The sequence below is a fragment of the Schistocerca americana genome, chromosome 6, assembly GCF_021461395.2.
Source record: "Schistocerca americana isolate TAMUIC-IGC-003095 chromosome 6, iqSchAmer2.1, whole genome shotgun sequence".
Classification (NCBI taxonomy): domain Eukaryota; kingdom Metazoa; phylum Arthropoda; class Insecta; order Orthoptera; family Acrididae; genus Schistocerca; species Schistocerca americana.
This window is the reverse complement of record NC_060124.1, coordinates 399,534,479-399,606,567: the sequence shown is the minus strand read 5'-3', so window position 1 is coordinate 399,606,567 and position 72,089 is coordinate 399,534,479. Positions and strand designations below refer to the sequence as shown.

General features: G+C 42.1%; 1 protein-coding gene across 1 annotated transcript; it reads right to left on the bottom strand.

Annotated features, from left to right (window-relative positions):
* Window positions 1-15,033: 15,033 nt before the first annotated feature.
* Window positions 15,034-47,510, bottom strand: LOC124619392 (28S ribosomal protein S24, mitochondrial). The gene is made up of 3 exons (XM_047145739.1): window positions 47,355-47,510; window positions 46,750-46,942; window positions 15,034-15,369 (listed from the first exon to the last, which is right to left on the bottom strand). The coding sequence occupies exons 1-3, from the start codon at window positions 47,382-47,384 to the stop codon at window positions 15,080-15,082; spliced, it is 513 nt and encodes a 170-aa protein (XP_047001695.1). The 5' UTR covers window positions 47,385-47,510; the 3' UTR covers window positions 15,034-15,079.
* Between the last annotated feature and the right edge of the window lie 24,579 nt (window positions 47,511-72,089).

The window sequence follows — 72,089 nt, the reverse complement described above, 5'->3', positions numbered from 1 at the left end:
ACCCACATAAACATTGCAGTGGCTCCATCAAGAGTGAACAAGTGACAGCTATGCTGGACCCGTTGCACTAAGGGTTGTATGTTATGCAACAAACAGAGGCTTTGAAGTGCACCTAGAGTCTGAGCAGATGCCGCAATAGAAAAGCCTGATTCGCCCTACGTACTGCGTGGCCTGATACATGGCAAAGGGTTCTACTAAGCAGAATTCCAAAACCCAATACTGAAGAATGTCAGTGCACACCCAACACCACAGTCAGTCAGAGAACCGTCAGTGTGTACAAAGGTACTGTCATGAAATTCCATGCAAAGGTCATGAAACTGAATGTAATAGAGTGAGGCTGGAGTAGTGTCCTTAGGAAGCGAATGAAGGCCAAAATGAACATGGGCCACCACACAAAGCCAAGGTGGTGAAGGGTTCACATCCACCAGAAAAGTTGGAGGTAGGATGAAGTTAAGCTGCCAGAGCAAGAGCCGAAAGTGATCTCCAGGAGGTAACAGAGAAGAGGGATGTAGCCCACACTGGTGATCAAAGGAGTCATTAAAGAAAGAATAAAGGATGCGTGGCCACATATGGCAGGTAAACAGCATGGATATCTGCTGAGGAGAAAGTCGCTGTGAGAGGACAGGGGTAATTCGGTAGCTTCTACATACAGACTCTCAACCGGGTTAGTGTAAAAGGTCAGTGGCCAAACGGATGCCATGATGGTGGATGGTATTGAGACTGCTTAAGAGGGATGGATGTGCAGATGCATAAATAAAACAACCATACTCTAGTTTAAAACGGACAAGGGACTGGTACAAATTGAGGGGGATGGTGCAGTCTGGACCCCAGGAAATACCACTGAGGACATGTAGCACATTGAGGGACGATATTCTCTGTGTTCCCCAGCCCTGATGAATGTTATGCAATAGAAAGCTGAGAGAACATTATTGCAGGCATTGGAGGAAAAAAAGAAACCCCAAAGGGTGTAGTTGGTGTCAGCATCCAAACCTGACAGTCTGCTATAAATAGCAGCAAGAGACTGATAATAGTTCACAATCCGGTTAGAGTCTGGACAGCAAGTACATATAACAGCATAAAGATGATGACTGGATCTGTCATCTAATTATTGTGAATAAAATTGAACAACTCGGCTGTACACCCAGAAGTACACCATTACTCAATCATATCAAGAAACCATGGGAGATTATGTGGGCATATACAGCAGACATCAATTTGTTATAGAATTATAGGAGATGTTCTATGCTCAGCCTTATGACATTTTTGGACAAAACAAATAAAATCTCCTCCACAAAAACTAATGTGGGGTCTGTAAACAAGGCTTTTGTGGAACACTCATCACTCTCTTTGTCCATGAAATCTAGAGTACTAGAGAAGGGGATGCAGGTTGGTACCATGTTACTGCCTTCTGGAAGGTGGTGTTTACAGCTTATGTATACATTACCCTGCGGATAACATTAGAAACTCCATGACATTTTTTGCAGACAATGCTGTTGTCTATACAAAGGCTGTAACACCAAAAGACTGTAGCGAAAAGCAGAAAGATCTGTTGGAGGATCAACAATTGATAGAGGAGCTAGCAGTTGAGCCTGACCTTAAATCACTGGAAACAGTAACTACTGTAAAATAAGTAGGACAATCTGTCCACATGAATCTAAAGTAGAAGGACCACATAAAACTAATTGCAGGAAAAGCACATGCAAGGTTGTGATTCATTGGAAGAATCTTAAGAAAATATAAACAATATTATGAAAAGGACAGATTGCCACTCACCATAAAGATATGACAGTGAGTTCCAAGCACAACAAAAAGACTATTAAACATTAAGATTAGCCAAACACATCTGCAAGTTACACCATTGGGAGGCAGTGGGGGAGGGAGGGATGGAGGGTGACAGAAAAGGAGAGGGTCAGAGAAGAGGAAACAGAATGGTGGGTGCATTGGCAGAGAACAGCATACAATGAGGGTAAGGGAATGTGAATTGGGAGGAGGTGTAGGATAGAAAGGGCTAAAACTGTTGGGTGGAGGGCGTGGGAACAGTAGATTATCACAGGTTAAGGTGTGATAATTTCAGGACCAGAGAATATGTTGGAAGGTTACTCCCATCAGCTCAGTTCACAAAAGCTGGTAGTGGAGGGGAGGATCCACATGGCCTGGGTTATAAAGCAGTTATCAAAATCAAGCATATTTTTTCAGTTGCATGTTGTGCCACAGGATGGTCCACTGTGCTCTTGGGGACAGTTTGGCAGTCATACCAATATAAAAAGCTTTGCAATGATTGCAGCAAAACTGTTATATGACATGGCTTCTTTCACAGGTAGCACTGGATGGAGTAGGATCAACCTGTGACAGGACTGGAACAGGAAGTGCTGGGTGGGTGGATTGGGCAGGTCATGCACCTTCATCTTCGAAAGGGACATGATCCCTGAGGGAAGGGGTTGGGGTTGGGTTTGGGAGTGGCACAGGTGTGGGCAATGAAATGTCACTTAACGAACTGTGTGAATGACCTTCGGTAATGTCACTCACTTCAGGGCATCTGATGCACGATCAAAGCCCTGATGAAGGATGTGGTTCAGTTGTTCAAGTCTGAGGTCATATTTGGTGACAAAAGGCGGTGTTCCTTTGTACCTGGTTCTTGGGATGGTGGGAGGATTTGGGGCATGGGGCAGTATATGGCACAGGAAATCTGCTTGCAGACTAGGTCTAGGTTTTAGTGTTTGTCGGTAGAGGGGTTTGTTAGACCTACAGCATACTGGGCAAGGGAGTTCTTGTCACCACAGATGTGCCATCCCCAGGTGGACAGGCTTTATAGAATGGATTTTTTGGTGTGAAAGGTAAGTCAGTTTTCAAAATGCAGGTACTGTTCATGGTTGGTGGGTTTACTGTGGACAGAGGTGTGGATGAAGCCATCAGAGAGGAAGAAATCAATGTCCAGGAAGGTGGCACGTGCACACTAGTTTGCGAAGGACAATGTGAAGCAGATGGGAGAGGTTTCCTCTAGATGGCCCATAGATTGGCACAGTGGGATGCCATGCAGGTATCCATGGCTGTGCCACAGATTTATTTGTATACCTTCCTTCAATGGAGTATTAGTTGTGAATTAAGGTGTGAGAGGAATGAGGTAGCAGGTTTGGAGTCCAAAGGGGATATTGGGAGAGGTGGTGTTCAAGACCATGGGCCAGCCTCAACCTATGGTAATATACTGTCCCCACAACCTCCATCCAACAGTTTTCACGCCCTCTGTCCTACACTTCCTCCCAATTTAAGTCTCCTCACCCTCATTGTGCACCACCCTCTGTCAATGCAGCCACCAGTCCTTTTCTGTTTGCCATCCCTCCACCTCCCTTTCCAACAGTGTCATGTCACTGCACCTGGCAACTTCTCCAGGTGCCATCTAGTCCCTGTATGCTCCACCATGCAACACTGACTCCTCCTGCCCCGAGCGAGGTGGCGCAGTGGTTAGCACACTGGACTCGCATTCGGAAGGACGACGGTTCAATCCCGCGTCCGGCCATCCTGATTTAGGTTTTCCGTGATTTCCCTATATCACTTCAGGCAAATGCCGGGATGGTTCCTTTGAAAGGGCACGGCCGATTTCCTTCCCCATCCTTCCCTAACCCAAGCTTGTGCTCCGTCTCTAATGACCTCGTTGTCGATGGGACGTTAAACACTAATCTCCTCCTCCCACTGACTCCTCCCCCCTCACCCCCACCCCATACCCTTCTATGCCTATCCCCCTCACCCTCACTCTCCCACCCAACTGTGGATTGCTGCATTGCTGCTTGTGTTTGACGTGACACCACTGCATTCCAACCAGAGCAGCCAGCAATAGAGGTCGTGTGTGTGTGTGTGTGTGTGTGTGTGTGTGTGTGTGTGTGTGTGTGTGTGTGTGTGTGTGGTGGGGGGGGGGGGGGCATGCATGCACATGCGCTTTTCCATTGAGGGCTCTGGCCAAAAAACTAAATGATTAAGTCTTTACATTTTGTCTCTTTGCAACTCAAAGTGCCATCTTTATGGCGAGTAGGAATCTGTCCTTTTCATAATATTGATGGGATGCCAACTGGACTTTCTATTGTTTACGAAAATGTATCTCAGGCATGAAATAACTGGCTTACATAACACTGCTCATCAGTCTGGAAACCTTACCAAGAGAGAGAGAGAGAGAGAGAGAGAGAGAGAGAGAGAGAGAGACTGGCATTTTTATCATAGTTGAGTTATTGTGAAATTCCAACAGCATACCTCTGAAGAAGAAACTGATTAACAAATTACTTCTTCCCATAGCTGTCTCATGGAATGGTCACAATGGCAAAATCAGAACTCATAGCACACTTTTTCCACAGTTGTTCTTACCACACACCATTTGGAAATGGAACAGAAAAACAGGAAAATTACAGTGGTACCAGTCTTACCCTCCAACACTCAATGTAAGGTGGCTTGCAGAGTACAGATTTAGATGTAGAGGAGTACTGGGACAAGTGTCTTCTCTGAGTGCTGATTAACTTAGGTGTGCAACTGAAGTCTTCACTCTTTGCTTAAGTGATTCCCTCGACAATTAGTCAAACTACAGTCTCCCCCAATAAAACTTGAACATATCATTAATAATTTAGATTAATGTCACACAATTAAAGCTAAAGTTGTAAATCACACCTTAAGCAAGAGAATATTAATTTTTATCTTCCATTTGTATCATCTGACCTTTGCCACTTACCTTGAAGTTGTATATCATGTTTGGGTTGTAATAAAACTGCAAGGGCACACCTATGAAAGAAGTCTATTTAACAAACTACTTCTCCCATACATGTCTGACATAGCTTTTAAGTAGAGAGGTAATACTTACTCACACATTTAAAATAACATAACCCATGTATAGCAATGATACAGGAAGATGTGTCCATGTTCTGCTTTGCTGGCTATCTGCAGATAATAACTATCCATAATCAATGATCTTGTCAGCATTTTCAGTGGATCCTATTCCTCTCAAATATGCCTGCATCTACCACCTCATTTATGAAGAGCACTCTGTCTTGGACCTGATGCACATGCTACAGGTTAGAATAAGTATCTTCATTGCCTGTGAAAATGAGACTCAGTCGATCATTCATCAGGCCAAAATTGATTGCAAAACAGTACAAAGCACTTGACTTCTTTAAAATGTAGAACCTTTTTTCCATTTATGAACTATACTAACACTGAATTGATTCTCTGGAAAAAGGTGATAACTTATGATCGATCATTCCATATCCACAGCAATTAACACTCTTGGTCTTAGACTGATCAAATAGTTGGCTAAATTATTCTCAAAGAACTGCTGTGAGGAAAAACATCCATCTATAGAAAGTAGACAGCAGAGAAATAGTGTTAATGCCAGGTTACATTTATTTTACCTCATGACCATTGTGATCTTGCTAGGAAGTCTGAGAACAGTGCATGAAAGATGGTGCTTCATACTGTCTTTTGTCTCTATTTCCTGCTCCATTAGCCATTGAAGGAGACTAGAAATTACTACACATATGCACCTATAAGTGACTTAATCTCTACCATGTTGTTACTATAGCCCTGCAAAATGGAAGACAGATGTGATACAACCATTTTCTAGCCTGCCTCAAATACCACTTCTCTAGCCTCCTCCCACAACATTCAATAAAAAGGCTGGCTGTCTTCCAGCCATTCCCAGAAAGATCCCTGAGAAGCTTGGTAACACTGTTCTACTAACTTATTTGGGAAGTTACAAATCTAGCTGCACAGCTCTGAATTTCCTCTTTCCTCATTTCACCTACCCCCGAGGATCTCTAGACAAATATTCCAGAACATGACTCATTAGCATCTTGCATGCTACATGCTCTGCAGATAATCAACAATGTGAGCCATGGTCTTGGCCATGATTTCTTGATTATGTCCTTCATTGACAGGAATTTCAATTTCTAGCTTAACAAAATGTAGTTTTTAAGCAAATAGACATCAAATTTTTCTGTGTCACTTGAATCCAACAAAGTATGATTAGTTAATGAGCCAGTTCAGTGTGCAACTAGAGAACAAATAATACTACATGCTGCACCAAGGTGTAACGGCTATGGTGTCAGCAACTCACCATCACATCGATACTGCGAAGATGCCTACAGAGAACAATTTTCCTGTACGACAGACAGCCATGCTTCGACCGTCCATCAGGTGATCCGAACACCAATAGAGGACATGGACCACATGGACCTATTCTTTCCCCTACAGCATGTGATCAAAAATAAGCCTAGCTGTATCCTAGCAACAAATGGTATTTATGCCAGCACGGACCAGGCACCGATTCCACAATGATTCCATCAATCAGGATTATCACTTGAAAGCCACCTCTATGACATCTCTGCCTTTCACATCTGACTTCGCGAACCATGGAGCTATCATCTATGGACTTAGTGTATTTGTGGCCTCCTCCCTGGATAAAACCAGGACTCTGTTGTCACAGTAGACTGTTTTCTTTCAAATGACGACACACTTCACTTCGACAATTTTGCTCCCCAAGGGACTAACTTTGTTCATTTAATCTGTACTTTAGCTAAGACAATCCTATGGGACTTCGACTTTTATTACGTGTGTGTTTAATGAATCTAGACTAGGTGACAACCTAACCAGCCTTCAGCCACCAGAAGTATTACTTTCCTATATCAGGAAGTAACTATTATATGTTTTGTGTGAATCCATATTGGAGTAGACTTCCATCAATCTTTGATAAACAAACTTTTTCAGTAATTGCTACCTGGATATTTTTTGTGCTGCCATCGGCGAACATATCACTCTCAGTCACATTATTTGGGCTCATGTCTGCCTGTTGATTTCAGAGAAACATTTTCCCTTATGTGGAACACCCTTTTTTTCCTTAATATTTTCAGCATTTCAATGTTGTAATAATTATATTCATTGGTGTGGAATAAACCATAAATGACAAAACTCACATTTTAATTTATAAGGAGTTACAAAGCATATTATTGCAAAAAGTGGTCCAGTTTACAACTGCTGTGCATGTCTTCCCCTGCCCCCACCCCCCTCCCATTTGTTAATTCCCATTCGCCAAAGAGATTTAGTCTACCTACAGACTGTGTCAAAGGCATGCTTTATTGGAATTACAATTTTATTAACTGGCGTCAGCAGCATCAGAAAGTCACAGCAACGTGTAGGTTGTCCAATTACTCTCAGCCACTATACGTATGTAAATTTCATCCTCTTCTTACTTCGCTATTGCTGGTTCTCTCCGCACATGTATCATTCAAAATAATGCCCCCAGCAGCATCAGAAAGTCACAGCAACGTGTAGGTTGTCCAATTACTCTCAGCCACTATACGTATGTAAATTTCATCCTCTTCTTACTTCCCTATTGCTGGTTCTCTCCGCACATGTATCATTCAAAATAATGCGCACTATATCAGTTTCACTTTATATTACATATTTTAATAAACTACAACTTTTACAACACTGTGTTCTGCATTTGACAAACATTCAGATGGCAACATGTCAAAAACACGGAGGTCTGTTGTACCCACAGCAGCAAATTAATTGCACAATCCACACTGGCACTGGCACTTACAGAATAAATTAATAAAACTCTACAATATTGAAACACAATTTTCTTTTTGTTTTGTTTTGGAGCACAAAAACAACTAGGGTCATACACACCCATGTCAGAATGGTAGAACACAAAGATGAGAAAGGGGTTAAAAACGACTACACATTAAGCCCAATCAATGGAAGGAAAGGCAGCTACAAACACTGACTCAGAGAAAGGTCCAAACTCCACAGAGACAATGAAGGTCCTAAACTAAAGATTAAATGTTCTTCGCCGTATTGCTATGATGGATAAAAAGTAAAACGTGGTTGACAGCGGCATCCTCACAGCGAGTGGGTCAAAAGGAGGTCAGCCAAGCCACTGGAAGAGGTTTAAATCCCCAGAGATTGCTCGAATGGAGGGAAGACCAGTTGTGATGCCAAAGTGACACCACCTGCTGACAGAGAGCAACACAGAGATCATTTGAGGAAATGAAAGATCTAGTGGGCCAAGGTACAAGGACTGCAGCCTTGGCAGCAGTGTCAGTGACCTCATTGCCCATCAGACCAGCATGACCAAGGACCCACATACACATCACAGCAGCTCCATCAAGACTGAGCAAGTGAAAGCTTCCCTGGACCCTTTGCACTAAGGGTTGGACAGCGTACAGCACACAGATGCTCTGAATGGCACTGAGAGAGTCGGCACAAATAACACAATTTAAAAGTCTGCGTCACCGGATTTGCTGCAGGCCTCATACACGGCACAGAGCTCCACTGTTTATACTGAGCAGTGGTCCAAAAGCAGATACCCAAAAGCATCGGTGCCAATGACAAAGGCACACCCGACACCACAGTTAGTCCGAGAGTAATCAGTGGGAGCAAAGGCATTATCTCGAAGTTCCGTGCATAGGTTGAGAAACTTACAGCAATAGATCAAATCTGGAGAAGTGTTCTTAGCAAGTGAGTGAAGTCCCAGAACTCCAGGAGGTAACAGAGAAAAGGCACATGCCGCATAAGGAATTGTCGAAGAAGGAGGCGTAGGGTGGGTGGCCACACATGGCAGACGAACAACATGCATATCTGCTAAGGAGAAAGTCACAATCGGAGGACAATTGAACATGAGCCCCAGAAATTTCATAGTTTCAATGAACGGAATATGAACAGGTCCACAATGTAAAGACAGTTGAAGAAACCAACTGCGCCACTAAAAATTCATACAGACAGATTTATCAGTGGAAATCCAAAAGCCATTGTCTATGCTCGATGAGTAAAGATGATCAAGACATTGCTGAAGATGTCGCTCGATGAGACAAGTCCACAGAGAACTGGAAAAAAAAAAGAAAAAAAAAGGGCAAAATCGTCAATGAAAAGTGAGCTGGAAATGTCTAATGGGAGGCAAGCCATTTTATGGTTAATGGCAATAGCAAAGATGACGACTCTCAGAACGGAACCCTGAGGCACACCAGATGAAGGTGTCCGACAAGGCAGAACCCTCATATACATTGAAAAGCTCTGGGTTTATTTATTTATTTATTTATTTTTTTTTTTAATTCAATGAAGGAAACAGGGCAGTCGAGCATCAAAGACCCACATGTAGGTAGTACGGAGGATACCAGTCCTCCACCAGGTGTTGCAGGATTTTTTTCTTCAAACCATAAAACACTGTCACAGTCTGATATTTCTGCAGAAAACCATTCATGACATGGGTTGACAAAGTGACAAGATGGTCAACTGCTGAACAGTGTGCCCTAAATCCACATTGTGCAATGGACAGAAAATTGCGGGACTCAAGCCACCATACCAGCCAGGCATGTATCATACGTTGTATAACCTTGCACACACAGCAGGTGATAGAAATGGGGCAGTAGCTACAATGAAGGTGTTTGTACTTACCAGGTTTAGGTATGGGTATGACAGTGGCTTCATGCCAGCATCTGGAAAACCTGCCCTTTGCCAAGGTGTGATTGTACATATGAAGGAGAAAGTGCTTGCTTGCAGAAGAACATTTCTGCAACATCTGAATGTTAACATCGTCTGGCCCTGGAATGGAGGATAGGGATGAAGTGAAAGCATGATCCAGCTCCCTCATAGTAAAAGCAGCACTGTAGCAGTCACGATTCTGTGAAGACAAGGGTGGCACCCGAGCCTGATCCACTCTTTTCCAATGGAGGAAGGCATCCACTATGATATCATCTGCTACAGTGAGGCCAGAAGTTGGGTAATGGACGTTGGCCCATATCTAGAGGTTAGCCCACATGATGGAAGAGGGAGAGGAACTGTCAAAAGAACTACTAAATTACATCCAGCTAGCTTTTCTGCTATCCCAAAGAATGCAGCGGTACTGAGCAAACAACTGTTTATAATGAATGCAGTTTGCCATTGTAGGATGACAGTTAAAAATGTGGCGAGCACATCTCCGCCCCCAAATTGTCACAGCTTGCCTCAGTCCACCAAGGGACCAGGACATGGTGAGGTAAAAATGAAGTGGAAAGAATGGAACGTTCTGCAGCACCAAGGATAATGTTTGTAAGATATGAGTATTCTACCTGGTCATCACAGGTGGGGAAATGTTGTTCATCAAAGGTCGCCAGGGAGGGGTAAAGCCTCCAGTTGGTCTTAGAACATTTTGATTTTGGTGTGCACATAGGTGGGGTGGAGTCCGCAAACGGACAGCACACAATAAACTGTCGTTCAGGTACGTGTCAGAGAGAATGGACCACTCAAGATGACGGGCAAGCTGGGCAGTGCAGGAGTGGACCAAATAGGAGTAGGTGTGAATGGAGTCTGAAAGGAACAGAAGATCAGTCAAGAGGGCACCTCTTGGACAGGTTCTGGGAGAACCCCAAAGGGGACAGTGCACATAAAGGTCACTGTGCAGCAGAAAAGGGTGAGGTAGTTGCCCAAAGAGCTGGATGAAGTCTGCCCTGGTGACACCAAATGAAGGAGAGATGTGAATAGTACAAAGTGAAAAGGTGAAGTGAGGAAGGAAAATGGGGACTGCAACAGGTTCAAGCTGGGTAGTCAGGGAAATGCTCTGACTATGAAAGTCATTCCAGTTGAGCAGCATGTCTCCCCCGGAGATGGAATGCCATCCTCAGGGGTAAGGTCAAAGCAAACCGGAATGAAATGCAGGAGATCCAAGTGGCCTTGAGGACACAATTTTGTTTCCTGGAGACAGAGGACATATCGAAACTGTGATTCCAAAAGAAGACATACTTTATCCTTTTCTTGGATCTAAGGCCATGAACATTCCATTGGAGGAGAGTCACGAGAAGAAAATAGAGGGAGGGAAAAAAATGGAGGGGTGTCACCTCAGCGACTGCCGAGTGCCAGTCTTTGAAGGCTCATTGCTTCCGAGGGCAGAGGGTGAAGGGTGGAGAATCCTGCTCCATGAAATCTACAGAGGCATCAGCATTCTCCCTCTGTCAGTCTGCAGTCCACGGCTGAAAAATGGTTCGCAGTGCGCTCCAGCGACACAGAGGTTGGCCGGGCGAGGCTATAGCGTGGTGACAGCATTGAAGAGGATGTCCGAGTTGGTGAAGGAGAAGACTGTTTGCCTTTGTTTGCCTTCTTGGATTCATTCTGGTTGGCAGAGGAAGACTGAGATGTTTGTTGGCTGGAGGGACATTAGAAGTCATAGTGGGAGTATTCCTTTTGTCCTTTCCAGCCATCTGGTGGTGTAGCAGGTGACTTTGGCTTGTGAGGTGAAAGTTTGGTGATTTGTTGCACAGCTGGAGGAGGAGGAGAAGGAGATGGGAATTTTACTGTCACACTGGGAGATCTTAGAACTGCTGTGCTGGATTTGAGATTGCATGTGTGCCTCGCCATGTCCTTCATGGAGCGAGATATAGCAAGAACAGTACTGTAAGTGCCAGATGGTAAAACGTAGGGTTTCTGGCTATCCAACAACTTGCGAGCAATAGCATAAGGCACCTTTTCCTTCACTCGGATCTTCTGGACAACCCATTCATCGAGATACATGGGGCAACCTCGGAAGAAGGCTGCATGGTCGACATTGCAACTGATGCAGTGGGGAGAAGGAAGCGGACCATCTTCCTAGTGAGCATCTCTACCACAGATTACACACTTGACCAGGTTTCGACAGGACATTCGAGTATAACTGTAATGATGACACTGGTAGCAACACATCGGATTCAGAACATATGGTCAGACTGACTTTTTTCTAAGTGTGCACAGTTATTCAAATTTAATGCTATTCACTATTATTGCATCACAAAGAAATCATGCAGAATGAGTTTTAAATTTTCTTAGAGATGTTTCACAATGATACTATCCTGTGCACAACAGCACCAGCCACAAACAATCTAATTTCATGCCTTCCATTGTCGGCAGAATTTTACATACAATGAGAACAAAACTAATCTGATTATGTGTCCTGAAGATCTCCCTAAGTTACTGCCATTTTGAACCACATGCAAAATTTTTAGGAAGACCAAGAATAATGAACGAAACATCAGAGACAGCATCAGCACTAGGAGCTGTTATCCAAATCTTTCTACTGCACTATCCCAAGTATTTGTTCAGTTCTATGTAAGATGGCAAACGACTGATACTTATACAGACATTCATCAATGTCATCAGCCTGTCATTTAGAAATTTCTTGCTGGAAATATAACAGGAGTAGAAGCATTTTTGGTAGGATTCACTTCCAAGTGAGGCTAGATGTGTACATCATCAGATTCTAAAATTTCGAGAAAACTCTTGTTATCAAATAAGTTTTCATAACCATAATAATGAAATGGTTATAAAGAAAAAACACAAATGCTACAGGCAAATCAAACACAATGAAACAGTACTCAATGAGAGGAAAAGTGACAAAAGAAATTCCAATTTTGTGTTTTTCTACACAACCCCATCTCATCTCGGAGTCTAATCTGCCTCATTTACTTGATGATCTCCCTATGTGGTGTCTCATGTGGTACTTCCTACAATACTTTGATTTTAACCAATTCTTCTTTCATACTTTACCTTTTATGTTCCCTTACCTTCCTCCTTTCTACATCAAATAATTAAACAGTTATCAGTCTGTGATAATGGTTAAAGTGAAACACTATCTTATTCTTTTCAATTCTAATCATAATTGTTTTACCACTTTTTTATTCAAATTGCATAACTGCGCAGACACAATCCTGGAAATGTTGGTTATTCCATATACCACACACAAAGGTCATTATTATATGCAATGTATCAGCATGTTGCACAGTCAATACATTAGGTAATATTCCTAGTGCTTCCACGGCCACATGCTGTCTTTTTATACAACTGTCTTTAAACCTACCTGCTGTCAGATGATAAATGAACTTAATTCTAAATAAAGCTGCTTGTTCATTGAGCACAGGTGCCACCTGTAACAGTTCAAGCATTGGCAAATCTGTGTATGTTCACATATGGCAGTCAGGCTCAGTCGATATGTGACTTCACTCCTTGGTGGATGTTCACTGCTGATTGTTGGTTAATCAGTGCATGCAAGACACCACGAACAATTCATGTGCAGCTGCTGCCTTCATAATGATGTCTAACATCGTAAACAATGAAATCAAAAGAGCATGGCGGATGGAAGTGTTGTAGCCCCAAAGAATAAGCTATGGAAACAGAATTTCGCAACACATGACTTTCAAATTGGTGGGAGAAAAAATTAAAAATGTTGATGTTGCTTGGTGGTTGTTACATAATTTTGAACAATTAAACAAAATAATCAAAGCAAAATTAATAAAAATAAACACCCAGTTTCGAGAAGTTATTACTGTAAGGGAGAGGTTCACAGTTACTTTGATATTCTTACCCACATGAGAATCCTATTAAAGCTAGCTATACCTTTTCCATATCTCCAAACAAATTATATCACAAATAGTGCAAGAGGTTTGTGATGCGATTATCGAGGCTCTGAAGTAATATATGAAGGTACGTGTAATGAAACACTGTAACAACAAAACTGCATAGAATTCAAACTTTTATTGGGTGGTTTTATACAGATTACTTAGACAAGTACCCACAGATGTGTAGAAAGGTTTGGATGGAAAACTTCCATGTTCACTGAATTCGGGTAGATAGTTTGTAGAAGAAATATGTTTGCAGTGCTTATAAGTGTATTTTCACAATTATGTAACTGCAAATAATACTAGCTGTATACACTCTAGAAATACAATAAATGTGTACATACCAAAACCTGACTTGCAATTGTTCTTAATTTGGGACTTCTCTCTTCTGTAGGAAATGGATAAGTTTTCTTTGAGTTCTTCAATTGGCATCTCTATTTACCTGCTAACATCTTTCCATGCATCTTCATGTGTATTTTTGTTGCGATAGATTTTGTTCATGGGTTCCACAACACTTCTACTTTAAAGAGCTCTATCAGGTCAAGACATATTCTGTTGTTCATTTTTGCCACGCACGAACAGCAGCACCATCATCTCACCTGTTTGAGCAGAACACTCCAAAATCCCTTTGTCATGAGGCGGTAGACCTCTCCGCCATATGAAAGCCACACAGCAAGTTTGAGTGCGGCAGCTGTGGGATGCGCGAGGCACAGCTGCTGTGGATCACTGCCCCACTCAGCGGCTGCAAGGCTTAACATTGCAGAGTGTCACACAGTAAACTGCCTGTGAAACCCTCCCCCTCTCTCTTTCTCCCCCCCCCCCCCTTCCCCGCACACAAACAAACATTGTATCAGTGTTCAACTCATTTATTGTGAACTTACTTAAAAGACAAGCAAATAAAGTAACAGTGAGATTACCCAACCTCTGCTGAAACAAGTCTGTGTGGAATGCCTGTACAAGTGCATAATATGAAACAGAGTAACCAATTAAACATGCAAATACACAGTCTATGAAGAAACAATTGATCACAAAAATACAATGGAGGCCTTTCCAAGGAATATTATGTGCAGATGAGACATAGTAGCCAATAAAATCCATAAAAGGTGAAGTGTTTGAGAGCAACAGTGTCAGCCCTTTATTTGTTAGAGAGTTACAGGATTTGCCCAAGAGACCCATTTCTTCGGTGTGTGGTTCCACAAACAGCTCACTCTCCAAATCTTTTAGTGCCCTCCACAGGTATGGCATTGGCCACACCATCATGTTGACGATATAGGGATGACCTCCAGTGTTCAGGCACAGTTTTGGACAACATTCTGCTCAGGTTTCTTCAAATAATTTTTGTTACGTCGAGCTAATCAGATTTCTGCATAAATGGACTAATATCCTTACAGTTGCATACTTCACCTTGTCCTGTGCTTTACTATGGTGGGTAAGGTATTGTGTAAGTCTTGCTTCCTTTTAGCATTATACTTACTGTTGATATTTAACTGTTACTGATTGCTGTCAAATAAGAGCTGAATCTTAGTTGCCACAGTAATAGACGTTATCAAGTCAAAAATTTGTCTTTCATGCATAATGGAGGAAACTTAACACTTGACAGTTTCACATCACCCTACCAATGATTCACACTAAGTTTGAGAAAATGAGGTGGTTTATTAGTAAATTACTGAGAATATGAAAATTTTATTATCGAACACACACAATGCTGCTTAAATATATTTGTGTACAACGTCTTTAGCATCAGCAACTGACTGCAGTTCTAATTTTACAGGGCACTGTAACCAGTAACTTAGCAGTTCCTCTGTGTAGCCAATAAGGAAGTACATCTTCCTAGGACTAATTGCTTGACGTACTATGCCAGCAATCCGAATCAAATTGTGTTGTCGTTTTATAATCACTTCCGATACAAAGAGACTATGCCATGTTCCAGTCACAAATCTTCGAATAAACATATCTTCAACAACTGTTTCTGCTGGACGCAATCCTCCAAGTAAGCTTGCTGCACAGAAGAAAATTCCATATAAATATAGTGTTCCATTACTTTTTCAATGAAATTCTATATTTCTTTTGTACTGACACACTGAAGTGACAAACAGGAAAAATCAATACAGTAATTAATCAATGTAAACTGCCAAAGATATTTATTTAATTTTCATGGTAACCACCTATGAGGAATACTAAAGTACAAGAATGTTATTATGAAACAATTAATTAACATCAATTGCAGTGTTACAAATAACTAATGAAAACTATGATTTAACACGTCAGTGACCAAGATGTCATTGGAGATGGACTACACAGTCAGGCTGGGAAGGAAATAGATTGCACCCTTTCAAAGTAATCATCCTAGCATTTTGTCTTTAAATGACTCGGAAGCAATCACGGAAAACAGTGTGGCTGGATGGGGATTTTCATGGCCATAAACAAAAAACTGAGTCCCTTCTCTTACGACTGCACTACCTAGTCTTGTCCACACAACATTATCAATACAGCAGTATACTGTCATAAAAACCTACATTTATTCTCAGTTTCTAAACAAACTACTGTTTTCAGAAAATATGACTGCTAAAGTTCTTCATTTACTCATTACACTACTAAGGATATATTAAGCTACTATAAACAGATGCTGCATGCATATTATGCACTTAGTATGCATATTTCTTTTTGCTTATTTGCATTGGAACCACAGTTTGTTATTCTGTTGCTGCAGCAATTCCTTCCAAGTTGTGTCTTTTGGAGACACATTGGTGGCTAAAAAACCCCAAATTGCTACGGTGTTCAGCAACATGGCTGCATATGCAGTAATTCATCATTTGCATTTGCAGTGGAAATCTATGAAATAATTCCACAAAGGAAGATAACACAACAGCAGCATATGAAACTGAAAAGGTGCAAAAGACTTTCACCAAGATCACACAGATCTGGAAGATGCACTTAAAGCAGAAGGCCATGTCCACTAGAGTAATCATGCTTCATTACATAGGTGGAAGCTTTGGTATTGACCAACACGTGCGTTACCAACCAATGTCAGAGGGGTCAGATTTAGAGTAGGCTCAGTGTCAACAACATAAGCAATGACCTGCTGGGTCCACCATTAAGAACCTTTAATGAAAGAAAGAAACAAATCTTTGATATAACATAGATTCACCTCCCCAAAGAAACAATCTTCTTCTAGGAAGATTTATATTATCTGCCTTTTGGTATTATGAAGGAGTCATCCTCACTGACTAAGCCCTGCACGACAATGTTCCCACTCACATCACTTGAGGAATTATCATGCATGACTCTTTACTCACACCTAAGCTATGAAATCTTACCACATCCATCTTACTCACAAGATATAGCAATTTCTTCACCTTTCAAGAACCAAAGGAACCATTGGATGGACTACATTTCACCAGCAATAATAAGGTGACTGCTGTGATAGAGAGAGAAACTGAGGAATTCTTACACTCGTGCCATATGGAAGGTTTTGTACCACTGCTTCAAAGATAAGTGGCAATAAAAGTGCAAATTATGTGATCTCTATCTTTCTCTCCATGCAAAGGTGCAAAACTTGCCATTTTTTTCTCACACATGTCCTAACTTGCCTACCAATGGTATAACCATAGTTTCATATTATTTGGCATCCATCAATGTGTAACATGTACTAAACTTGAAAATTGGGGACAAGTGTAGTCTTCACACAGAAAGGCATAAAATGCCAGAAACTATGCAGTTTCCAAAATACATCAAACTGCAAGGTTTTCTCTCCCACAAATCGAATAAAATCTGTCACATTCGAAATAATTTAGAAGACTGCATTTAATCCCCAGTATTACTGCAACAATTGCTGGGATGTATTTCCATAACCCTTTGGGGTATTGCTTAGTTCAAACCAAAAATTACCCATTGTAAGAAGATAGATTAATTCCCCCCCCCCCCCCCTCCAGAACTTACGACAATGCACGGTATCAACTGAACTTGTGAGAACAACATCACAAATGGTGCTCCACTACTGACAAAAGCACACAATAAAACTAAGAAATAACTAGTTCCATAAAAAACATAGGTGTCAAATTATTGAATGCGACTGGAGAAATATTAGGTATTATCAAAAAAAAAAGAGGAAAATTTAAATATTTGGCCAAGTTACTGATACACACACACTTAATTGTGGAAATACAATTTAAAAAATAAAATCAAAAATTACTAAAAACCATCACAAAGGAATTACCCAAACAAGACTGAACAGTAGATGTGATTTACATGTTCAGACAAACAAATGACCATCAAATTTTTCTGAAATTCTCATCATTTGATTGTCTGTATACATGCACACATCTAATGAATTTCACCCCATTTGGTAGTAGGTGCATCTTTCTTTTTTTGTGTTAAGAGTGCACTAATCATAGTTTTTCGAAATAGTAATTCCTTCCTCTCGGAGGAAAGGGTATACATCGGGAAAGGTTAGAAAGGAACAGCAGGTCACTCATATCAGCTAGACAAGTCATTCATTGTTTTGAGTGAGACCAGTTTGTGAGAGCAACCAAATGAAAACCATCATGTCAGTCAGTTATAGTTTTATCTGTTGATTGAAAAAAATTTTTTTTTTTTGAGTGATAACAGACAGTGGGAACAACTGACTGAAAAGATTCAACATCATTGTAACTTTGTGTATTGACTGAAATATTCATCCCTTCTTTTCAAGTGAAAACAAGTCTGTAGTTCTTCTGTCGGTTGAACCACATACTCATTCTTTTAACTGAAACTACTTATAGTGTTTTACATGATCTAGCTATTCATTCATTATTCTGAGTGAAACCAGCCTGCAATACTTTAATCAGCTGAACTAAAGCAGTGCTACAGTGTACTGACACTGGGTGGTTGTAAGTGAAGTATCTCAGGAGTATGCCAAAGTTAACATAAGCAGTATACGTGTTCATTTAATTATGAGCTGAATGGAATAATTTTTCTTTTCATCATTTAAAACTGATTCTTATACTGTTGTGGATTGAATTGTTCCAGGTGCCATTAATACATAATTAACTAGCCTGACATATTATTCTGATACGCCTACCATCACTTAAATTGCTAACCCCACACAAAAACTTTAAAAACGCCTGGAGCGGGTCGAATCATTATTTTCTTGGACACAAAAATTCTGTAGACATAAGTTGGCCAATGGTCACGACATGCCATGGGAAGTGGAAACATGAGAGGGGGGTGTTTCCTCACTTGTGTTTTAGTGCTAACAATGGCAGCAACCGTGCACCACCTACCGATCAGCTGACATAAATCATACACGAGATTAACAAGGATTTGTTAAAATGCATTACAGAGATGTTCATATTCAGACACAGTACTAATTTGCCGTACAGAAAATGAATGTAAACGAAATGAGTTTTATACAACTCAGTAAGTAGAAGGCAAATTACATTTAAGAAATTCAACTGAATGGCGCATGGGGCGACATTGCAGTCTGTGCAATTGACCATTGTCGGCGGTTTCTCATTGTCTCAGTAAAGAAGTATGGAAAATACAAGGTGTTCCAAAATTGTCTTTATAGCTTTTGACACATGTATTTCAGAAATGGGGATATGTAGAAAAGTGCAGTTTGTGGTATAATGTTCATACATACATAAGGTTCTAGTAGTCACTTAATAGAGTTCATTGTGTGAAGGGGACCATATTTTCTAAAGTCAAGTTCGGGACACATTAAATAATTTTGATATTACAAAGAAGTCTGAACTGAATGTAATAAATGCAAACTATCACTTTAATTTGCTAAAAACAGTACATTAATTTATATTTTATTAGTACCTTCTAAGATGTAGGAGTGCAGGCAGGCATACAATATTTATCAGTGCTGTAAATTTTCTTCAGTGTGTGTGTATTCTTCATCAGCCTTACAAAAACATTCAACTCAAGCTTCATAATAATTCCCAGTGGTCACTAACATTGCTTTTTTAGTTTCTACAACAAACTGTTTTGTCACTGCGCCATAAACTCCTCATTTGGGAAAATACCCTTTCAGTAAGAGCATGCAGATACAGGTGAAATGAACATACAATTCAGGATAAATGGTTTCATAATTGTTAAATCCGGGACAAATAGGTGTCCCAAATTACTTTTGAAAAAATTCAGGACAGAGCTAGAAAAATATTTATTGTCATGAAAAAAGGGGGATGGATGGTCACCTTCAATGTGTGTGCCGTCTGTAGCACAGAGATTACCTAAATGGTATATAAGTTCCATACCTGGCCTAGGATGTCCTCATTAAGGTGCGCTATTGAGGTCATCTCAGGGAATGGAAGAACTAGCAGGCCGAGGTTCAAGGACTGCAGCCTTGGCAGCAGTGTCAGCGGCCTCACTACCTGTCAGACCAGAATGACCATGGACCCACATACACATCACAGGGGCTCCATCAAGAGTGAGCAAGTGATAGCTTTCCTGGACCCATTGCACTAAAGGGGGGACAGTGTACGGCATACAGAGGCTCTGAATGACACAGAGAGTTGGAGCAAATGACAATTTAAAAGCCTGTGTCACCAGATGTACCGCATGGCCTGATACAGGGCAAAGAGCTCCGCTGTAAATACTGAACAGTGGACTGGAAACTGATACCAAAAAGCATCTGTGACATCGATGAAGGCACACCCGACACCACGGTCAGTCCGAGAGCCATCAATGTACGCAAAGGCATTATCGTGAAGTTTCATGCGAGGGTCAAGAACCTTACAGTGATAGAGCAAGACTGGAGTAGTGTCCTTAGAAGGAGAGTGAAATCCAAAGTGAACACTGGCTGGCATATGAAGCCAAGTTGGGGAAGGGTTCACACCCATTGGGAAAGTGGCAGGTTAAGCCACTGAAGCAATAGCCAAAAGTGAATTCCAGCAGGTAACAGAAGAGAGATGCACCCCATACTGGTGGTCAAAGGACTCATCGAAGAAGGAGGCATGGCCGGACAACCAGCATGCACATCTGCCAAGGAGAAAGTCATGGCGGTAGGACAGCAGTTGTTCAGCAGCTTCTTCATAAAGATTCTCAGTGCCCAACAGATGCCCTGATAATGGATGGTATTAGGAGGGTGTAAGAGGGACGGACTTGCAGATGCTTAAACAAAACACTCAGTCGAATTAAGAATGGACAGTTGACGGGTACAAACGGAGGAGGGTAGTACGTTCTGCTCCTCAGGAAGTACCACTGAGGACACACAGAACATTAAGGGACCACATACAGAAGGCTGCCAGGTAAGACATTTGGGGAGAGGGAGGGGGCGACCAAGGAAGTTTCCTACTGAAACTGAGTCAAATCAATTTTATAGATTCAACAAACGGAAGAGCAACAGGCCAAAGATGTAACGATGGTGGAAGGAACAAATTGTGCCACCAGAAACTCATAAAAAATGCTTGGTCAATTGAAAAGCAAAAGCCCCTGTCAATGCTCCACAAGCAAGGACAATCAAGGCAACGTGAAGAACTGCAATAGATTGCAAAAATCACCACCGAAAAGGGAGTCTGAGATGCTTGGAGGGGGACAGGCCATTATAGGGTTAATGGCGATATCTACGAAGACGACGCTCAGAATGGGACCCTGAGGCACAGTTTTCCTGGATGAAGGTGTCTGACAATGCAGAACCCTCATGTACATTGAAAACTCGATCTTTTAAAAATTCGTGAAGGGAACAGGGCAGTTGGCCATGGAAGGCGCATGTGTAGAGAGTACGGAGGATACCAGTCCTCCAGCAGGTGTCGCAGCCTTTCTCCAAATCAAAAACATGGCCACAGTCTGGGATTTCCACAGAAAACCATTCATTGCATGGTAGACAAAGTGACGAGATGGTCAACTGCAGAACGGAGAGGTCAAAATCCAAACTGTGCAGTGGTTAGTAAATTGCGAGATTTGAGCAACCATACCGGCTGGGCAAGAATCATACGTTCAAACACCTTGCAAACACAGCTGGTGAGAGAAATGGGGTGGCAGCTAGAAGAAACGCATTTGTCCTTACCAGGCTTAGGTATGGGTATAATGGTGGCTTCACACCAGCATCTGGGTAACGTATGAAGCAGAAGTGGTTGCCACCAAGAGAAATGTGCGGCAACACCTGAATGTTAACATTGTCTGGCCCCGGGGCAGAAGATTGGGATGACGTGAGAGTATGATCCAGCTCCCTTACAGTACAGGTGGCATTGTAGCACTCGCGATTCTGAGAAGAGAAGGGTATCATCCAAGCTTCCTATGCCACTGTCAGGCCAGAAATTGAGGAATGGAACTTGGTCCCAGAGAGCCATCAGAGATGGCCCACATGACATAATCTGTTAAAAGAACTAATGAATGAACTCCAGCTACCTTTTTTGCTATATCGGAGAACACTACTACACTATGCACTAACTGTTTATCATGTATGCAGTTTGCCGTCATAGGATGAGGATGACGATTAAAAATGAAGAGAGCACATCTCCTCACGCGGATTGCATTACGGCATGCCTCAGTCCACCAAGGGACCAGGACACCGTGGGGTAAAGAGGAAATGCAAGGAATGGAATGTTCTGCAGCGGTAAGGAACATTTGTAAGATATTCTACCTGGTCATCACAACTGGGGAAATGGTGTTCATTGAAGGTTGCCAGGGAGGAGTAAAGTCTCCAGTCAGCCTTAGTAAGCTGCCATTTGCGTGTGCATGTAGGTGACATTTGTGTGTGCACGTAGGTGAGGTAGGAGTCAGCAAACAGACAGCACATGGGAAATGGTGGTCGAGTTTGTGCCAGAGAGAATGGTCCACTCACGATGATGGACAAGCTGGGCTATGCAGAAGGATAGGTCCAAATAAGAAGAGGTGTGCAAGGAGTGTGAAAGGAACATGGGTGCTTCTGTGTTAAAGCAGAAGAGGTTAAGTTGGTTAAGAAGGTCAGCCAAAAGGGCACCTCTTGCACAAGTTCTGGGAGAACCCCAAAGGGGATGGTGCGCATGAAAGTCACCGAGCAGCAGAAAGCGGTGAGGGAGTTGCCCAACAAGCTGGAAGAAGTCTGCTCTGGTGACGCCGAATGATTGAGGAATGTAAACAATAAAAATTGAAAAGGTGAAGTGAGGAAGGAAAATGGGGACTGCAACAGCTTCAATCTGGGTAGTCAGGGAGATGGTCTGACTATGAAAGTCATTTTCCAGTTGAGAAGCATGTCTCCCCCGGGAGATGGAATGCTGTCCTCAGGGGAAAGGTCAAAGCGGACCAGAATGAAATGCAGGAGGTCAAAGTGGCCGTGAGGATACAATTTTGTTTCCTGGAGGCAGACATAATTTCTCTTTTTTGGATCTAAGACCGTGAACATTCCATTGGAGGAAGTCATGATGAGGAAAAAGGGGGAGGGAAAAAAAATGAAGGGTTGTCATCTCGGTGACTGCCAAGTACCATTTTCTGAAGGCTCGCTGCTTCTAAGGGCAGAGCATGGAGAATCCTGCTCCATGATATCTACAGAGGCATCAGCATTCTCCCTCTGTTGGTATGCGGATATGGTTGGCGGTGCGCTCCAGTGACACAGAGGTCGGCTGGGCGAGGGTATAGTGTGGTGACAGCATTGAAGAGGCTCTCCGAGTTGGTGAAGGAGAAGACCGTTTGCCTTTGTTTGACTTCTTGGATTCTTTCTGGTTGGCAGAGGAAGACTCAGATGTTTGTTGGATGGAGGGATGAAGGAAGTCTTCACAAGACTATTCCTTCTGTTCTTTCTGGCTTGCCAGTTGTGTAGCAGGTGACTTCACCCCCTAAAGTGAATGTTTTGTGGCTTGTTGCATAGCTGGACAAGGAGACTGTGATGTTATCATGACACTGGGTGATTTCACAACCCGAGTGCTGAATTTGAGGTTGCATGTGTGCGTGGCCATGTCCTTCATTGAGTGAGATGTAGCAAGAACAGTACTGTAAGTGCCAGACAGTAGAATTAAGGGTTTGATACTAGCCAATAACTTGCGAGTGACCAGTTAAGGCACTTTTTCCTTTACCCAGATCTCCTCGATAGCCGACTCAACGACATACATGGAATAATCTCGAGAGGAGGTGGCATGGTCGCCATCGCAGTTGATACGGTGTTGAGAAGGAGGCAGACGATCGCCCTCGGGTGCATCCCTACCACAGATTACACATTTGGCTGGGTGCTTCCAAGACATTCGAATGGGTGAAATAATTAACTGGTAGCAGCACAATGGGTTCAAAATGTACGGTCGGATTGTGATAACTTCATGGCCTGCTTTGATCTTGGACGGAAGCACCGCTCCATCAAAAGTGAGCGTATGGGCATTAACCCTTTCCGACCTGATTTTTTATTTACTTCTAAAAAAAAGTCTGACATCATTTTTACATTCCAGTGAGTCTCCTGACAACATTTTTCTAAGAAAAAATTTCGTATGATCTCCACTTTTCTAGATATTTAATGTACACAAATGTGTTCATCAGGTGTCGAGCTTCATGTCATACATTAAGGAGGTTAATGGTACAGATCAATTATGTCACTCTTTATTTCACTTAGAACAGAGGAAACAACAAAAATAAATGCATATTACATTCTTGTTTAAACAACAATGGTGAACACTTTATTTTAAGGTTTAGTATGAAATTGCAAAAAACAATTTCTGTCCTTTTGGAGACACAAATGTACTTTAAACTTTCTGCACTGAACTCTTGAACGCCCTGTAAATTTTGGAAATTTGCAGCGACTTGGAGTTCCTACGTCATGCAAAGTCAAATGGTCAATGGAATCAAACTGTATCTCTGTAGCTGGTCGTAATTCTCCTCTTTTTCTTTGTATGACTCTCACGTCTGAAGCCAGTCCTTCATCATACGGATGCCCCCCTCTTCTTTCCAGTCACTTTCTTTTCGCACAGTGTCAATCCATCTGCTACCCTGATACGAAAGGAAAGAAGGTCCATTTGCTTCTTCTTTGGGACAGACAGGTTGTCTGCATCTCGTCTGTATTCCAACCAACTTTGCACGATGGCAAAGTCAACAGTGTGAAAAGTCATACACAAAGGCCATTTTCAAGATCTGATGAAAACTTTGTAGTAGCTTATCAATTGATCAAATAGCTCCACACCACCCATTGCTTGATTATATCTTCTCACTATTTCAGGTCTTTCTACTTTCACATATTTATGGTGTTTTTTGTCCCATCGCTCTACTTCATCCACTGAGCCTTTACCAACAAAGTTTGAACACAATACAACTGGCCTGTTGTCTAACCACTTACACATGGTAATGTCATCAGCACCACTGATTTCTTCACAGTAACCTCTGGTTTGTTTCATTATTGTTTTATCATCTAAAAAAGGCAAGTTCTTTCCAAATCTGTTTTGACGGACAGTACCTGGTGCATTGATGGCTTGAGATTTCAGAACTTGAAACAGATGATAAGATGAAAAGAAGTTGTCAAAGTGTAATTTATGACCTTTACCTTTTGAGAGTGGAACAGAAAATCCTAAAACAACAGCAGGACCTTATCCAAATTTTTTACAGCATGTGGTATTTAGTTCAGTTGTAGCACCTTGATACAAAAGGAAATCATGCCCTATTCCACTCTTTCCACACAACATGAAGACTTTGATTCCCCATGAACTTGTTTCCCCTTGACATACTGCTTTGGAGAAAACTTCCCAGTGAAAGGAATAATTCCTTCATCCACACAAACATTCTCTTCTATAGGAAGTTCACTGCAGTGACTTCGAATGGCTGTGTAAACTGGCCTGACTTTGTAAAGTTTATCTTTATTTTCTGGTGGCTTCTCCAGCTTGTTCACCAAGTGTAAATTTGTTTGTAATTTTAAAGATCTGTATCCACACATGTTTTACCAAACCACATTTACCTTCAGGCTTGTATCCCAATACATTCATAGTCTGGGAAATTTCAAAGTGCCAGTCAGTATATGCAAACCAAATAGCGCCTCTAGTTCTTGAGTTGTCTGCTTGAATGAGGATTTGCCTTGTTGGAATGCATAAATATTAGTATGTGCTGTCATGCTAGTGAAAAAATCATCTGGTATATATCTTTTGAAGTATTGTATTGGAGAAAACAAGACAGATTCTTCAAAATTGGGAGCTTTGTATGTTTCTGCCATGGTACTTAGAGGCTTGAATTTCCATTTTATGGATTCTTTAGGTGTCACCATTATGTTGGCGTACAGGTTACTCAATTCTGGGTTGTTTTCACTGCATAAAAAGTTCATTTCAGCATCCACCACGTCTCCGTCATCTTCGTCTTCAAATATGGTGTTTCTACACACATCATTAACTCCCACTTTATCTGCTCCAACACGTTTCACTATTTGTGGAGCTTGCCTTTCAATAAGTGGTACACTGTCATCCTCATCTCCACTCAAACTAATGTCAGAAACATCACCATTTTCAATTATGTCCTTAATCAAGTCCCAATCTTTCTCCACAGAAAGATATTCCTTATCCATATTTGTAAGTCAAAAGCCAGAAATATAAAATAAAATCATGTGTACTGGTCAGTTATTCTCCTCCTTACTGCTGGTACTGAAATTACTGATAAAAATACCACACATAACTACCATCGCCATGCAAATACATCTGAGGCAAATTTTAGTTTACGTTTCCTATTTTACACCACTAAGGACCTGTTGTACACAAATGTGTACATTAAATTTACCCGATACATAACACAAATATGAACTGAATGAAATTGCTGAAAATTCCACTGAAAGAAAGTATAATGTTTACAAAAGATGGAAACCACACAAAAAATTCATTAACAAAACCCACAATGTGACTATTACAGCAATAAAGTGAACGAGTAATGGCTTCCCACAGAGAGACAACATCAGACAGTATATTTTACTATGTAGTTCACTGACTGCTCACAAGAGAGCAGCAGCTGCTGGAGCATGGCTAAAATAAACCTACACAAATGTGCACAGTGAGTTTTGATGCACCTGACATTTCTTGTCAGCGAATATTAGTGAACAAACTTTATGTACACAATTGTGACCACCAGGTCTGAAAGGGTTAAGGATGCATCTACTATTTTCATCATCCTATGACAGCAATGACACCCCAATCAGAGAGGTTCATATGGATTTCTGGCCTTGGTCAGACCATCGAGCAGCCTGGTGTAAGTAACACCACAAGATGAATTCAGTGTGTGATTGGCCGTGACACGAACAGGATAGCCATGGAGGAGCAAAGCTGCAAGCAGTTGTGCTCAAGAATCAGAAGTAGTCCCCAAGAGCAAAGTGCCATTGCTTAAATGACAGTAGGATTTCACAGGGCCAGTAACTGCATCAACACCTTTCTGAACAGTAAACAGATTTACTGAAGTGAAAGGACAGACTGTGTTCAATACAAGAAACCATGAGGAACTGTGGTGCAGCTGGGAGGGTCTTTGAATTGAGAGTTCATTCCATCTATGTACGGTAAATGTGGACTGCAAAGATGATAGTTTGCTCACTGTGAGACAATCCGGCGCAACTGCCAACGTCTCCGATGGTGTGCTCCTTCCAACTGGAGAGTGTGAGAGAGAGTGTGTGTGTGTGTCTATTGTTGACAAAGGCCTTAACAGCTGAAAGCTATAATTGTGTGAATCTTCTTAAACAGCCCCATGCAGAGCCTTGCCCAGAATCAGTATCTACAGAATAATGTTAACTTTAATGCAGGAAACTGCAAAGAGAAATTATGTCAACACAACCGTGACACAATTAAGCATTTCTACCTGTCAGAGATGTAACATATTGTATTTGCATTCAAGACTATTTTTTGTACTAAGAACATTACTGTCATTGCATATAACTTAGCACCACAATGACCTACAGCACTTCAAAGATATACATATCTGAATTATTAAGTGTATAAGTGTACATGTTGTAAAAAAAACTTTTCGGTATGTTACTTCTTCTTCTTCTTCTTCTTCTTCTTCTTCTTCTTCTTCTTCTTCTTCTTCTTCTTCTTAAATTGCCCATCTCTACTATCAGCACACCATAAGGACACATGAGGGCCGTTGTGCAATGACTGCAGAGACTGACTCACAGGGACGATATGACAAGAAGACTACACACAGGTCCTTCCGGAATGACTACACCACGAGAAGGTCTCAGCTTTGTTCAGTTGGCTCTGCTGACAGAAGAAAACAGCTGAAATCTGGACAGAGGTTAGAGGCAGAGAGTCTACAGTTAACAACAGTTTTCTAATAGCCAAGTTGATATCTCGAGTTGCCATGTGTCATTTACTGCCAATATCATACCACAGACTACAGAGACTTGTAGACCGTAGAGTCAGAACCAACTAGCACATTCAATGGTGTTCAGTGGTGTGTCCAGACACCAGCTTGTCCATAGATGACCTTATGAAAGATCGCAGGAAGCAGCCATTCTTGAGAGCCGTAATTCTCCAGCACTTGGAACCCTGGTGTGGAGAGGTATTTAATATGAAAACAATAGTGATTCCAATCTCTAACTGTTGAAGGGACCCTGAATTCTTACCTGTATGTGGCAGTGAAGATATTCGGAGCCTGTTTGCTTCCATACCATACCACAATGAATACTGGAGCATGTATTAGGCATATTCTTCTAAAGGTGTAAATGGTATGTATCAAATGCCATTGAGATTCTACAATCTCGATCAACATCTCCACACTGTAGATATGGGACAATGTCACTTCATCTGAGGGCTAGCATAAACAGGAATCAAAGAGTGACTATGGTGGCACCTTCTCACCTTGGAACTAAGGAATCATTTCTGCTCTACCTCTGTACATAATAATGCGCCGCAGCACAGGATTGCCAGTGTGCTACATTTTTAATATTATGCCAATGGCATCTGCGCAGACCAGCCACCAGAGGCCACCTACAGTGGGGCCACAGGACTTGTGCACAAGGCACAGCATCATCTGAACATTCTAGAGGACCCCTCCCCTTTATAAGCACACTGCAGCATGCTCACTCGCTCACTCTCTCTCTCTCTCATACTGTGTTCGTACTTATTGTCAGCATCTGCTTGTATCAGTACCTGAATTGTTTCTATGTTTGTCTCTACATTCTCATCTATTGTTTGCTTGTATGTAGAAGAATAAAGTTTGGCTCATTGTGGTCTTCTACTGTTTATGTCTTACAGTACGACAACTGGCTACGAGTGTGACATTCACTTCCATGTGCTCAATCTACTTTGTTCATCCTTCAGTTCTTCTGTCCATGGAGGCAGTCCTCCAATCCCCCTTATGAAAATGCACCCGAAGATGGGGAGTCTTACGAGAAATGGCTTTGGCAACACTCCCTCACTGTTCATGTCACTGATGGAAACAAGTGTAAGGCTCTGTTTCTTTCTGGGATTTCTCCTCGGATCTGCCAGTTGTGTCAGTTAGTCCCACTCCTGGAACCTGCATCTCTTTCTTTCAACAAAATGTTTAACTTGTTGTCAAATTACCACTGTAAATGCACACACGTCAGTGCAGTGTGTGGAGTTCTATCATTGTCATGAACAGCCCCACCAGTCCTGCTAGGTTTGGGTGGGTGAACTCCACAGCCTCAGGCACAACACATCATTTTTCCTACGCTGATTCTACAGTCTGTTACACCGTCATTCGGTTGACTGACAGGGAGTCACGTCAACACATTATAGTGTGAGAATCTGTTTTTGGCTGAACCAATAAATATTTCTCAGTTCTTCAACGTCTCCGTGTGGCTGCTGATCAAATTGAAAATTTGTGCGCCACACTGCAGAGTGACAGATCCAACAACAACAAGACAGGGCCACATTCCCAAAGCACTGGACAAATTGCAACAACTGTAGCGATGGACATACGGCATCTGCATGTCATTCCCAACCCCCTTCTTCGGACATGAACATGGATGTTAATTGTCCGTCTAGTGGTTAGGAATCAAATTGTTTGCTGATGTGTGATGTGATGAGCAAAACGCTCAGACTACAACTGGACAAGGGTGCAGTCATGACTTACTGAATTTATAAACTTATGTGGACTTGAGATCTCCAGTGACGTCTCCAGTGACTCATGTTTGGCGAGTTACAACAAGCAGCATATTCCAAATTTGGGTCAATTTACAGCTCCCACTATGTATAAATCTGTGGTTTGTTCCTTGACTGTTTTGTTAGTTGATGATGTGGGCAGCGATAATGTGTCTGGTGTGGATGATTTCAATGTTTTTGGTTTTTCCATTTCAGATACAGGTCACCTCATTTCTGACTTGGTCCCTTACTAGCAGTTGGAATCTCTGTGTTCCGAGTTCTCGTCTCTTTTCTCTGATGGGATAAGTTGTGCCACTAATTTTGCAGCCTACATTACCCTGGAAGCTATGGCATGTCCGCATTTTTTCCTTGCACACCCTATTCCAGTGGCTTTGTGTGATCAAGTGGAATCATAATTGTAACAGTATTATGAAAAGGGAAGACTCTTCAGCTGCCAGAAGCCACAGTCATGTGAGAGCTACATGCACCCAGGTTTAATTTCCATACATTAGTCCTTTGACGTCAGCTGCACTTATGATTCAGGCTTGTTCCAACATTTTTTCTATTCAAGGACTGCCTTATATGCCTATGACAACAGTCCACATTTTGATATCCTAACATGCTTCTCGAGTTTATACAGAATAATGCAAGTCAGATTCAGAGTCTGGCCAACATTCTCCGCAACCTCCTGCATACGGTCATACCACCCCACCAAAACTCACCGGCTCAGTCCTCATCACGGTTTGCTCCTGGCCCCACAGTCTGGGCTGGGGTTTAACAGCTGAATGAAGTGGATTCTGTCCATGGTCCACAGTTGCCAAGGCTGCCATCTCTGTATTGTGTGCACCAGTGATGGGCTGGTGACATGCAACCACAACCTGTTGTGTCCTTGCACTGCGATGAGGCTGCAGTCCACTGCCACCTCCATTTCCTAACTAATTTGTCTGTCCTGGCCTCACGGAGCATCCATGCTGCAGGGCAGACCTGTTCTCCTTGCGTATGTTGCCACCTTCTACCTCTCCTCTAGGATCCAGCCCTCCCAGCGCCTGCTATTGGGCCTTCCTACAATGATTCACCACCACTGGCTGCGGCAGAGACTTCGCATGTTTCAACACCTGGATTCCCGGCATTCCCAACCAAACAGCCAATGCTTTCACTATCACCACAGTTCCAACATATCCAGGAATCGGACGCAAGCATACAACCTGTGCCCTTGTTACCAGTCTTCTCTTGTGGTACTTTGTGGTGACAGAGCAGCCTTTGCCCAAGAGGGGAAAGGTGCTGTAACTCTGTACGTAGTACTTGAATATGTGGTGTGGCACCAGGCCCCTGGTGCATTACACTTAGAATATTCTGCCAACAGCACCTGTGCAGCCCAGCCACAAGGGGTCACTGCAGCAGGCCACATGACTTGTGCACATGACAAAGCATCCATTTTGCCGTATACTAGAGTCCTCCTCCTTATAAGCAAAGTGTAGCAGGCACCCTCCTATTGTGTTCATACATATTGTCAACAACATATTGTTGTTTCAGTACCTGGATGGTTTCTATGTTTGTGCCTACTTTCCCAACTGCTATTCACTTGTATGTAGCAGAAAAATTTGTTTAATTTTGGCCATGCTGATGTGTCTCACAGCATGACAGAATTTCTGAAGGTGGAGTAGCACAGGATATGGAGAGCAAGGAGAAATATCAACATTAAAGATACATTAACACTCCAAGAATCTGTAATATTTTCAGCGAAACTTTTCCCGAGATACTCTAGACACCCTATTGGATTTCCAAGTGGAGACTGCTGAAGATGCAGGCAATATGAGGTGAGGAAAATGCTCGAGTCCAATTTTAGGAAAGCCACTTCGAACCCCACACTACACTGTAGCAAAATAATAAATCTGAAATGGAGCAACTAGAAATTCAGAAGTCTGCCAAATGATATACTGTAGAAAGTAGTTGCACCACAATTATCACTGCAGCTGCTAGTAATGGAACACAAAGAAATGTCTCACAACAGCAGTGTGCATCTTTGGCTTATTAAAGATTTTATGACCCCAGTCAGGAGCTTTATACTTTGGAAAATGCAGCCATTCACACCACAACTGCTTAACAGAAACTGGGATTGGGAGAAGTGGAAGTTACTTTAAGAAACTAGGCCTACATAGGCTAACACAGTTAGTGATGCACGCAATTTAGCTCTGGGGTAAAATAAATTCAACTAAATGGGAAGAACACTGTGACAATAGAAGTACACAAAAAAAAGTGGCTTTATGCACTGCATAAAGAAATAAGTCCTACCCAAGATACTTCCATCCCCTCCTGAAGTGTGTTCTGCTGCCCATCCAACCTTCATAAAATCCTAGTCCATCCCTATGCCCCTCCCATCCCCAATCTCCTACCACAGGGATCATACCCTTGTGGAAGACCCAGATGCAAGACCTGCTCAATCCACCCACCCAGCAGCACTTACTCCACTCCCATCACTGCTTATTCTACCCCACCAGTGGCCAGGCCACCCGTGAAAGCAGTCACATTATATACCGGCTCTGCTGCAATCACTGCACAGCATTTTACAGTGGTATGACAACCAATTAGCTGTCAACTGGGATGAAAGGCCATCGCCAAACTGTTGCCATAAACAAGGTGGACCATCCGGTAGCACAACATGCATCAGAGCACAACATGCGAGATTTCAATGGCTACTTCACAACCCGAGCCATCTGGATCCTCCCCCCCCCCCCCACCCCCACCACCCCCACCACCACCACCACCACCACCACCACCACCACCACCACCACCACCTTTTCTGAGCTACGCAGATGGAAGCTATCCCTACAACACTCTGGTAACATCCCTGGCCTAAACCTAAGGTAACAAGGTAACTTGCTGCTCCCCCCCCCCCCCTCAACCCAGTAGACAAAACATGAAGAGAAAGAGAGACAGAGAGTCCTACAAGCTTGAAAGCGGAAATTCATTCCGAAAGCTAGCAAGCTTTGTAGCTTTTGTTTGTGTACCTATCGATGATGCAGCACTTCTGCCTTTCGGTGAGTTATCTCCTTTATTCTTAAATAATTCATAATTCTCAACCACAACTTTCCACACATTATCATGTTATAAAATACCCAAATGGAAATGAAAACTTTATTGTCATCAGAAACTTAAATGTATAAAGTGTGCCAACCACTAATAACATTTTCTTGTACCATTTCATTGTTGTTCAACAATTTTGAGCCCATGCCACTCGCTCCATTACTGCGTCAGCTAACACAGTGGTAAGTTGTATTGTTCTATGTCCAAGTGAGTAGCAATAACAAAATAAACAGCGAGCCACAAGAGGGGGAAAAAGGGAGAAGGAAACCCAGATTACGAGCCAGCAGCACAATCTCATAATGAGGCAGTTGCCTATGAGACAATTAGTAATCAAATAAGCAGTTGTCACCTGAAGCAACACAACTGTGATGTTTACTTAGTTGAGTTATTCAAAAACTATGGGGTAACACTTGCAAACAGCTGGAGAGTTATACAATAGAGTTTATTTTGTAACTGTTTAACTGAAATTGTTTAGCTCATATAATGCAAGTTTATTTTATCATCATTGAATTAAACTCATATTAAATAGTGACTCTGCTCATATATCTAGAATGAAATTTTCACTCTACAGCGGAGTGTGCACTGATATGAAACTTCCTGGCAGATTAAAACTGTGTGCCGGACCGAGTCTCGAACTCGGGACCTTTGCCTTTCGCAGGGAAGGAAGTTTCATATCAGCGCACACTCCGCTGTAGAGTGAAAATTTCATTCTAGAAACATCCCCCAGGCTGTGGCTAAGTCATGTCTCCACAATATCCTTTCTTTCAGGAGTACTAGTTCTGCAAGGTTCGCAGGAGAGCTTCTGTAAAGTTTGGAAGGTAGGATACAAGGTACTGGCAGAAGTATAGCTGTGAGGACGGGGCGTGAGTTGTGCTTGGGTAGCTCAGTATGTAGAGCACTTGTCAGCGAAAGGCAAAGGTCCCGAGTTCGAGTCTTGGTCCGGCACACAGTTTTAATTTGCCAGGAAGTTTCTGCTCAATATATGTTTGCCTCGGTAACACAAAGACAGCTATTTTCAACATGTGTATGAAGTGCCCGCAGTTCAGGATGCTGCGGGCTATCCGCTGCAGATATAAAAAGAAGTCACAAATTAATCACGATAGTTCCACTTCAATGCACATGTCAGAAGAGAGAGATGCCGAAACAGAAGTAGTTTACAAAATGTTATCTACAGAAAACAGGCAACTTCACTATGTATTTATCACAGAGCAGAGAAAAGAAAATGAGAACAAATCAAATTTGATATATACAAAGCAGTGAAGGTGGAAGCCTGGAAAAATTAAATCCAAAAACAAGAGAAATGTTGTTCAGCTTATTAAAAAGCAGACTATGCAAAACACACAACTGATGTAAAAGAGGAAGTTAATTACAGAAGACTATGAAACAATATCAAAGATAAAATAGTAAAGAAAACTTTCTGAAGGAAATAGTGAAGTAGCTATAGAAAATATGAGAAATGAAGGATGATAGAGACAACAGAACACTAAATGTTTAAAAACGGAAGATAAAATGACAATGTTCCCACAAAACTGATCAAGAATACTGGCAAATGTGTGAAATTGTTCAATCTACCTGCAGCCTTTGCCATGGTTAGTCAGTTTCTTAATTGAAATGCGCAAGTTGATGCGAAAGACTCCTGTTCAGAGCTTTTTCAAAGTTTCTGCGTGCTTTACAGTACCTCGTGATGGCATTGTCTGTCAAAAGAAAGCAGATTAATTTTTGCTGTAGAACAAAGGTTGAGCACATTAAAGTGACTGGATAAGGGAGAAAAGGTAGGTGCGTTGGCTAGGCACTTGGGAGTCGGCGAAAGTACAATTGGAGACTGGAAGAGGAAATGGACAGAAATTGAGTCTTGGTGCATTTAAGCGAATTTGCACAGAAACATTGAAAGAAAGAAAAAGTACGACATATGTTTAATCCAAAAAGAGAGAAGGGCATGCCAATTAATGCAAAAACCAGTAGATCCCTGGAAGGGCAGTGTAATTTTTTTAAGAACAGTTTCATGAAGTATTTGTTCCATTGGTTGAGCAGATTTTACCATCCGAAAACCTGCCAAGGAAGTTTATCCTGATCTTGAACAATGTGGCTTTGCACCGGCTCACTGAATAGTTAAAAAATGAGAACACACAAGCAATGTTTTTCCCACGCAGTATCACAGCTTTATGCCAGCCCATGGACCAAGAAGTTTTGGTTAGTCTCAACAGAAGATATAGGCACAAGCTGTTATCATCCCTTCTTTCTGCTCCCGATGATGATCAAGAAGTAAAAAAATCTGACCTGTTAGATATTGATGGATGTGTGGTGAACTCCTGGAATGAACTGACACTAGTCCATTCCAGGGGGATAAAAACTTTATCACCGGCAAAATAAGCTCCTTGAACATTATGATGAAAAAAATTTCAACTTCATCGAGCTCGTGAACAAAGTTCCTGGATACGAAGAACCCAATGAAAATGAAGTCAAAGAGTGGTTCCAGAACGATGCCAAGCAAGATGTGTCCAATTGGAAAATTATCGATGTTGTCACAATAAATAAGGAAACTCACAAAAATGATGAAGATGCTGACATTGAGGATTCTATTCTACAAGACTCTACAATACCACATAGTGAGAGACTAAAGGCTCTCAGAACTGCCCTTCAATGTTTTGAACACCATAGTGTGTCAGTAATGGACTTACTGTTTCATCATCATCATCTTTGCAATGAAGCAATGGAACGCAGAGTGCTGTGTGGAGAACGACAGGACATTACACATTTCTTTTAAAAAATGGCCAGTTTTTTAAAAGTAGACTAGTTAATTTTCCATTACAGAAAGCTTTATGCCTTCATAAAGTAATTTTCTACAGTCTGTCTTATCAGTTAATTACTGTATTCATTAACTTTCACCAGTAAGGCTATGCTTCATAAAGTAATTTTGCTTCGATTTAAGGAGAAACTGAAATAATCATCAGTTACACTTATATATAGTTCATGTGTTGGATATTTTATTGAAGTCTATGTGGACAGTTTAAGTCTGATCTATAGCATTCCTTGCAAACTGTTATATTCTCAAGCAACAAATGAAAGTATTTTATGACCAAAAAGTCTTACTCGTTCTTTTTACAGAGCTATGTCTGAGCCAGATGGTTTCTTATTCTAATTTTTACACTCAAGTGTATTTGAACTCTTGTGTTCATTATGTACACTTCTGTGACATGAATTGCAGCTATTCAATGTTTTTCTGGCACAGTTGCGAGGGCAGAAGTCACATCATCTTTACTTCCTGTTTCTTCTGCTGCTTGTTCTGTTTAATTGCAAGATACCAATGTATTTGAGATCATTGTGCGAAGACTACATCTAAAAGTAGCTACTTTCACTTGTGCGTGCAGAGAAGGTTTCACTAGTGACACTAACTATTCTTTCAGAAATGTTCTTCTTTTTATCTTTGGTTTCTCATTCCTCATATTATAGATGACAATTTCATTCATTTATAGCACTTTGGTTCATTATATCACACCAGACTCTCAATGATCAGCAATTTGATGTTTTTTCTCAACCAGTGGGTGTGTGTGTGTGTGTGTGTGTGTGTGTGTGTGTGTGTGTGTGTGTGTGTGTCAACTGAATATGATCATCATCTTTTAGTTGCATTGCACAAAAGCATCAAAGTAGGTTTTTTTTCCACTTCCTAACTGCAGTGCCTTGTGGATACGATCAAAGCATTTTATTTTATTTATTTATTATTATTATTATTATTTCTTTTTTTTTTGAGAGTACAAGACTAACACACAATGAGTGTCAAAAACAAAGAAGTGTCTTCAGCCTTTTAGGCAATAAAGGATGTGGCAATTCTCACTTGTTTTGCTGAACCGCATCTACTATTGATCTTATGCTCTTGAACCATTTAGTGGTATAGGGGCACCAACGAAAGCCAATTACTGACTTATGTTTCTATTGGTGCCATGACTTGGTTACCTCACGGTCCTCAGATAATATGACAGTATTTTGTTCCATGATTAGATGGTTTCAGATGGTGCTGCATTAAGCATGAAGCAAGTTTTTGAATTGTTCATTATTACAATCTTTATCCATATTTATGTTTACTTCGCATGTAAACCCCGAATCCCGGCAGTTGTTTGGCAATACACAGAACTCCAAGGGAGTATCAGGCCAATTCACACTGGGCATCGTGTAAAGTCAGGGTGCATTCACAGTGTCCACATTATGTCAATTCACTTAGCCCAGAACCGAACAATGAAAGTGAGGTTATCAGTTACCATCCATGATACAGAAAGTCAGAGTATAGTACTGGAATTGTGGAACTAACAACGATAAGGATTATTAATGGATAAAGCAAATGTTGTACCATATATTCTTGGTCAGTTTTCTATGGCAAAATAGTGAGAATTTAAACAACATTTCAAACCCACTGACATTTTATTTGCTAGTAAAAATATACACACCCCACAATATCAAACAATATTTATAAGGGAATAAATAGAGGCTGTTTACCTTTCGCAGTTTTTTTTCCCTTACATAACTAATAGCGCCATATGCAGCTATATTTTTCCTCCTTCATTAGAACTGACTTTTTCACTTAAAATATTATTTAATGAAAACTGCTTCATCAATTTATGTTCTTATTTACATACAGTGCAAGCATCAGCTCTGTTCTGTTATTGTCAAACCTAAATATTTTTTTGCTTTCAAATATCTGACATCACTTGTAGAGAAACACTTGTGGAACATCTGGAATTTGTCATGAAAACAAGGCACTATAATTATGTATAAATTGACTGTAAAACTGGAAAATTCCCAGCACATAAACAGACCACCAAAAATCTAGCACATAAGCTGACCACCTGAAATGGACGAAGAGTAGTTGAATTCTGCAAGACATTCAATCTTTAGCCACATCAACAAACTTCAAAAAGAAACCATCAGAACACACAACATGGAGATCATCGACCACACTTACTGATGCATTTCAAATTGATGATGAAGCAATATCTTAATCACACTGTAGAGAAATTATGAATGCCCCAATCTACAGAATGCGAACACAGACTTAGGCCATGGCCTGCCAAGAACAAACCTCAGAGGTTCACAAAAATAGAAGACAAAAATTTCCAAATTTGACACTAGCAGTATCCAACCAGGAGAACCAGAGAAAAAGCAATCAAACAATTGGCAACAGAAGAAAATTGAACGAAACAGGACACACACTAATTCCTCTACAAAACAGAAAATAACACCTTCGGTTGAATGAGGAACGTGACTATACAGTTCAATCTCAATAAGGTGCAAACACTAATAGGAACAGCAATAAGATAGAAGACAATTACAAAATATTGTTGACAATGAGGAAAGATACAGCCAAATCAATCTTAAAGAATAAAAGGAAATATGAAAATCATAACTAGAAGGAATCAAGAAAGACTCTGAAAGAAACTGACAAGTTCCATGCCCTCTTTTGCATGTCCCCTCTCATTTTCATCAATTATATTAATGTTTTATGTCATTGCACACTGGTAACAGGCTGAATAAGGTTATTCTAATGAGAGTATTTATACTGAGAGCTCAAAATACTTTTCACTTGATTGCTATGCATGTTGGGAACTGTACGTGGTCTTGCTTTTAGTTTCCTCTCTTACTTCCCTTGGTGGCCAGCGCGAGGCGAGCAGCAGAGGACGCGGCACACTGCGTTTCCGGTGGGGGGCTGCACTTCCATGAATATTGAGAGGGTCATACATCAAGGGTCTTGAGCGACCGGCGAGTGACTGACCTCAGTCGAGTTTCGCCTATTGTAGGCAAGGCAAAATGACATGCTGCCCATCTGAGTGTCACCGCAGTTTGTGTGTTTACCGTTCTGGCGCATCTGGAACAAAGACTGCTGGTGCTGAATGACTGACTCTTCTCATGATTCTAAGATCTGATCTTTGTCGGAGTCAGACGGTCTTGTGACTTAGTCACACTTTTTTGCCAGAACTTAGAATTCTCGGACAGCCTTCGAGGTCAGGGGTTGAAACAGTTGATGCAAAGCAGAAGTTGGCGCCTACATCATCAGAATGCTGCCTACCGACAACATGCAGCAGGATTCAGGACTGGTAAAGCATTTTGCGGCTCCAGCATTGTAGGACCTATCATCTTTATACTAAAGTCCTCAGTAGCACGCACGTTCGCTTTGATACAAGTCCACCTTTCTTGTTTCTCCATGTGGTCCCATTTGAGCTCTCACTACTAATCGCAATACTGCAATACAGTCAAGAGAGTAATATGTCATTCATTAGGACCTCCAGTCATTATCATCGATCTATTGCATCACAGAGATTAAGAGCCCCTTGTTCTTGAGCCAACTTTTATTCTCATAATAGTTCAGTATAACCTACCCTTTAGCCTACTGTTTGTATTGACAATGAAGCACCTTTGTGTTTTGACTTATAATAAATCACATTGTAACATTTAATCCACATATTATTTAACAGATAGATGCAGAATCCCATTTTCTGTCGTTTACTATGATAAAATTCCTTTTTCCTTTACTGAGTAGATAATGATTTTTATTAAATTATTGTGAGTCTGCATTCCTTATTTTACCAAGTAGCAGGGTCCACCATCAATTCCTTTCATTACCACTTTGCAAATAATAAATAAGGTGGTAGGTAAGGAGGGGGTCGAGTGCTTGTCCAGTTCTCATGCAGAGTTCGCCAGAATTAAAGAGGTACAAACTCTTCTCCGCCACGGAACCTTGCAAAACAACATATAAAATGTCTATAAGAAATTCCAGAAAATATCAAAGTGAAAAGTTTGATATGTACTTCTTTTGTAAATACGTTGAAAAGCCAGAGAAACTGGTACATCTGCCTAGTTTCATATAGGGCCCTGCGAGCACACAGATGTGCTACAACTTGATAGGCCTCTACTCGACTAATGTCTAACAAATTCTGCAGAGCACTCCATAATTCTGGAAGAATACCAGGGGGCGGAGATCTCTTCTGAACGGGACCTTGCAAGGCATCTCAGATATTCTCAATAATGTTAATGTCACGCGAGCTTGGTGGCCAGCGGAAGTGTTTAAACTCAGAAGAGCATTCCTAGAGCCACTCTTTAACAATTCTGGATGTGTGGCGTTGTCCTGCTGGAATTGCCCAAATCTGTCAGAAAGCATGGACTTCAATGGATGCAGGTGACCAGACAGGCTGCTTATTTACGTGTCACCTGTCAGTGTCATATCCAGACTTATCAGTCTACTACCACTTGTATTAATATCAAGAGCTCAGATGGAAACCCAGTTCCAAGCAAAGAAGGGAAAGCAGAAAGGTGGAAGAAGTATACAGAGAGTCTATACAAGGGCGATGTAATTGAGGACAATATTATGGAAATCCCCCCCATGAACCATGGACCTTGCCGTTGGTGGGGAGGCTTGCGTGCCTCAGCGATACAGATAGCCGTACCGTAGGTGCAACCACAACGGAGGGGTACCTGTTGAGAGGCCAGACAAACATGTGGTTCCTGAAGAGGGGCAGCAGCCTTTTCAGTAGTTTCAAGGGCAACAGTCTGGATGATTGACTGATCTGGCCTTGTAACAATAACCGAAACGGCCTTGCTGTGCTGGTACTGCGAACGGCTGAAAGCAAGGGGAAACTACAGCCGTAATTTTTCCCGAGGGCATGCAGCTTTACTGTATGATTACATGATGATGGCGTCCTCTTGGGTAAAATATTCCGGAGGTAAAATAGTCCCCCATTCGGATCTCCGGGCGGGGACTACTCAAGAGGATGTCGTTATCAGGAGAAAGAAAACTGGCGTTCTACGGATCGGAGCGTGGAATGTCAGATCCCTTAATCGGGCAGGTAGGTTAGAAAATTTAAAAAGGGAAATGAATAGGTTGAAGTTAGATATAGTGGGAATTAGTGAAGTTCGGTGGCAGGAGGAACAAGACTTTTGGTCAGGCGACTACAGGGTTATAAACACAAAATCAAATAGGGGTAATGCAGGAGTAGGTTTAATAATGAATAGGAAAATAGGAATGCGGGTAAGCTACTATAAACAGCATAGTGAACGCATTATTGTGGCCAAGATAGATACGAAGCCCACACCTACTACAGTAGTACAAGTTTATATGCCAACTAGCTCTGCAGATGACGAAGAAATTGAAGAAATGTATGATGAAATAAAAGAAATTATTCAGATTGTGAAGGGAGACGAAAATTTAATAGTCATGGGTGACTGGAATTCGAGTGTAGGAAAAGGGAGAGAAGGAAACATAGTAGGTGAATATGGATTGGGGGACAGAAATGAAAGAGGAAGCCGCCTGGTAGAATTTTGCACAGAGCACAACATAATCATAACTAACACTTGGTTTAAGAATCATGAAAGAAGGTTGTATACATGGAAGAACCCTGGAGATACTAAAAGGTATCAGATAGATTATATAATGGTAAGACAGAGATTTAGGAACCAGGTTTTAAATTGTAAGACATTTCCAGGGGCAGATGTGGACTCTGACCACAATCTATTGGTTATGACCTGTAGATTAAAACTGAAGAAACTGCAAAAAGGTGGGAATTTAAGGAGATGGGACCTGGATAAACTAAAAGAACCAGAGGTTGTACAGAGATTCAGGGAGAGCATAAGGGAGCAATTGACAGGAATGGGGGAAATAAATACAGTAGAAGAAGAATGGGTAGCTTTGAGGAATGAAGTAGTGAAGGCAGCAGAGGATCAAGTAGGTAAAAGGACGAGGGCTAGTAGGAATCCTTGGGTAACAGAAGAAATATTGAATTTAATTGATGAAAGGAGAAAATATAAAAATGCAGTAAGAGAAACAGGCAAAAAGGAATACAAACGTCTCAAAAATGAGATCGACAGGAAGTGCAAAATGGCTAAGCAGGGATGGCTAGAGGACAAATGTAAGGATGTAGAGGCCTATCTCACTAGGGGTAAGATAGATACCGCCTACAGGAAAATTAAAGAGACCTTTGGAGATAAGAGAATGACTTGTATGAATATCAAGAGCTCAGATGGAAACCCAGTTCTAAGCAAAGAAGGGAAAGCAGAAAGGTGGAAGGAGTATATAGAGGGTCTATACAAGGGCGATGTACTTGAGGACAATATTATGGAAATGGAAGAGGATGTAGATGAAGATGAAATGGGAGATACGATACTGCGTGAAGAGTTTGACAGAGCACTGAAAGACCTGAGTCGAAACAAGGCCCCCGGAGTAGACAATATTCCAGTGGAACTACTGACGGCCGTGGGAGAGCCAGTCCTGAGAAAACTCTACCATCTGGTGAACAAGATGCATGAAACAGGCGAAATACCCTCAGACTTCAAGAAGAATATAATAATTCCAATCCCAAAGAAAGCAGGTGTTGACAGATGTGAAAATTACCGAACTATCAGCTTAATAAGTCACAGCTGCAAAATACTAACACGAATTCTTTACAGACGAATGGAAAAACTAGTAGAAGCCAACCTCGGGGAAGATCAGTTTGGATTCCGTAGAAACACTGGAACACGTGAGGCAATACTGACCTTACGACTTATCTTAGAAGAAAGATTAAGGAAAGGCAAACCTACGTTTCTAGCATTTGTAGACTTAGAGAAAGCTTTTGACAATGTTGACTGGAATATTCTCTTTCAAATTCTGAAGGTGGCAGGGGTAAAATACAGGGAGCGAAAGGCTATTTACAATTTGTACAGAAACCAGATGGCAGTTATAAGAGTCGAGGGACATGAAAGGGAAGCAGTGGTTGGGAAGGGAGTAAGACAGGGTTGTAGCCTCTCCCCGATGTTGTTCAATCTGTATATTGAGCAAGCAGTAAAGGAAACAAAAGAAAAATTCGGAGTAGGTATTAAAATTCATGGAGAAGAAATAAAAACTTTGAGGTTCGCCGATGACATTGTAATTCTGTCAGAGACAGCAAAGGACTTGGAAGAGCAGTTGAATGGAATGGACAGTGTCTTGAAAGGAGGATATAAGATGAACATTAACAAAAGCAAAACAAGGATAATGGAATGTAGTCTAATTAAGTCGGGTGATGCTGAGGGAATTAGATTAGGAAATGAGGCACTTAAAGTAGTAAAGGAGTTTTGCTATTTGGGGAGCAAAATGACTGATGATGGTCGAAGTAGGGAGGATATAAAATGTAGGCTGGCAATGGCAAGGAAAGCGTTTCTGAAGAAGAGAAATTTGTTAACATCCAGTATTGATTTAAGTGTCAGGAAGTCATTTCTGAAAGTATTCGTATGGAGTGTAGCCATGTATGGAAGTGAAACATGGACGATAAATAGTTTGGACAAGAAGAGAATAGAAGCTTTCGAAATGTGGTGCTACAGAAGAATGCTGAAGATTAGATGGGTAGATCACATAACTAATGAGGAAGTATTGAGTAGGATTGGGGAGAAGAGAAGTTTGTGGCACAACTTGACCAGAAGAAGGGATCGGTTGGTAGGACATGTTCTGAGGCATCAAGGGATCACCAATTTAGTATTGGAGGGCAGCGTGGAGGGTAAAAATCGTAGGGGGAGACCAAGAGATGAATACACTAAGCAGATTCAGAAGGATGTAGGTTGCAGTAGGTACTGGGAGATGAAAAAGCTTGCACAGGATGGAGTAGCATGGAGAGCTGCATCAAACCAGTCCTAGGACTGAAGACCACAATAATAATAATAATAATTATGGAAATGGAAGAGGATGTAGATGAAGATGAAATGGGAGATATGATATTGCGTGAATAGTCTGACAGAGCACTGAAAGACATGAGTCGAAACAAGGCCCCGGGAGTAGACAACATTCCATTAGAACTACTGATGGCCTTGGGAGAGCCAGTCCTGACAAAACTCTACCATCTGGTGAGGAAGATGTACGAGACAAGCAAAATACCCTCAGACTTCAAGAACAATATAATAATTCCAATCCCAAAGAAAGCAGGTGTTGACAGATGTGAAAATTACCAAACTATCAGTTTAATATGTCACAGCTACAAAAATACTAACGCGAATTCTTTAAAGACAAATGGAAAAACTGATAGAAGCCGACCTCGGGGAAGATCAGTTTGGATTCCATAGAAATGTTGGAACACGTGAGGCAATACTGACCCTACAACTTATCTTAGAAAATAGATTAAGGAAAGGCAAACATACATTACTAGCATTTGTAGACTAAAGCACAGTAGACAGATTGGGGTAAACAACACCTCTTCAGGGGTATGCGGAATATGCAGTGAAGCGCAGGCAGAGCTGAACCGACGAAACAAAATATTGGCTTGTTGTGGTAGTACTATCAAGATTATTTAGATTCTGACAAATATTTGCCAAAGTTAAAGGAATAATAAAGAAAAGGAGTACAAGTAGGGTGTAATACACCTCTATGTGCCTCTCCAGGCACACAACTGACACTAGAGATTCAGAGTACTGAAGAAAGCAGGCTTAAAATACAAAGGCGTGTACTGATACTCTGCATCTATGGAAATGAAGTAGCTGTGATTGGAAATTATCATAAAGAAAATGCAAAAACTGCAACAGATGTGGAAAAGGCTATGTTCTTTTCTCTTGCTACGTTCAATGTCCAGTAACTCTGTCAGTTTATATGGGCTCTGGAAATATGGAAGCGTCCGATCCCACCCATCTGCTTTGACCCATGATGTCACAAATATGGCGGAAACAAAAACAAACACACACACTTTCCACAAGATGCCTAATGACACTAACGGGACAAGCGCGGGAAATGGGGTGTTTTGGGTGGGGGGCAAACTAAATATAAACGAATTTAGACGCCTTGCGTAGCTACAACGTGTAAGTGAAAACAGCCATGCATGAATACCCACCCACCTCCCCAGGGGTCGTAACCCCTGCAACCCATAGAAGATAAAAATGCTTCAGTAGCTGATTAGTGTTTTTTGTCTTTTTAAAAAAAAAAAATCTCACAGGATAGAACGAACAGATCAGAAAGATAAATATGATAAACTAAAACAGAAATTCGAGGAAACAGATAATTAAAATAAGTAATAAGTGTTTTTAAATTTAAAAAAAATCTCACGAGATAGAACGAACAGATCAGAAAAGTAAATAAAATAAGATAAAACAGAACTGGAGACAGCCACACTCAAACCAAACTCTGCGCCGTCATGACATCACACACGACAACACCCTTACGTCACGGGTCAAAGCCGACGTGTTGGATCGGACGCTTCTGTCGACCCTGGGCTCTAGTTGTTTGGTGTACCACCCGTTTGTTTATATTTACTTGCAATTACCACTGAAGAGTTTATCTATTTGTAACATTAATTAATTTTGCTCCTAAAAACAGATTTCTGTTTAATTGGAGAAATGAGAAGACTCACTGTAGAGTGAAACTGTGATGTGTTCTCTTTCTCATCTAGAACCTAGTATCATACATCACAACTGGTCAGGTCAATCTGACCACAGCATGCTACTTCCTGTCAGGAACTTTACAATTGTGTTGGTGAAGCTTTAGTAGGGGCTGCTCACTGTCTAAGAAAGTGTTTGTTGGTAATGCATGTGGGATTACTAAAAGTTATGAGAGCAGAACAGCGTATTTGTATTGTCAATGACGAAACATTTTTGTGTTGGCAGTTGGAGAAATATTTAATGTATCAACAAACTTAACACACTGGGTGCTAGAATGTGATTGAACTGAATTTTTAGAGTTAAACACTTCATTTGTAGAGGCAAAAACATACATAGTAAGTAGTTGAACACAAAGTTTTCATTTCCTGCTGTGCTGTTTTTCTACTTTTGATTATACTGCAGGACTGAATGCAAGTAAACAGAAAACAATGGAAAATGAAACTACCAGCTTCCAAATTAACGAAGGCTACACTACAGACCAGTGTCACCAGAACCTACATTTCACATTCACATTTGTATCGTTACTAACACCCAACGAAAACTACCGCCTTACATCTAGACCTCCAGCTGCACTACACATCAGTCTGTCATCGCAACACACATTCCATTTGAGATAAAAATCATTAATATATTTTGTCAACATTGATAGTGCAAAACGTGTGTGTGTGTGTGTGTGTGTGTGTGTGTGTGTGTGTGTGTGTTTGTGTGTGTGTGACAGAAGCATGTTACAGAAGTACATTTTACATATACAAGCTGTCACATATTTAGTAGGCATGTCATAGTGTCAAACTTACAAATAATTGTCAAAAGATGACTAAATAGCCTATGTACTGAACCCAAGCACAAGACATAAATAGTATAAAGTAGTTAAGATGTCTTCAGCCAAAACATGCATTCTAATATTACTATAGTACTATTGAGCCTAAACAGTTTCTTCAGGCACCTCGCAGAAGTAAACTGAACCTACCAATACAAGATGACTGCTTTGAAGCACGAAATAATGATAGGGTACAACATATGATGTCATTGTACACAGAAAGAAATAAAATAATACTGACAATATTTGCTTCGCTTCTATGTTATTGACTGGAACTCAAGTTGTGCTGTCAGACAAATTTGTAGTCCAGCCTAAGGTCTAGTGTAGCTAGCAAGATGACAGTTTAGTGAGAGCTGGTGGAGTCAATGAATGTGATGTTATGAAAATAACTGTAATTTTTAATACTTTTATTCTGGCAGTGTATACACAAAGCATTTAGCATGGAGTGCGTACTACAGAGAACTGATCTGGCAAAGATACAATTGTTCTTGCTGTGGTAGAGCACCGATACAATTGGAGGGTAGACCCAGGGGTTCTTAGTCCCCACAAAGTCATTGGTCAAAGCCCGCACTGTCAGTGGTTTCAGTTAACCCCCACTGCTCAGTAGTAACAACAGAAATGGGGTGTTTCCTGGTAACACTTTTTCTAGAGACAATAGAGCAGACAAACAACCATGATAGGTCATAATAAATCAAACATATTACACATATGAAATGTATTTCACTACTCCCTACAGAAAAACCCAGCAGCATTTTCTGAAATTTGTGTTAGAGTTTTGCATAAAGTGACAGATTTTACAATGCCCACCTACTACTGTCACCATGTATGACAATCCAAACTGAACAAATCTGAATGGATGACTACTTCCAGCCCACTGTAACGCAATTTAAATCTACACCTATTCTGAATTATTTCATGGACAGCTCAGTCCTAAATATCAGCAGTAATTTTATACAATACGCAGCAATGTTAGTACTGGTTACTATATGAGAATGAGGTTTTGCTAGAAATTATCTGAGAATAATTTACATAACTATCAAGATCTCAAATTAGTAGTCTTACTTTCAAGTACATCCTGTTGTGAATAAGCAGAAATACTACTTCTACATGACAAATGCAAATAGGAAACACACTACAGGAAATTAGGAATTTCATTGAAATAAGTGCCAAGCAGAAGTACTGCACTCACAAGTGTTCCACGAATTCCAAGACTTCCTATGTCCAATGTAATACGGAGGATTAGCCATCTCGTAGGTCAACGGTCTGTCTCTTTTTGGTGTAATTCTGTATCGCCCTGCTTGCACCCTTTCGCATGCTGCTGTTATGTGGAAATAACACTGTGTCTGGCGTACAAGCGTTTCCACTAGGCGTGGCTTCAAAATCTGTAACGAATTATCATGAAACAAATGATTGGTGTTCTCCCCGCGTCACTCGTCATTTTGATTAATGACTTATACATGCAACTACTTTTCATATCAATACACTCTAACGGTACATAAAACAATGCTTAGGAAGGAACGTCCAAGGCATAAAACGTTTTCTGTCAATAACTGCATTCACTACAATTCTACTGTATAAAAACTATTATCTAACGGCACAGTTTACGACAACGTAGTTCAGAATCGGATGAACTAAGTTTTAAGAAATCGAAATAAAGGTTGGTTAAGATTTATGTCAACATATATCTGCCTTGGCTGCATACAGTATACTTAACGACGTTACTATAAAACACATTTACAGGGAAAAATAATTAAACGGACACTGAAGAAATAATAACTCCAGAATATATCTTACATCAGCGCATTTTGTATATGCCCCTGCCATAGTCACAACACTCTTTGACCTCGAAGATGTAACATTCCTCCTAATCAGCTGAGTTAAGTAGAAAGGTGACCATTCACCACAAACACCTGCAGTGCTGTTTTCTCGTGTAACTGAGCTTATGGACACGACCGGGACCTCAGCTTATTATTTCTGAACCAAAATAATACCGTTACCTCATTACCACAAGAACTGTAATATCTTCGCTGTAAAATTCACAGACGTATTTTCATTTTTCCTTTTTCAGTGCGCTTGGTGATTGCAGCGCCCCGGCATATGGTGTGGAAATGCTAAACTAGCGCCAGTTTGTGTTGTTTGTGATAGCTGTGTACCCAGTATGTGTACGTGCGGAGTGAGTGTTGTGTGATGACAATGGCAGTGCCGTTGTTAGCGAAAGTGAACAGCTGATCGTTACTGTTTCGTAAATTGTGTCTTATTTGTATTCTAAATGTGGCCAAAATGCCCGTTAGGAAATATAGAAGAGATACAAGTGAAGTGAGCTGTTGCCTGAAATATGTCATATTTGGATTTAACGTGATATTCTGGGTGAGAAACTGACTCCCTAATTTTTGCTTGTTTTGCTTTTTAGTTTTAGACCAATTTTTTTCATCTTAAGACGCGAGTAGCTAGATACAAGCAGTCAAACATCTCATGAGCCCAAATGCTAAATAGCTATAACAGTCGCTGTATATAGCTTGACAGCCCGTCTGAAAAAATGCCGATAAATTTTTCGACTGCTGTGACTAATTCGCAAATTTACATCTTCATTACACCAAGTCTTATTATATCTCCGATATGTTGCTATGTGCTTATAGGACGTCCTTTTTAGATATTGCAGTTAGTTGCATATGATTTCTGCAGTAAGGAAAGAGCAGTCCTGCCGGCAGATAAAAAGACATGTTCCAATACACGCTGGGTCGCTGTGCAATCTTTTTACCGTTATTATTTCATGTCAATGTTGATACGATTGGTAGTATAAGCTGAAGACGCTTACTGACAATCGGAAAAAGCGAGCATAATTTTGTACGCGCAATCTACAAAACTTTTAATTCAGTGTCCTTAATAGTGTAACGAATTAACACAACATTATCGTAAACGTTATTCCCTGGATGTAAGTGTTCAACATGTTTCCGAATCGGCCCGACTTTTGTCGCACTTTGTCTTATAACGTCAATGCAGAACATGTGTATGGAAATTACAAATCCTGACGTAAACAAAAGTAACGCCACTAATACCAATGTTGGAATGATGTCCACGGCTATTACCGAAACTTGGATGCAAAGTTAGCTCCTCTACTTTTCATGTTTAATGACAATCAGTTAACGTATACTCTGCATCCACACAACCTCTTTCAAGTAACCAAGAAGTAACTTGGCGTAGTAGGCCTATTGTCGAAACTTTTATGTTTGGACACGTAACGTCTGCTAACCATATAGGATAAACCACTTTTAATCAGAGAAAGTTACTCTCTTCTTTGGTCTCTTATCTGATATTGGTTGTCATCTAAATATATTCTGTCATTCAACATTTAACAACAGGCTTTGTAACCTCTTTTCATTTATGATCATGCGTCATATGTTTGTACATTGGGCAACAATTGACGCACCTCTTTCTGTGTGTTTGACTTTCGGTTTTTTAATGAATGACGCTTCGAAATTGTATGAAACCTGTCATACTGTTTTAAGTTTAGAGAAGACGAACATCGGGGCTTTCTCCGTTTCAGTAGACGTGGCTGTTGATTATCTGATTTTGAGCTCCGCGCGAACTCGGTACCTGCTTCGAAGAAAGCATTGACGCTCCCCAAGAAGAGCAGACACCGGGAAAAATGCGCAGAAAAAGTATAATGAACACACAATGTACAAGTGTATTTTCTGCGCCGCGGGTCTTAATAACATTAAAATAGAATAATAAAATCCGTAATTTGCAGTCCTATTTGTGTATTCCCACAGCGGCGCATCTCACCAAGTCGCTTCAGAGAATAAGAGGTAAAAAAAAAAAAAAAAAAAAAAAAAATACCATTGCTGGAGATGTTGCTGATGAGAGCGACTCCAGTCTTTAGTAAAGCACGCATTACAACATTTGTTACAGATGTATTTCACATCTTTTATGTTTAGTTAACAATGCGTTAGTGTCGTTTCGATGGGACATCGTTTAGAAATGAAGAATGTAATATCTGCGCAAAGTGCGATCGTCACCCTGGGCCAGTCTGCTTTTTCTGTAGAATTGAAATCTAAAGATAAAATAGCCAGCAATAGAAAGTCTTGAGTTAATGTTCTTTTTCATGTCCAAATCTACCACCAAAACCTTAGATTTTCGTAATTGAATGACAGGACCTGCCTAAAATCAGTTTTAACTCGCTTGACACACAGTATCCACGTGAGTTTTCTTCCATTTATTCAAGGTCACTGGTATTCGAATAGTTAATCAGCTTTTGTGTGCTGAGAAATATTCCTAACCAGTAGTCAACTAACGAAACCTGCATTCGCCAGTTGGTCTAAACAACTGGCCAGGAATCGAACACAAATACAGTAGTTTCTGCTTGGACAAGCCCTCCCACCCTGCCAATTTTTATACGTGTTCGACCACCAAGGACTCCAGCTACACGAATTAATGTTGGAGACTTAGTTTTCGCTATCATTGTACGGAAAAACATTAAGCGTACACTGATGCACCTTTTTTCGTTCACTGTGAGGTAAAACGCTTGTTCGAGACGGCTTAATAAGTTGCAGTTCTCACATCTGATTATATTTTTATGTGCGGTTGCAGAACATAATCTTTCGTGAGTTACGTCGATGATTCTTATTGTCGGTTGGAATCTTTGTTGTTTACAATTCGTAACTTGAGGGACTGCAACTGATTGAACACAACAGCGTTTACGTCGATGAGAACCATTAGTCTAGAGAAAAAGTCAGATTTAAAAGCTTTGTAGGTTGTAACCATCCAGCTAATATCCATTTCGTCACCTCATTTGTCTCTCTTCTTCGCCTACTTTTATTTCCTCGAGTGTTACTTGTTACTGCGTCCCCATGCGGTCCGTATTAGCTTCTGCCAACCAACCCCAGTAATATTAAGTTGCGTTAAGGGACAGAAATACGCTGCCACTGCGTTTCACCTTATTCATGGTGTGTGTGTGTGGGGGGGGGGGGGGGGGGGGGGTGGAGATAAGAAATTCGAGATAATATTCAAGATTGAAGTATGTCTCCGAACTACGTAAAATGATTGCCTGCCAGTTTACAAGTGCTCGATCTTAATTCTCATCACTTCGTATGTCGAGTTTCTGTGAAAGAGATGAATGTTAATACTCCGTGCTTTGTCTCAAGTAACCGACCATAACAACTCAGAATTTGGTTGCACGTCATTTCAAATATTTTCTCTGATTAATGCTATTACCCACGCTAATATATACTGCGTTCACATGCGATACATCCCCCGAAAGACGAAAACTGAATTTCGGAAACTGTTTTTCGCTGTCATATTTAGGAGTTAAGATCTGAAGTGGATTTGCTAGCCCAGTTAAATGTGGCGTATGGCGTCTGCAAAACAGCTGTTCCAGTTTCTGATTTAGTCAGTACAATCGCTATTTCTTTTCACTTAAATATTATAAGTAGACAGTGTCCTGCTCAGTCTAACAGTTCTATTTCTTTCAAGTATGCGGTTTCGGTGATTTGTATTTTATTCGGAGATAAATTAGGCAGGTGGTTGGACGACTTCCCGTTCAGCTGTTACCTTAGATCGCTGAGACAGAAGAGCAGGCGCTAACTTTTACTAATACTGCACTACACTTTCTTTGTCTGGTCATCGCTAGCGAAAGAATGCTTCTGGTAATCACTGCTGTTCTGAGATTGTTTCATTACCAGTTTAACAACTCAGTGTGTTCCTTTATTATTCGCTGTTCCGAGTATTTATTGTAACCTTGTAACAGTTGAGATTTTAGAGTTCTAGTTGCTTCTTCCCCACGATCGCCAGTTATTGTAACTAAAGGGAGAGATTTTTTAAGTATGCCGAATGCGAGAGCATTTAATTACGGACCTGAAGAGAAAATTAAATTTTTACGCAATTCGTAAGCCCGTTGACATCTTTCATTATTATGTACCATCCCTCAACATTACAAAATTTATTTTCCTTACGACTTTTAACGTGTCTCAAAGCTGCGGATATGTTATAGAGGAATGAGGGTTTTTCACCTAAAACAGATAGCCGCACAACGCCCACAAAAACGAAGACTTCTTAAAAATGTTTTTCAAGGAGTTTCCGTTTCCTTCAAACACGAAGAACCCAGATATATATAAACGTCCGGAACACTAACGAACAAAATTACTGTAGATAATGGGAAAAGATTTTTCACAGAGAGCTCAGGTTCAAAGTAAACACCACGAGAGAGTTAACTCTATTTCATTAAAGCTTCTCAATCAGCAAACATCAGTGTCGCGCAATCTCACTCCCATTATGTAGTTTCGAGTCCGGCGCCACGTTCATCTTTTCAATCCTACAGCAACCAGAAAATACACAAAACGCCTTATAGACACAACAGTTTGCTTGTAAAATGGGACTTATCTACGAAGCTGAAAGAAACATACAGATAATGATGCTTAATTATTGTATATAAACAAAATTTGAATCTTCTGGTTATGGGAAAGGAATACAGGCGGAGGCGAGATGATATTTGACGCAAAGGAGATTGCTTACAAAACCCTTGTCTGACTGATCCTAAAATACTCGTCAAGTGTATGGGACTCGTACCAAATAAGTCAAACTGGGAATACTGTACGTATACAAAAAGGGCAGTACGAATGGTCACAGATTTGTTTGACCCTTGTGAGAGTGTCGCGGAGACACTGAATGACCTGCACTGGAAGATGTAAGAAGACAGGCACAAACTATTCCATGAAAGCCTACTTCAGAGTTTCAGGAACAGCTTCAAGTGAAAATCTAGGAATATGCTAGAACCCCGTAGTCGTTCACAGTGGCGCGGATGGGCTTGCGGGAGAGGAGTATTTGGCGCCGTTGCCGCCGCCCACCATCTCCCCTTCCGTGAAATCCTGAATTCAGTCTTTATTCAGTACAGAATTCTCATACACTTCTAGAAGTGAGTGGATAACCATCAGTTCTTTGAGATGTGTTAAGGTTTTTGCGTCACTATTAAAATTTAGTTCTTATGGCAGAAACGTCTCGAAACAGACCACTCTATTTACAGCATGTGATCAAAATTATCCGGACACCTGGCTGAAAATGACTACAAGTACGTGGGGTCCTCCATAGGTAATGCTGGAATTCAACGTCGTGTTGGCCCACCCTTAGCCTTGATGACAGCTTCCACTCTCGCAGGCATGCGTTCAGTCAGGTGCTGGAAGGTTTCTTCGGGAATGTCGGTCGGTGAGGCCTGGCACGAAGTCGGCGGTCCAAAACGTCCCAAAGGAGTTCTGTAGGATTCAGGTCAGGACTCTGTGCAGGCCAGTCCATTACAGGGATGTTATTGTCGTGTAACCACTCCGCCACAAGCCGTGCATTAAGAACACGTGCTCGAGCGTGTTGAAAGATGCAATCGCCATCCCCGAATTGCTCTTCAACAGTGGGAAGCTAGAAGATGCTTAAAAAATCAGCGTAGGCCTGTGCTGTGACACTGCCACGCAAAACAAGGGGTGCAAGCCCCCTCCATGAAAAACACGACAACACCATAACACCACCGCATCCGAATTTTACTATTGGCACTACACACGCTGGCAGATGATGTTTACCGGGTATTCGCCATACCCACACCTTGCCATTGGATCGCCACACTGTGTGCCGTGATTCGTCACTCCAAACAGAGTTTTTCCACTGTTCAATAGTCCAGTATTTACGCTTCTTACACCCAGCTAGGCGTCGTTTGGCATTTGCCGGCGTGATGTGTGGCTTATGAGCAAGCACTCGACCATGAAATCCAAGTTCTCTCACCTCCTGCCTAACTGTCATAGTACTTGCAGTGGATCCTGATGCAGTTTGGAACTCCTATGTGATGGTCTGCCTACTACACATTACGACCCTCTTCATCTGTCGGCGGTCTCTATCAGTCAACAGACGAGGCCGACCTGTACGCTTTTGTGCTGCATGTCTCTCTTCACGTTTCCACTTCACTATCACATCCGAAACAGTGGAACTAGGGATGTTTAGGAGTGTGGAAATCTCGCGTACAGACGTATGACACAAGTGACACCCAATCACCTGACCACGTTCGAAGTCCGTGAGCTCCGCAGAGCGCCCCATTCTGCTCTCTCACAATGACTAATGACTACTGTTGTCGGTGATATGGAGTACCTGGCAGTAGGTGGCAGCACAATGCATCTAATATGAAAACCGTATGTTTTTAGGGGTGTCCGGATACTTTTGATCACATAGTGACATCAGAAAAGACAGTTTTAGAATTCGCCTCCCCTCATAAATTTCAGCGGATGCCCATGTACCAACACCGTACGTATGGATCTCGTTTTGACCACGAAGACATGATTAGAATAATTGCAGCGCACAGAGAGGCATTTAAGCCATCATTCCTCCCGCGCTACCCGCATCTCGTGGTCGTGCGGTAGCGTTCTCGCTTCCCACGCCCGGGTTCCCGGGTTCGATTCCCGGCGGGGTCAGGGATTTTCTCTACCTCGTGATGGCTGGGTGTTGTGTGATGTCCTTAGGTTACTTAAAAGTAGTTCTAAGTTCTAGGGGACTGATGACCATAGATGTTAAGTCCCATAGTGCTCAGAGCCATTTGAACCTCTCGCGCTCCAAGCGCGAACGGAACGAGAAGCAGCCCTAATAAGTGGTGTAATGGGGAATTATTTTCTGCCAAGCTCTCACAGAGGTTTGCAGAGTATGGCTGTAGATGTTGGACATGTGGCTACCAGGTAAGTAACTTCCGTCATATATCATTTCGCCGTTCTTCCCTTTATCAGTGGTTACTGGTAAACCAGAAATCTGTGCATCGTCTTGGATAGGTATCAGATATATTTTGTTACTCTTATTTTATTATTGAAACGATCGGCTGCATGAATGCTCTTGATGGTTCTTTAGTTTATTTTCTAGTTTCCTTACTTAACGCTCGCACTTCGAAACAGAAAAGATAATGATATTGACTTTGCAACGAAGAATATTAAATTTCATGACAAGCAATACAATTTCACTATTTGTTACTTGTGCAGTTTTGTTGTCTAACAACTTGTTTACCCAGTTCTTTTGCACCACCTTCTTGGGTCACACTGCTTTCTTAAGGGTGCTGTCAAATAAAGGTATTACTGAGAATACAAAGAGACGAATGTATAAAACAACAGTAGAGCGTTCAATGATATTTCTGGCATATCGTTATGTACTTGTAGGCAACATTTAGTACCACCTCTCCATTTTGCCAAATGACTTTCGTCTTCCGTTAAAAGAATATTACTGTCTGAGCTGCTACGACAGAAAGCAGAGGATTACTACATCCATGAATGAATGTATTCGTTGAAGTTTCACATTTAATTAGTCTGGTGATTTCGTAAAGAATTCGCTGTCGTTGTGGCCGAGCGGTTCTAGGCGCTTCAGTCTGGAACCGCGCGACCGATACGGTCGCAGGTTCGAATCCTGCCTCGGGCATGGATGTGTGTGATGTGCTTAGGTTAGTTAGGTTTAAGTAGGTCTAAGTTCTAGGGACTGATAACCTCAGAAGTTAAGTCCCATAGTGCTCAGAGCCATTTGAATTTGAATCGGGTTTACTCTGTGCGGAGTTTCCAGTGTTCTGTAATTTTCTATTCAGTATTTATCAAGTAGGTCATTATGTTGTCTAGTAAAACTCTGATACTTTTAGCTCGTGATTTTCCACTTGGTACGAGTAGTTGTTCTTTCAACTATCTCTGCACTCGTTGCTCCCAGTTCCTTTAAATTTTTGTTGTTGGGTCACCAGTGGTGTCCTGCGATCTATGTCCTATAAAGAGAGAATGGTATTTATATTTTTGCTTGTTCTGAAGTTTGTTTCACTTTTCAAGAGAACCATGTTGTTGCATTTTGCTTTGATCTTCCAACCGAAGATTGATTTGAGGCATTACTCCCCATTCTTGTCGCTTCTTGCCACACACGCTATTTTAGCGAACTGCTGCATCCCACATCATCGATGTTTTTCCTTCCATCTAGGCCAGCCCCTGCGATTCATTCTTTGTGCTATCATTCCAATTTAAGTTTTCATCAGCGGTTCATGTGCATATTTATTATTTCCTTTTGTAGATTAAAACGAGCTTTGCTATGTATGGCCATTTCTGCGAGACTCGATCAGTAAAAGAACAAAGAAGAGTTAGAATGCTTGAGATGTTAAGTTCCTCCCCCCCCCCCCCCCCCCCCCAGAGTATAACGCACAGGACATTATACGAGGCGAGTTTTTTAAGTAAGTACCGTTTTGAAATTTAAAAAAAAGACGTGGTAAGATATCTCAATAATTTTATTTTTAAATGAAACCCTGTACCTTAATCTAATTTTCTACATAATTTCCGTCAATATTGAAGCACTTGTCATAACATTGTACCAGTTTTTGAATACCCTCCTCATAGAAGTCTGCCGCCTGACTTGTTAACCACTGCATCATCACTGTTTTGACTTCGTCATCGTCTTGAAGACGCTAACCGCCCAGGTGTTTCTTCAAGTGCAGGAACAGATGGTAGTCACTGGACGCAAGATCGGGGCTGTACGGAGGATGATCTAGAGTTTCCCATCGAAAAGATGTGATGAGATCTTTGGGTTGATTCGCCACATGCGGACGGGCATTGTCTTGCAGCAAAACGATGCCCTTGCTCAACTTCCATGGACTGTTGCTTTGATTCTGGTGTGACGTAGACCACCCATGTTTCATCGCCCGTAACAATTTGGCTTAAGAAATCATCACCGTCGTTGTGGTACCGCTCAAGGAAAGTCAATGCACTGTCTAAACGTTTGGTTTTGTGCACATCCGTCAACATTTTCGGTACCCAACGTGCGCACAATTTTCGGTAATTCAAGTGCTCGGTCACAATGCCATACAAAACACTACGAGAAGTATTAGGAAAGTCATCCCGCAAGGAGGAAATCGTAAAGCGTCTGTTTTCTCTCGCCTTATTGTCCACTTCCTGCACCAAACTTTCATTAAGGACCGAAGGACGCCCACTCCGTTGTTCATCATGCACATTTGTGGCGCCATCTTTAAATGCTCTCACCCACTTTCTTACGATTCCATCACTCATAATGTTTTCTCCGTAAACTGCACAGATCTCACGATGAATATCTATCGCTTTTAGGCCTTTAGCACTAATTAATCTTATAACAGCCCGTACTTCTCAGTCGGCGGGACTCACGATTACCGGAGGCATCTTAAACACTCAGTACACAACGTAAACAAGGAAGAATCAGACTGTAATGGCGTCAGTGCGTGGATTAAGGTACAGGCTTTAATGTAAAAATAAAAGTATTGAGATATCTTAGCACGGCTTTTTTTTTTAAATTTCGAAACGGTACTTACTTAAAAAACACGCCTCGTACAATCATGTGAAACTGTCACAAAAAACCTTCTTCGGGATGTCCTTCAACCCGCACGCCACTGGCTTGAATGTCACTTACGTCGCCAAAGCGCTGGCCCTTATTGAGAATTTCTGCGCTGGACGGTGAATATCAAGAAGCATTTACGACAGTAATCGGTCAGTTTGTCTCAGCTGAGGATACCACGTATTTACAACATCCGTCCCAGTCTGGGTTTGCATCCAGGCTGGAGCAGGTGCAACTTTATACTGATAAACAAAGTAATAGCATCACATACCCTCTCAATGCATAACATTTCATTTAGTTTCCTGCTCCTCTTCTGGGTGCTTCACGTTTTCTGTCAGACAGTGTGAGATCATATGGAGTATCTTCACAAATACGTGATTGACTGAAGAACGATTAGGTTATATTGGACGGCGAATGTTCCATAGAAACAACAGAAGCATTAGGAGTGCGGGGGCCCCCTCCCCCAACGCAGCGTAATAGGACGCTGAATGTTTTCAATGTGTGTAAACATCAGATAAGATCAGAAGCATATGATTAGCAGAATAACTGACGATCGTGTTGTGTACGGGAAAGTATCATTGTTGGATGGTCGAGAGGAATTGTAAAAGTTAGACTCAGTTTCCACTTGGTGTAGTGAATGGCAGCTCTCGTTAAATGTCGATAAATGTAGGACTGTACCTATAACAAAAGGGTGGGGCAGTGGTAAAATTTCACATTAAAAATCCAAAAATCTCGGTTTCGATCCCCAGTCAATCGTAAGACTTGTTGTATGCCACTCATCACTTGTTTCACTTCTGGCAATGTTTATTGATGTGCAAGAAGTCGAGATATACCGTGGTTCGGAATCCACGGTAAACTTTAAGTCCCCTGTAACTGGCTGGGGAAAGACAACGGCATTCCACGTCCAACAGGACCAGCACTGTAGTATTCAAAACAATCTTTGGCTTTATGACTGATTTACTTATAGAAAGAGAGAGCATGTTATAGCGTCTGTTTACAAGATTAGTGGTACACATCTTCAACACGTCACATTGAACAGTTACGTGGGCAGACTGAAGAGTAATGCCCCCGAATTTCTTATGTGTAAACTCTTGAAGCTTTTTAAATGAAGCAAACGTTATGAACATTCTGAATCTTCATTCTTCAGGTCTACATATTTATTTCTCAACATGGTCGCCCGGGAGATGAACACATTACTCCCGACGCGAAATGGGCTTCTTGATACAGCCATTGTAAAATGTTTACTTTGTTGATGGAGGCACAACCTCAGCTGTGCTTGCACTACTTCATCACTATCGACGTGAAGTCCTCGAAGGTGTTCTCTAAGTTTCAATTCGAAACTCGATTACAGTATGCTGTTTCTCACGGTCCGACGTCGTTACTTCACACACTGTCGTGTTGCATGCTATGATTCGAAGCACTAGAGCGACAGAGCGCTGCAAATATGTAGACATGAAGAATAAAGACGTAGAATGTTAATAACGTTTGTTTTATTTAAGAAGCTTTAAGAGTTTTCACATAAAATCGGAGGCATTACTTTTCAGCACACCCTCGTGGTTAGGGGCAATACTAAGAAGCCATATGAAATGGAACGATCACGTAAAAATCAGTATTAGGAAAGGCGAACGGAAGCCTTAGATTTGTCGGAAGGGTTCTGGGAAAGTTGAATGTGTCTGTAAACGAAAATATCATACAGGAATTAGTGCTACCAGCTCTAGAGTATTGGTACAGCTGTTGGAGTCCCTATCAAGTAGACATGATAACAGATGTCGAACGACATCAGAAAATCACATCTAGGATCGTAACAGGCTGGTGAAGCCCATCATAAAGTGTTAACAGGTATGTTCGGTGGAGGTCCATGGTGAATGTTGTACCGGAAGAAATAACACCCGCCGATACAGTGGTGAGTTCTTAGCTTTCGTGAAGGGGCAAGATGGCACTATAACACGTCGAATGTTAAGTCACTTTATTATAACATGAACAAGACGAAATTTTTAACTTTGTTATAATCAGCGTCCACAGGAATGCCTCTTCCACAGATTACAATCTACGATCTCACAGATTGCAAGTTACGATAAACATTTATGTAGAGTTCTGACTAGCGGAATTATCGTACTGCTGGCCCGGTAGAAAGATGCTGTCGACTTCAGCGATGATTGCTGACTGAGCTACGGGGCACTGTGCTTAAAGGGAGACAGTACGAACTTTCTGTCACCGCTCTGGTTGTCCTTAACAGGTGTCCAGGGCATGATTAGGACTTCAAAATACGTAAACAGGAAGACGCAACTCTCAACCGTTTTCGAAGAAATCGAGTTTCAAAACTTTACGTGCGCTCACATACTCTGTATGGTCGTTAACAGGCAACAAGTGCGCACTCGAGTGAGTAAGCGCTTAGTTTCATAAGCCCTGGGTCTCTGGATCGAATCTCGCTACCTGTACTATTTTTTGCGAGTTATCTGCACCAATATGCGATGCTACGCTTCGACGTGCGTGCTACACCGCGAAACTGTGTGTTGTCCGAGACCCGTTTACGAATGTATACTAAGTTTGTTTTGCAGTAGACACGTTGAAGAAAAAAAACAATAACATGCAAAAATTCGGCGTTTTGCGGTGCTGCATAGCTTACACATATTTGTCACGGAAGTAGGTACAGTAATACAAATAAAATGATTCCAATGATTTGCTTGAAAGTTCTGGTGTAATCTTTTTTTTTATTTCCAATCTCCGCAAGAGAAAAAACTTTTTCTCCCGTTTTCATGTTAAAAATTAGGAAAATAGTTAGGGAATAATTCAGTATTGATACTTTGTGCGTGGTCATAACAAATCTGTTAGGATTACGTGGGAATGAAAAAGAAGAATACTGCCGACAACGATCCAGATAATTTTCGAAGTCTATTTTCTCAAAATTGGTCGAGAGTTGCATCTTCCTGTTTTAATATGTTTAAGCACCAGTCGTGCCCTACTTGAATCAAATCGGCGAAGGGAAATTCGTACAGTCCCCTTGTTAGACGCACAAAAGCGGGCTGATGGCGGTGGCATGTAGAAACTCTTCTGGGCGTGTTTACGCCACCGTCTCTCATTCGTTGTTGCTTCTGGCAGCGACTGTGTTTACTTCTGGTCCCGTCGCGAGGTACCAACCTTCCCTTGGCACCTCACTCTTCGGACGTCACCACACTGAATTCCTGGGAGAAAGACACTGTAGTGGTCGCGAAACCCTGTTGGGTAGATTTTGAGAACCTGTATTGCAGGAAGACTCTGCGGGCCAGGAAACAAAACTGATTATATAATTATAAATATTTGGTACTATGTTCCCCCCGCCATGCACTGTACAGTGACTTGCGGGGTATTTATATAGCTGTAGAATACTTTTTTGCATTTTATGTTTTGAGAGCTGCAGGAGGCTCGAAGTTAAGGAGAAATTTACATTATTTCCTCAAAATATCCAGACGGATCCTTGGAAAAGCTTACTTATACTGACGACCCCTCCACCTAGATTGCGCCGAGGAGGAAGACTTGCACCAGTCAGTAGTCTTAGTCACGCTGTATACTGAACTAAGCCAGCACACAGCTCGTCGTGGTGACGGTTGTTCCGTGTGGCGCAGCTCGTCCGCTAGCGGCTGTCGGGTGTCTCCGGCAATGAGCATCGCGCCTCCAGACCTCAGATTTAATTAAGCTGCGGCTGCTACGGGGGTGGCACGCCTTAATGGGCGCTCCTGCAGCCGCCAACACTGTTGGGACGGTTCAGCTTCCCCCGTCTGAAGCGACTGTTGCTAAACTGCGTGTGGAGGGAGACCTACACCTCCCCCGGCCCCAGCATTATACCTCCACCGTCACGGTTCCCCGGCGCTTCGTTGCCACGTGTAGGGACGGGGACCACGAGTAAAGACTGGTTCACGTTCGACGTCTAAACATTTCGCAATGCACTTCAAATGGCAGCATTCAGACAGATCGTCAACGGAACTTAAAAGAAATAACAAGGATTCTCGGGAAGGGAATAGTAGTGCCTTTTGCGCTTACATGTTTTCTTAATCTTCATTTTATCGTTTGCTCTTTGTTTTAGTGGCACTTTGCGAGAGTTCCATGATGACTTCGATATTTTTTCATAGGTGTGTGTTTTCACAAAAGAGCCGAAATACGAGGCGTATTTTTAAGTAAGAACCGTTTTGAAATTAAAAAAAAGACGTGTTAAGATATCTCAATAATTTTATTTTTACATGAAAGCCTGTACCTTAATCTACGCACTAACGCCATTACAGGCTGATTCTTCCTTGTTTATGTTGTGTACTGAGTGTTCAAGATGCCTCTGATGAACGTGAGTCCCGCCAACTGTGAAGTACGGGCTGTTATAAGATTTCTTAGTGCTAAAGGCCTAAAAGCGATAGATATTCATCGTGAGATCTTTGCAGTTTACGGACAAAACACTATGAGTGATGGAATCGTAAGAAAGTGGGTGAGAGTATTTAAAGATGGCCGCACAAATGTGCATGGTGAACAACGAAGTGGGCGTCCTCCGGTCGTTAATGAAAGTTTGGTGCAAGAAGTGGACAGTAAGGTGAGAGAAAACAGACGCTTTACGCTTTCCTCCTTGCGGGATGACTTTCCTAATATTTCTCGTAGTGTTTTGTATGGCATTGTGACCGAGCACTTCAATTACCGAAAATTGTGCGCACGTTGGGTACCGAAAATGTTGACGGATGTGCACAAAACGAAACGTTTAGACAGTGCATTGACTTTCCTTGAGCGGTACCACAACGACGGTGATGATTTCTTAAGCCAAATTGTTACGGGCGATGAAACATGGGTGGCCTACGTCACACCAGAATCAAAGCAACAGTCCATGGAAGTTGAACAAGGGCATCGCTTTGCTGCAAGACAATGCCCGTCCGCATGTGGCGAATCAGTCCAAAGATCACATCACATCTTTTCGATGGGAAACTCTAGATCATTCTCCGTACAGCCCCGATCTTGCGCCCAGTGACTACCATCTGTTCCTGCGCTTGAAGAAACACCTGGGCGGTCAGCGTCTTCAAGACGATGACGAAGTCAAAACAGTGGTGATGCAGTGGTTAACAAGTCAGGCGGCAGACTTCTATGAGGAGGGTATTCAAAAACTGGTACAACGTTATGACAAGTGCCTCAATATTGACGTAAATTATGTAGAAAAGTAGTTAAAGGTACAGGCTTTCATGTAAAAATAAAATTATTGAGATATCTTAGCACGTCGTTTTTAATTTCAAAATAGAACTTACCTAAAAAACACGCCTCATATATTAGAGCGAAAATGATTTACGTTGTACAATATTTGAACTATGAAATACGAGGGGCTTTCAAAAAGTTATGCAACACGATTGTTTTTCTGTAAGCAGGTTGGTTTGATTCAGAGTTCCAAAACACCATATCATTCCCCATTTCTTTTGGCAGCAAAACCCTATTTTTTCAACAAAATCTCCGTTTAGTGCGATGGCGTTACGCCACGTCACCGGAGGCCGTGTATGCCCGCATGATATCACCCTACTGGTTAACGTCGGAGCCAGCGTCTTGCTGCATTAAAAATCTCCGCATCATCCACGTACTGCCTTCAGCGAACTACGTCCTTCACTGGGCGAAACAGATGGAAGTCGGAAGATGTGAGATCAGGCTGTAGGATGGATGAGGAAGAACAGGCCTGTGAAGTTTTGTGAGCTGCTCTCGGCTGCGCAGACGTGTTTGAAGCCTTACGTTGGCATGGGGAAAGAGAAGTTCTTTTGCACTTTTGTGGCGACGAAAGCCGTGAAGTTGTTTCTTTAATTTCCTGAGGGTGACATAATACACTACACAGTTTGTCGTTGCACCACAAGGGGGATGGGGGACAGAATAATCCCTCCCAGAAGACCGTCGCCATGAATTTACCGGCTGAGGTTGCAGCTTTGAGCTTTTTCCACTAAGGAGAGGTGGTATGCCACCACTCCATGGATTGCCGTTTTGTTTATAGTTCGAAGCGATGATCTCATGTTTCATCACCTGTGAGGATGTTCGACAAAATGCCCGCATCTCGTGGTCGTGCGGTAGCGTTCTCGCTTCCCACGCCCGGGTTCCCGGGTTCCATTCCCGGCGGGGTCAGGGATTTTCTCTGCCTCGTGATGGCTGGGTTTTGTGTGCTGTCCTTAGGTTAGTTAGGTTTAAGTAGTTCAAGTTCTAGGGGACTGATGACCATAGATGTTAAGTCCCATAGTGCTCAGAGCCATTTGAACCATGTTCGACAAAAAGATATCACGATCAGCCTCGTAACGCGCAAACATTTCCGCACAGATGATCCTTCGTTGCTCTTTATGGTCATCTGTTTGGCGGCGAGGAACCCGGCGGGCACACACCTTTGAGTAGCCCAACCGATGGGACGAGTGTGTCAGCACTGCCAATAGAGACGCCTAGTTGTGCAGAGAGGTGTTTGATTGTGCTCCGTCGATGACCTCGAATGAGAGTGTCCGCACGTCCCAACGTTGCAGGAGTCACAGCTGTAAGCGGCCGGTCCAAACGCGGGAGATCGGACAGGTTAGCGCGACCTTGTTGCGATAATGACAGACGCCTCGCCCAACGACTCAACGTGCTTTTGTTCACTGTCTGGTCTCCGTAGACTTTCTACAAGCTCCTGTGAATATCTGCGACGTTCTGGTTTTCCGGCAGAAGAAACTCAATTTAAAGCTCTCTGCTTGGAGCGAACCTCCCTTCAAAATGCCGGTTTGAAGGTTACGTATAGTGCCGCCCCATATCTGGGCTTGATGAAACTATGGTGGCTGAAGCGGGAACGTTCCACTGTGCCCGACAACAAATTATGCATTTTTTTTAAACGAAATTCGTCGAGAAAAAACGATGTGTTGCATTACTTATTGAACGTGCCTTGTAGCTCCCATTGTGAATAGCTAAGACATAGATACATGAAATAGTTTTGATTAAGTAAACTTTTTTTAACAGTGCGAAAGTCAGCTGTGTTCAATGAGAGAAACACAGTTGTGTTTCTATTTATTCGCTACATAGACAGAAAGCCAAACGCAGTTAACAAGCTACTTAAAAAAAAAGTTCAAATGTGTGTGAAATCTTATGGGACTTAACTGCTAAGATTATCAGTCGCTAATCTTACACACTACTTAACCTAAATTATCCTAAAGACAAACACACACACGTACCCATGCCCGAGGGAGGACTCGAACCTCCGCCGGGACCAGCCGTACAACCCATGACTGCAGCGCCCTAGACCGCTCGGCTAATCCCACGCTGCTAACAAGGAACTAAGAATATTTGTGTTGCCATCTGAGTATTGTTGTTTGGCGTGTCTATATGTATACCTTTCCTGAGCAACAAAATCTCGATGGTTTAAAATGTTTGGACACCATTTTACCTATGATTCCGCTTTTCTGCAGCATGGGAATTGTAAGGTACAACTTTTGTCAAGAACATACATTAGAAATTTTACCAGTCCAGATAGCCACGCATATTAGCTCGGCATTTCCGGGATTCGAGAACGCTCGCCGGCCCCGGATGCAATACATCCGGCGGATTAACGATGAAGGCCGGTTTGCTGTCCAGCCGTGGTGCGATTTTTAGGCTGTTTCCTGCATTCGACTAGGTGGATACCGGGCTGGTAGTACCCACGTCTCGCCTCAGTTACACGATTCGCAACCATTTAGAAAACATCTGTTACAAATTTTTCTCTGCCCATTAATGAACTTCTTTAGCATTGCTAGTAACTTAATTTTGATACAATGTTACGACGTTTTGTATCGTGGTTGGGATCTCTTGACCCCACTTTCACAGTTCGGTGGTGGAACAAGTGAACCGGCATTGTGTTGACAGTGACTGCTTTCCATCCGATTTTACCCCTCTGGTAAAATTTTACCATTCCGTTGCCATAAACTTCGAACCTCAGCTGATGGGCTCCCGAATGCATCTGTTTGCTCACACTTCACAATTAAAACAATGTTCTGTTTAGTGGCACTTAAGAGTGCACTCAACAATTTATTAGACAAACTGCGTTAACGAGGAAATTAAGTATTACGTATTTGAAAAAAAACTGCAAGTGACCCAAGATGGAAATTTTAGGAATAAATTCAGTCAGTTATATGAAAGAAAGAAAAAGCAGACATAATGAATTCTATTATGGTTTCGAGTTTTTGAGGCACAAAAAATGTGTGAATGAGAATTGAACAACCCCAAATGGACAGAATAAACTTCGCCTATTTTCGTCGCCCAAATATGCTGGAGCGCTACAACAATTGGATAAATGATCTCCTTCATGAAGCCAGGAAACAAAACTCAAACAACTGTTTTAAACAAATGGTAATGGATTTGTATACAGTCTTTTAAAGTGCAGTGGGACGTGGATCCACTAATGCAAGTCAGAATATGGATGATAAATTCCTGAATGGATGTATTTGGACTGTTGGGAGAGTGACGTAAAGGTATATTGGGACACTCGAGCACAATTTTTGTTATTATTTTTCAGCATGTGTGTAGTTAACTGTGAGTATTTTTCTAACATGCTTCAGCGCCGGCCGAAGTGGCCGTGCGGTTAAAGGCGCTGCAGTCTGGAACCGCAAGACCGCTACGGTCGCAGGTTCGAATCCTGCCTCGGGCATGGATGTTTGTGATGTCCTTAGGTTAGTTAGGTTTAACTAGTTCTAGGGGACTAATGACCTCAGCAGTTGAGTCCCATAGTGCTCAGAGCCATTTGAACCATTTTTTTCCAACATGCTTCAACACAAAGTGAGACCTGTGGCAGGAGGAGGAGGAGAAGTAAGAGGACATCTGGCTCTCTCAGAAGATGTTTTTCTGATGCACGATAATGTTTACTCTCATGTCTTGAGACTGGAAGTTTACTCAACAGTAAGGGCGTAATCTGCCTTTCAGAGGCCAAGAAAAAATTGTGCTCCCTCTTCTGGATGCGGCTTGTAGTGGTGACTGGAACCACTCGGCGAGTGGTTAATGAAAGATCCCTGTGTACAATAATCCTTCATTTATTTTGATACAGGGACGGTATTGCTGCAGGCAGGAGGCTATTGCCCCTCGATGACAAAGGTGACTTCCGGAGCGCCGTGTACCTAGTTCAGCAACTGCTGACTCGGAAGACAGCTCACATTAGCGCCGACAACTGTCGGCCTCAGCAAAGCTGCCGCCGGTGTGTGTCAGGCGCAGCTCCTGGCAGCAGGACTAAATCGTTGTTGCTGCATACCACTCTGGGAAGGACACTTTTCAAACCGTAACATCCATCCCAGTTGAACACGCGACCCACTAGGGAGGTTGTAGCCAACAGAAGATAGTCACCTGGTGGCTGACCCAGCGGTGCAAAAGTTCCAACTTGTTTTCTTAAGGTTCCTGCTGAGGCAGACGCCTGCTGGTACTGGAGACGAAGTCCTGCTAGGTGCCTGGGTGCTTCACCTGGTGCTGCAGTTGTCTTCGTCTTAAAATTAACAGCTGATGAAGTCACTGATGTTCGGCATCACGTACGCCCCCTGCTATGATCATTTAAAGAGAACGTTGGTGAGCATCTGCGAACACATGAGAAGTAAAATGCGATTTTTATTTGTGGGAGGGTGGTATTTATAAGAGTCTATTGACCAGTACCTCTCCAGCAGCAGCACCGCTACTCTGGAAGAGCCAACAGGCTGCAGCGGCCAAATGTCACTACTGCAGGAGCCTCGCTGGAGCTGTAATATTGCGCAGCTTCACCCTTCAGAAGCTGACCTCTCCCGTTTCCTCAGATTACTAAATAAGCACCTTTAAGGCTGAACAAGTGTTCCCGTGAAAAGCTGTCTGGACGTCAATCTGACTCTCACTTCCCTCTGTATGACGCCGTTTAGTAGAGTGTTGCAGGTCCAGTTCATCGACTGAGCGAGGTGGCGCAGCGGTTAGCACACTGGACTCGCATTCGGGACGACGACGGTCCAATCCCGCGTCCGGCCATCCTGGTTTAGGTTTTCCGTGATTTCCCTAAATCACTCCAGGCAAATGCCGGGATGGTTCCTTTGAAAGGGCGCGGCCGACTTCCTTCCCCGTCCTTCCCTAATCCGATGAGACCGATGACCTCGCTGTTTGGTCTCTTCCCCCAAACAATCCAATCCAATCCAGTTCAGTTCATCGCACCCGACAGAGTCGTGGTGCAACACTGTCAAGCAAAAGTGTGATCTGCCCTACAATTTGTCTGTGTGTGGGAGCTCTGAGGTGCATAAAAGTTATCGTTCGTCATCGTCAGCGAGCCCATTACGTGGCATGGTGGTATAGGGTGCCACTGACCACACAACACGATCATCTTGGCTCTAATAATCGGTTATTTGAAAATTTCTGACGTGTTGAAGCTATTGGTTGTGCCCTAACTTTTAGATGCCTTTGACGTTGTCCTTCAGTAAGATAAAGCAGGAGACCACACGTTGCCTGTGTTGTCCTGAGCCAGATTTGGAAACAAAATAACTTCGTCCGTACCTGTGCAGTCTGTGGAAGTAGGGAAACAGTAGCAGTGAGGGGGGAGGCGGGGGGTGTTCAAGTGCGAATGGACTCTGCGGGGCAGGGGCGGTGCAGTTACAAGCTGAAAGCTAATCACATGTGGAGTTTATAAGCTACAGCTAACATATCCGAAAACGATAAGATTAATGGGTTACTACAGACTGACCAGTATTTCGACAAGTCAGACGTTTATTATTAAAAACACGTTGGGTTTCAGGACTGTGCTGACTTTACGACGGAAGGAGCAATTTATTTTCGCTTTACTTTTTAACCTCTTTTTCTTTAAGAGAACCATCGTTAATGGCGAGTTTTGAGTAACACTTACACGTCTCTTGTTGCCATTTTAATATTTGCTTCTTTTGCCAAAACACAGTACAGTTCTCACAGGTTGCAATTGTGATAGAATCCTGAAACAACATATTATCAAACAAACAGCTGTGGACAGGTCAGGTGAGAAGCTTATGGGTAGCTTGTTCTTGGTATACAAATAAACATGTAATTTCTTCACTTATATTGTTGCATCGCCGTACTGATTCGCATTGCACTAACTATCTATGACCCTAAAAAGTTTACGTAATCTCGTAGGGAAATTCTAGTTTGTTGTATATCACAGTAGTTAAGACTGCTTCACATGTTAAAGATATGGTAAAATACTCTCCTCTTTGCATGCTATCATTTGCCTATAACTTGCTTCAATTATCTCGAACGATTAATGAGAGATGAGGGATGTTATGAGTAATTTGTTCTTGCTTCATTGTTTGCGCAAAGGACAGGAAGTGGGTGCGCTACATAAATCCATTTCCTCGAGACTGGAGACAGATATAAATTTCCTGGCAAGTTTAAAAGAAATAAATCAGTATGTTAACTACATTTAAAACGCAGCAACGTGTGACCTAACATGCACCAAACTCAAACTCTTAGCGACTCCTGCTTTCCCTTGTAATCTTTTCTAATTGCGTGTGATGGGTCACTCAGTTTCTAAATATCACAGTAACTATGTCCAGTAACGAAACGATAGGCATTCACCATGAAGCTGGTAAAAGAGGCTATAAGATGCGAAAAAAATAGTCTTTTTACCCAATCGTTTCGTTAACATTGTGTGAGAAAGATTGCAGTGCAGGTGGTGTGCGGTCGTCATTGTTCCCAAAGTATAGCGAGCCGCCGGCGGAGGTGGCCGAGCAGTTCTAGACGCTACAGTGTGGAACCGCGCGTCCACTACGGTCGCATGATCGAATCCTGCCTCGGGCTTGGATGTGTGTGATGTCCTTAGGTTAGTTAGGTTTAAGTAGTTCTAAGTTCTAGGGGACTGATAGCCTCAGGTGTTAAATCCCATAGTGCTCAGAGCCATTTGAACCATTTTTTAAATTTAGACAAAATATGGATGTTAACGTTGCGTCAGCAGAATGACAATCGATTACTCTTATTCGAGAATGATGACGCCTTCCAAAGATAGGCATACCGTCGGCATCACGTGACGAATGGTGGTGCCCTCTATGCGCTCTATAAACGCGAGAGTAACCGGAGCCTCAGTGGCAGTAGCCGGACGACCTCAGAAGATGTCTCCCGCAGATGGAGACGAAACGTTAGGTGGGAATTTTATACATCGACCGCGGCCTCTCAGCCCGGAAGTTTCAACTGAAGAAATTTACAGTTGTTCTCCACATTAGATAAAAATTATTTCATCATTCCGACTTTTTGGTAAAACCGTAAGGTCATTCTTACTTGATCATTTTTCCTATGGCAGAGTCTTTACAACACGTGAAATATGAAACTTAAAACAAGAAAGTGCAAGTTCTGATATACGTCTTGTAGATTAAGCCAACCGAACAAATTCACTCTTCAGAAAGAGCGCACTTATATTTACGTAACATGGGATACAATAGAATATACTTTTATCAAAATGATAAAAAAGTAAATTATAGATTGCAGCAATCAGCCGTCCTTTTTAAATTTTATTATTCAGATCTATATTTCGGCTAGAAGCTAGCCATTCTCAATGCACTATTATTTTCGCTGAAAGTATGTAAGTCCCTGTTGATCGGGCTCCACCCACTGACTGCTGACGGCTGATTGCTGCAGTCTATAATTTACAAGTCAATATAACAGCCGCTGAGTGCAACCGCTTTCCGAATGGAAGGTAACCTGATGATAAAAAAGTATAAGAACCTATTAGCAATCGTGAGTGTTAAGGGAAAAAACTGGATCTAGTGAGGTGATGTGTAATCCGGCAACAGATCACCTGCTATGTTACAATTATATGGCGTTGCTCATTACGCTACACCGACCATGAATGAATATAGACCCTACTTTGCTTCTTACCATCTCCTGAAAGCTTTAATCGTAGATGTGTTATTAACTGGCATTTAATTGCAACAAACTATACCAAGAACAATGCGTTTTTGATGGTTCCTCAATGTGCCGTTGCCTTAAAACGGCATATTTCGCAAGATGTCTCTCATGAATTTATTGCAACAAATCATACAGTTAACGACGCATTTCCGACAGCACTTAAAGTCAATATGGCGTCTCGCGACTATGTATCGGAGAGGGACAGCGTGCGTGTGACGTAGGTGGCGTTGTACCATCTCATTGGTCTAGGTCCAAATGGACGTTCAGAATATCTGACCTGCTAGATATTGCTCTGCAGGATCGGTAACACTCCCTAACGTGCTTATTCCGTGATATGACGTCAGAAACTCGACACACTCAACGCTCGAATACACGGTCCGTGTGCCGACAATTTTAGAGAGTAATTATGACTCGCAGACATACGCTTGAACAGTATACGCAGATGTAGCAAAAATGGTTCAAATGGCTCTGAGCACTATGCGACTGAACTTCTGAGGTCATCAGTCGCCTAGAACTTAGAACTAATTAAACCTAACTAACCTAAGGAGAACTAATTAAACCTAACTAACCTAAGGACATCACACACATCCATGCCCGAGGCAGGATTCGAACCTGCGACTGTAGCGGTCGCTCGGCTCCAGACTGTAGCGCCTAGAACCGCACGGCCACTCCGGCCGGCCAGATGTAGCATTTGAGTGAGAGGACGTGTAGTTGGACTCGAAGACGGTTGGAGTAATTCGGCGAGTCGCTCGACATTTGAATAGGGGTGATGTCAGTATTCGACGATGTTGGCATAGCGTTAAGAAGGAAACGGTCGACCTAGAGAGGTGACAAAGTGAGGACCAAGAGAGGCCCTCAGAGCCCCGAATTCATCATTATCATCGATCCAGCATGCAGCCGGTGCTTCAGTGACCACAAGGACCATAAACAGGCGGCCAACTACGATTGACCTCTGTACACCAACAAGCCCATTTGACGTAGTGTCGGCTGGAATCTCATTGACTGGGGTAGGATTGTCCTCAGCGATGAGTCCCGCTTCGAACTGAGCCCAAATGGTTCAAATGGCTCTGAGCACTAGGGGACTTAACATCGTAGGTCATCAGTCCCCTAGAACTTAGAACTACTTAAACCTAACTAACCTAAGAACATCACACACATCCATGCCCAAGACAAGATTCGAACCTGCGACCGTATCAGCCGCGCGGTTCCGGACTGAAGCTAAACTGAGTCCAGATGACCAGCGAAAACGGATCAGGAGACGCCCGGACAGCGGTGCGATGCCAACCTGACTGTCCCCACCATAAGGCCCTACAACCAGCAGTGATGGTCCGGCGCGCCATTTCATTTCACAGCAGGACTTCTTTCATTGTCATCTGCGGCACCCTTCTGGCAAAGCTGTATGTCGACAATATTCTACGCCCCGTTTTGTTTTCCTTAATAGCTAAATTATAATTAAGAAAAACGTTAATGGCTGCTAATACATTAGAATATCTTAGTTTCATTTAGAGTAACATAGTAATAAGATATCTAATACATAAGTTTGACCTACTTCCGAGAGCGCAACAACGTCCGTGTACGTGTGCTACGGCTACCAATCAGTCGTCGTGTTTGTGTTTGTTTACATCATGTTTATTCTTATTGTAAACTAAGTATAGAATGTCACATCTCGTCGAAATCTGTGAGTCGCAGGGTCTGGCCTGTCGTTCAAAGTCCACTCTACGTCTTGCGGTGCCTCACCGTGTGAGTTTGCGTCTTTTTAATGCGTGTTGTGATTTAGCTGCCGAACTTTGCAGACGCACCTTGCATTTTGATTATCAGCGCGCGATTTACGTTTCCCTCCCCCTCTGCGTGTGTCGTAATCTCGGTTCAGCTCTGCCCCTGCGCTCCCCAGCTCCCTGGCGTTTTATCTGCTTTAGCCCTGAGCGCTGGCTGCCGCCCTTTGTTAAAGTTATTAGCCGAGGCGTGTGTTAAGCCGGGTCGCGAGGGCGCACGTTAAATGAAGTGCCTGGGGTGGGAGGGAGGGGGATGCTGCCTCAGACCACCACCGTCTCCCCCTACCAACAGCACAGTGGTGCTCTCCGTTTACACTTTCCTCTGCATTTGTAGCGCACAGATCACCATTCGCTATGTCGCAGAGGACCTTCATTGCCGCTTGCTTTTGAGCACTTTCTCGTTAAATTCTGGAATGAGGACTCCAAATACTATTGTTCCTTTTCTGCCTCCACACAGTCGTATGTAGATTTCGTCTCAGTGGCTGTACAGAGATAGAAAAAAAAAAACTGAACACTGTAAGATTAAATGATTTAGGCAATAGTTCCGGGGATTGTATGTGGGGATCGTAGTTTTTTATTGGATCCAGTCACTTTGACTATGATCCACACACCG

Bases quoted from the DNA above. Each gene is read 5' to 3' on its own strand.
- LOC124619392 (XM_047145739.1), bottom strand. From the start codon at position 47,384: ATGGCAGGGGCATATACAAAATGCGCTGAT. The intron at 46,943-47,354 runs GTAAGATATATT...AATTCGTTACAG, and splicing joins CATATACAAAATGCGCTGAT to ATTTTGAAGCCACGCCTAGT. The intron at 15,370-46,749 runs GTGAGTGCAGTA...TCTTCTGTGCAG, and splicing joins TTGGAATTCGTGGAACACTT to CAAGCTTACTTGGAGGATTG.